Genomic DNA, 54,457 nt, shown 5'->3' on the forward strand with positions numbered 1-54,457 from the left:
CAACTGGGTACTGGACTTCCTGACGGGCTGCCCCCAGGTGGTGAGGGTACGTAACAACATTTCCACCCCGCTGATCCTCAACACTGGGGATCCACAAGGGTGCGTTCTGAGCCCTCTCCTGTACTCCCTGTTCACCCACGAGTGCGTGGCCATGCACGCCTCCAACTCAATCATCAAGTTTGCAGACGACACTACAGTGGTAGGCTTAATTAACAACAACGACAAGATGGCCTACAGGGAGGAGGTGAGGGCCCTCGGAGTGTGGTGTCAGGAAAATAACCTCACACTCAACGTCAACAAAACAAAGGAGATGATCGTGGACTTCAGGAACCAGCAGAGGGAATACCCCCCTATCCACATCGATGGGACAGTAGTTGAGAGGATAAAGTTTTAAGTTCCTCGGCGTACACATCACGGACAAACTGAATTGGTTCACCCACACAGACAGCGTGGTGAAGGAGGCGCAGCAGCACCTCTTCAACCTCAGAAGGCTGAAGAAATTCGGCTTGTCACCAAAAGCACTCACAAACTTTTACTGATGCACAATAGAGAGCATCCTGTCGGGCTGAATCCCCGCCTGGTACGGCAACTGCTCCGCACACAACCGTAAGGCTCTCCAGAGGGTAGTGAGTTCTGCACAACGCATCACCGGGGGCAAACTACCTGCCCTCCAGGACACCTACACCACCCGATGTCACAGGAAGGCCATAAAGATCATCAAGGAGAACAACCACCCTAGCCACTGCCTGTTCACCCCGCTATCATCCAGAAGGCAAGGTCAGTACAGGTGCATCAAAGCTGGGACCAAGAGACTGAAAAACAGCTTCTATCTCAAGGCCATCAGACTGTTAAACAGCCACCACTAACATTGAGTGGCTGCTGCCATACATGTAAAAAATGTATCACTAGCCACTTTAAACAATGCCACTGAACAATGTTTACATACCCTACATTACTCATCTCATATGTATATACTGTACTCGATACCATCTACTGCATCTTGCCTATGCCATTCTGTACCATCACTCATTCATATATCTTTATGTACATATTCTTCATCCATTTACACTTGTGTGTATAAGGTAGCTGTTGTGAAATTATTCGGTTAGATTACTCGTTGGTTATTACTGCATTGTCGGAACTAGAAGCACAAGCGTTTCGCTACACTCGCATTAACATCTGCTAACCATGTGTATGTGACAAATAACATTTGATTTGATTGGATTTGATTTTGAGCTTCGACTACTATTACTACTTCAGTAATTCCTGTATTCTTGAATCAGTAACAATTCAACACACTATCTTGATTTTTCTCTTGTTTTTTTAAATTTATAAATAAATTATTTTGTATCACTGAAGCAATACATACAGTGCCTTGCGAAAGTATTCGGCCCCCTTGAACTTTGCGACCTTTTGCCACATTTCAGGCTTCAAACATAAAGATATAAAACTGTATTTTTTTGTGAAGAATCAACAACAAGTGGGACACAATCATGAAGTGGAACAACATTTATTGGATATTTCAAACTTTTTTAACAAATCAAAAACTGAAAAATTGGGCGTGCAAAATTATTCAGCCCCCTTAAGTTAATACTTTATAGCGCCACCTTTTGCTGCGATTACAGCTGTAAGTCGCTTGGGGTATGTCTCTATCAGTTTTGCACATCGAGAGACTGACATTTTTTATAAAATTGTTGTACACATTTGTATGGAATGGGGTTAGCCTACATTACCACTCCCCTCACCCCTCCCTGCCACCTGCCACAATATTGATATAAACTGTACAGGGCTCTGTAGCATCAAACAGATGTTAGACATGCAGATATATCCAAATAATGTCTATTTGTCAAAATCTAAAATACAAGGGCGTGTACAATATATGATGCTAACTAAAAAGGAAAACTGGGTATTCAACAAGAATGGTATATGGTAAAAGTAACATACAGTTCAATGTGTCTCGGGTGTAGTAAAAGGCAGAGAACTTGGTAGCTATGCATTGTTACTAGAGATAATGTGATTTAACCAAAGAATTTTGCTATCCAATATTGGGAGTTGCAGAATAGGTACTATTTGGTATAGCACAGAGCACGTTCGACCAACCTTAGCGCTGCCGTCTTCGTCCTCAATTGGTGGAAACAGGAGTCTCAAAATGTCTCTGTCCAGTTGCAGGGGATGCGTTTGAATTTAGAAAATGCTCCGTTATTAAAATAAAAACATTTTTGCTCCATGAAGTAATCCAACAGTGTAACATCTTATCTGTTTCTAGTCTTCTCTCACCCCAAAGTGCCGCATGTCATTATGACACACACGCACGCAAGTACATGTACACACACACACACACACACACACACACACACACACACACACACACACACACACACACACACACACACACACGCCTATATTCAATGGAGAGAGTTCAAAGTTTCATGACTGGCTTACACACTTGCTATTCACAACAGTCACATGTCATTTCTTATCAGGAAGTCCCAGGTAAAGTATAAAGCATGACACACAACAACCAGTCATATCCCATCTTACACAAACATCCTTCCCTCCTCTGTGAAGATGTCCAGCTCTCAAACAACCACCACTAACGGGGCAGTGGTCATCACCCATGTCTACCCCTATGGGAGCGGGATGGGGGTCGCGGGGGTCGCTTCTACCCCTCACTGTCTGGGACAGACGGTCTCCTCAGTGCTGGAAAGTTTCCGGGCAGGGCATCCAAAAGCGCTTGGGGTAAGAATTTTCAAATTCAAATGACAATTTTGGTTGAATGTAATGGAAGAACAGAAAAAATCTATTTCCTGCTTTGCGCTTTGTTTTTCTCTCACAGACCGTACAGATCATGATTGGTTTGATGATGCTGTTAACAGGAATTGTGATGGCTATGGCACCATGGTTGGATAATATTGGAGTAGTCAGTGGAATATTTGTCTGGGGATCGATCATTGTGAGTGAGCTGCTTGAGCTGCTCTTTCTAACAATCCTCCCTTACATTTCCTGTCTGCCTGGATGCAAAACAAAACGTCCTCATAGTTAAATCGTGTCACTTTAAAAATACATTTCATTTGAAGTAATGCTTTATAAATAATGACTTGTCTTTAACTAACAAATTGTCTTAACCAATGACCTTTATCAACATATATGAATTTGGCTAGGCCTATGCCATGTATTCCCTCATGCATTTAATTTTGTATTGACTTCTATGTGGGAGTAATTAAACTTGAATTTGAACTTTGGTCATATTGTAGAAAAAGTGTGTCCCAAATGGCACATTATTCCCTATATAATGCACTATGTAGGAAATAGGGATACAGTATTCATATGGTGCACAATGTAGGGAATAGGGAGCCATTTAGGATACCGCCTTGAATAATCTCTTTCTTGTTCCACCTCAGTATGTAGTTGCAGGCTCTCTAACTGTTGCTGCTGACAACAAACTGAACAATTGTCTGGTCAGTATCAATATTTTTTCCCCAATAAAGTTGAGGCTTTTGATTTATAAAGTTCCACTCCATTTGAAGACATAGAATCTACTGTACGATAGACCCTCATGTTTTCGTTCATCTGTTTGTTTTCCTCCCAAAACACAAGCAGTGCCACTGGCATTAACTGTGGATTGCCCGCTTAAAGAATCGTAATAACAATGATAAGGAATAACAACATACTGAATTCGGTATTGCGTTTAATTCTTCAGAAATTTCCTTCCACAACCAGCCATGTCCCTGTCCTCTTTCTGCTCTGTCCCTTAGGTGAATGGCTCCCTGGGAATGAATGTTGTCGCCTCGGTTACTGCTCTGACTGGCATCATCCTCCATTCTTTAGACAGTGCTGGGATCATGTTGTACTACTGTAACAGTACATACCATTTATGTCAACAGTACTGGGTATATACCAAATGCTTATTCATTGTTTTACTTTCATTGGTCAGGAGATATTTGTAAATTTATATTGTACTGTTGAATATTTTTTATTAGGCTAATTTAAATTATGCCTACATGTGACATTAGCAACATGAAAGCAATAGTAAGGTAGATAACTGCAGTAAAGTTTACAGGTCATTTTAGTCCACATTGAAACTGAAAGTTCACAAAGTGCTCATAATTGCTCCAAAATGGCGGTGTAGCTGAGTTCACTGCTGTTTCCTGTTCTTCTCTGTCTATAGATCAGGTCTCAGGGAATATCAGGTGTTTTGGCTGTTTTCTCCTTGCTGGAGTTCATAGTGTCCATCTGTGTCTCGTCATTCGCCTGCAGAGCTGTCTGCCTGTGTTGCCGTTCCACCCCTGAGGTGAGTCTATAGACTTAGATTTCTGTCCATTTTTTATTTTTTTTACAAAATGTTGTAAATCTCAAGGTTATTTACATTACCCAAGTTCTCTGATATTATGAGTTAAGTACGTATTTCACAAGTGGAATTTCATTCCAAAAGTCTCACTTTGGGGTCACTAGCCATTCCAGCCTGTGGGGCTACCGTGCATAAGAGCGCCGTCGAAAGTGTGACGTAGAGCGTCAGGCAGTGTTGCGAAAGGCTCAGAGCCACTCCTCAGTAACTGAGAGCCAGACTTCTTAATCCACTGCCAATAGGACAGCTATGAGACAGGTATGTCCTGTTCCTGCTCTGTGTAGTATGGTGTGCTGTAATGGCTATACCTGAAGCTCTGAGAGGGTGTTCCCTAAGTTCTCCGAAACGAGCTCAGTAGACTACACCATGTGGAGTGATGGCCACCCAAAGCCAGAAAGGGCTAAGGGGCATTCGCTGTGAACCCTATAAACCTTATCCTGTATAAAGGGGAGTTAGGATTTAGAATCCCTTTACTAGAACATGTGGGAAGACAGCACCTGTTACGGCTAGACGTTCCGGTAGCGGAACCCCTCGACAACATCCGGTGAAATGGCAGCGTGCCAAATTCAAATGAAATTACTATAAATATTAAACTTTCATGACATCAGAAGTGCAATACATCAAATTAAAGCTAAACTTGCTGTTAATCCAGCCACCGTGTCAGATTTCAAAAAGGCTTTACGGCGAAAGCAAACCATGTGAATATCTGAGGACGGCGCCCCATCATACAAATGCATAACAAGTAATTTTCATCCAGGGAGGTGCGACACGAAACTCAGAAATAGCGATATAAAAAATTCCTTATCTTTGATGATCTTCTTCTATTGGCACTCCAAAATGTCCCAGTTACATCACAAATGATCCTTTTGTTCGATAATGTCTGTCTTTATATCCATAAAAACTCAGTTTAGCTGGCATGCTTCAGTCAAAAATCCACTCAGTTACCCTCTGTCAAGATGCATACATAATGAATCGCAAATGTTACTAATAAACTTTTTCAAACAAGTCAAACAACATTTATAATCAAACCTTAGGTATCCTATTACGCAAATAAACAATCAAATTTAAGACGGAGAATCGTTATTGTCTTTACCGGAGATAAACAAAAGAACGCACACTCGTCCATGTGCAAAGAAACACTTTGGTCATGTGGAGAAAATCAAGAACCAGTCGAGTAGAGCTCTTCAATGAGGAAGCGAACATGGACAGTGAGTGGGAGAGTATCACTTTTATACAGGGTAAAGTTGAGAGACTTTCGGAACAAAATCTCACAGAATAAGTAATTGAAACAGATCTACATAAACATGTAAGTCTTACTATACTGTAAAACATAAATATTAAACTAAGTCAAGTATGTTCTGGCAACTGTAAGAGCACTGAGTGTCCATGGCATCTCAAATAGCAGGAGGAGAACAATCAAGCTGAATGAAACTGTTACTATCATGTTTACATGAATACACTGTATTTTTGTTTAAGCAAAGACTTGAAATGGACATGTCTGTCTTTTAGCAGGTGTCCTCCATTGGGTATCAAATACCGGTACCTCATGGCAGAATGACTCAAAGCAACGCACCTTACCCTCCTCAGAACAACTACGAGGTATGACATCTTGGCCGGTTGAATTTCAGGGTTGCCATGTGAAATAGGTGGCTCGACATGAATATTTATATATTTTTTAAATATAAAAATAAGATCTCACCGGTGTCCTAGTAACTGAGTTTCTTGAGTCATTTAAAACATCCACTGTGTGTCCCAAGTGGCACTCTATTCCTGATATAGTGCACTCCTTTTGACCAGGGCCTATGTAGTGAATCGGGTGTCATTTGGGATGCCACGAAAGAGATTCTGCAATGATTAAATATTATGTACTACAATTTTGACTCAACCTGTAGGCTAAACCCAGTAATCAGTTTAAATTGTAGATACTGCAGCATGTATAATGTAGCTTTATTGTACACAGCAAAATCAATGGTATACATTTAACTTTGAAAGTCTGAACGTGTCAAATATACACTATTTTCATAAAACATGAGTCCCACCGTACTAGTGTTAAAATATTTTTTTTGACAGATTGAACTATGTTGCAGTGTTCCCCATTTAACTCTTAAAGTGTTGAAAGGAAATTGATTGTGGTGTTTGCATAGCTTTACCATAGAGAAATATGCAATGCGTACAGTGTAAAACATAAAACTTGATTTAGAGTAAACTGGACTCAATTTCATTATTGCTGAAGCTGTTACACTTTCTCAGATCAAGAAATTAACACCTGTAATGTTACAGTCAATTATTTTGGGGTGTTGTTTTAGCACTATATGGTGTTATGCTTAATTTTCATATTTTCCAGGGGGCCCTTTCCTTTGAGTAAAATGTATTTGTTAGTGACAGTGACATTCCTGCAGCATAGAAGGTCCCCAACACACACACACACACACACACACGCGCACACGCACACGGAAAGTATTCAAACTCCTTTCCTTTTTCCACATTGCTACGTTAAAGCCAAAATATTCCTGCAGCATTGAAGGTCCCCAAGAATACAGTGTCCATCATTCTTAAATGGAAGAAGTTTGGAATCACCAAGGCTCTTCCTAGAGCTGGCCGCCTGGCCAAACTGAGTAATCGGGGGAGAAGGGCCTTGGTCGCGGAGGTAACCAAGAACCCGATGGTCACTCTGACAGAGCTCCAGAGTTCCTCTGTGGAGATCAGAGAACTTTCCAGAAGGACAACCATCTCTCCATCTCTGCAGCACGCCATCAACCAGGCCTTTATGGCTAGACGGAAGTCACTCCTCAGTAAAAGACACATGACAGCCCGCTTGGAGTTTGCCAAAAGGCACCTAAAGGACTCCGACCATGAGAAACAAGATTCTCTGGTCTGATGAACCAAGATTGAACTCTTTGGCCTGAATGCCAAGCATCACATCTGGACAAAACCTGGCATCATCCCTACGGTGAAGCATGGTGGTGGCAGCATCATGCTGTAGGGATGTTTTTCAACTTCAGGGACTGGGAGACTAGTCGGGAACAAGGGAAAGATGAACAGAGCGTAGTACTTGAACCCAATCGAATATCTCTGGAGAGACCTGAAAATAGCTGTGCAGCGACACTACCAATTCAACTTGACAGAGCTTGAGAGGATCTGCATAAAAGAATGGGAGAAACTCCCCAAATAAAAGGTGTGCCCAGAGTTGATAGAAATTATATTATTATTATTATTATCAGAAAAAGCAATGTTAAATAATTGTGTGGATATACAGGTGCAGTTGGGTAGAAGGGAAATTAAAACATTGGGTTCGATTGCTTGCAGACAGTGGGATGAAAGTAGTAAGGGCAGACATTTTTATAGTAAGGAAATATGTATGGGAGATTGTGTCATATAATGGGAACAGAAGGGAGGCATTCAGGATTGAATTCCTCTTTGAAATTGATAGGGAAACATGGTACTGGAATGTGTAATGGCTGTATTTTAATTTTTTACCTTTATTTAACAAGGCAGTTAAGAACAAATTCTTATTTTCAATGACGGCCTGGGAACAGTGGGTTAACTGCCTGTTCAAGGGCAGAACGACAGATTTGTACCTTGTCAGCTCGGGGGTTTGAACTCACAACCTTTCGGTTACTAGTCCAACGCTCTAACCACTAGGCTACCCTGCTGCCCCAGATGATATTATTATTATTTTGTGAAATGTATGATGTAGAAAGTGAGAGGTTGTTGGACAGGAATGGGTGGTATTTTTGGGGTGGGGGGATGGGAGTAATGAGGTTTGTAGGGAATCATTTTATTAGAAATTCGAGGTTAGTTAAGAGAATATAGTGGTACTCACACTCCAGTACAGTAAGTGGTATGCACCTTTCAGTTGATTGAACTTTCTAGAGTTTTCTCCGTTAGTTAACACTATCAACGTTTCCCTTTACTGTAGAAATTGTGATCGAATCAACGCAATATTAGCCACTTTCAGTGCAACATACCGAAACAAAACAAACTAGGCAGTATGCAAAACTAACTATGCAAGAGATTTTGTTGTAGGCAGAATGTATCAGAGTAGGATTCTATTGCATAGAGCCCCACAGTGGAGGTGTCATAATACCTATAAAACAAGGAAATTGTTCCAATTGTTTTACCACCATTCATTTTTCCCATAGGGGATTTTAGATACACTTCAAATAAGGGTTGTGTTTCATGTAGACTGGATTAACTATCTAATGTTAGCTAAATGTAGTAATTAATAGCTTGGCAACATTTCTTTAAAATATTGGACAATTCTGTGAACTGTCTTGTGCAAGTTTTAAATTGACACAATACCTGTTAGCAAAGGTGTCAGCTAGAGATGATGTGCAGGACCTTGCAGGGATTTGTAGTTTTGCATGATGTCTACTTTGATGGTTTTTAGCATTTCCGAATCTGACTAATTAGAGCCGAATATATGTATAAAAGTCACCTTGGCTTTGAGAGATTTACACAGTTATCAAAATGTCACGCCATGGTAAGTCTACACGAAAAACAGACCTTATTTGAAGTGTTTCTAAAATCCCCTATGTGAAAAATGAATGGTGTAAAAACAATTGGAACCATTTCCCTGTTTGACCTCTAGGTTTTATGACTCATACTGTGGTAATCTATTGACAGGCACGACTCAGGCCTGTACTCTACACCAGTGTGACATAACCAACCAGAGCTGCAATAGGGCTATACCAAATAAACCATTGCCATATATGGATCTGTGCCATTCACTTTGAACTGGACTGTAGCTGCATCTGTTTTGACATCAAAGCGAGAGCTACATGTAGCCACGTGTGCACATTTGTTCATATCCTTTGCTAGTTAGTGAATTATTAGCCCAGTTATAGATACTTTGTACTGGAGTCAGCAATGGGGAAGTGAATGCTTCCTAGACGAGAACAAAACATGTGCATTTCAAGCCATCTTTGAAAAGTGAGTCTTAAAGGGGCAATGTTGTATTTAGAGACAGTCTTGAATAAGTTAAGGAGACAATAGGCAGGGAGTATAATATTTTGTCTGATTCTCTGTAATAATGGTATGGGGAAAAAAATAATTGTATTTTGTAAAGTGGTTTCTTGCATCAAACAACAACAAAATGTTCAGTCACCTCCTTGTCTGAATGACAAATGGATAAACAGGTTCATGTCAAAGCTCTGCATGTTTTTTTTCAAAAGTCTTATGGACTGTAGACCTACACTGAACACCACACATTGGCTGCTACTATAGGCTGAATGATAGAACAGCTATTTCCATGGTAAAATGTTATGGGATGCATTTTGTCCAATGTTTTTTTATGTTAGGCCACTCTGGTAGGCCTACATTATGATCAAGTAGCCACACTAGCCTACTTGACCACTGCTAGAACTGTAACTTAAACAGGTACAGCCTCAGTGTTCACAGTAAACATGCGCCAGAAGTTGCACATAAGTTCTATGCAGCAGACCTGAAATTTGTCATTGCCGATTTGAGTGAGCATCGCTGGACATTGTACTTGCAAATATAGTTCAGATGTTGTACTTGTAGTTTCGTCTGACTGGTAGCTTAGCAGGTAGAGTAGGGGACTATAGAGCTTTCAGGGACATGAGGGCATAAGGTCGAATTCTGGTAAAGGCACACTTTTTATTTTATTTTACGTGAAAACACACTTTTTGCAAAAAAAAAAATGTGTTTATTTAGTATACAGTAGTATAGGCTTCTTTCTTAATTAAGCATCCTAAATAATGCCATAGATTCAGTTTTTTTAAATTGTCAACTTGAAGGCAAAATGGAAGCATGATGCGAATCTGGTTTCCAACTGATTTGTAAGCAACTAAAGCCAACCATTTACTGCTGCGCCACAGAGTTTTGCTGAAAATAGTGGGGGGAAAAACATCTGTTAATCAAACGCTGCTATTTATTGTTGAGCAGCAGATGTCACTAATGTGCATTGTGAACCGATAATGAATCTCCGAGTAAAGAACGGGTTTTCTGCACAGTTTGGCGAAAACTCCGAAGCCTTCAGAAATCCTTGATTTCCCATCACTATTAATTATTGGCATAGTAAGTGGCATAGATTTACCCTGATGCAATGGTGTTAGGAAACTCCTGGTTTAAAGGCCACATCAGGCCTGCACGTCGCATTATACTGATTATGTGTAATTCCTATTGGAATCCAGCCAAAGTTAGGATATCCAACAATTATATTTTTTATTCACCCTCAACCTACATTCAGAATGACTGTCAGGATTAGGAAACCTGATTTTTTTAAACACTACCTAAATAAATTAAACCAGAACAACCATTTCAGTAATGGTCCAATAAATCTAACTAACTGATTGGATTAGTTCAGAAACAGTTATGTTATTTATCTTTGTGTAGCATACGATTAATCAATCAATGAAAATTAATCCTAAAAAAACATCCTGCAGTAGAGCATGCTTGGAAATATAATAATGATGGGTGTGATTTTGATTGAACAATTTTACTCTCCACAGTTCCACAGTGTAAAACAATAACTCTGGTTATTAACTCCAACACTGGGGGTTATTTTACACCACCGAGTGTTAATATCACTCTTACAGAGTGATTGTCAACACTACAAATGTTACATTGAAACACTGGCCAATTTGCTGTGTAGTATGTCTATCATCTCAAATGGCATCCTATTCCCTACACTGCACTATGTTTTTGACCAGTGCAGTATAGGGGATAGGGTGCCGGCTCTGGTCAAAAGTAGTGCACTATATAGAGGAGGTGGTGCAATTTGTGATGTCCCTGTGTTGTTTTCATTACAGACTGGGAACTACCCAAATGGTACTGTGGGAGACGGTATGGGTACAGGGTTTCAACAGAATCCCCTGCCTCCTCAATACACTGCTGACATTCCTTGAGAACTGGGCCTCCGTGAATACATTGTTCTTTTTCTTGTTGAAATTATGTTCTTATGTAGACCTATGTTTCTGATGCAATCCAGGCAATGGTTAGCAGCACCACATCACTGATCTGACAGTTAAATACTGTTAGTGTATTGTAATGTTATATATGATCTTTTGGCTACTATATGGTTAATATTTTAATGTTTTTTCTGTGTCTCATAATTTTCTATAGAAAAATAGTAGCCTTTATTTAGCAACGAAAATCAACCACAGTGTATAATCTGTCAATGTTTGTAAATGACACGGACCTATAATGATGACATTTATTGCAAATACATATCACTGAATAAATGGGGGGAAAATGACAAAGAATCGAGTTTGGAGTCACTTTTGTCTTCTATAGGATACAATGTAAGTAATGACAAAGTAATAAAGTAAATAAATTGATATTTTCGGGAAGAGTGGTAGAAGGGTCTGAAAACATCTTGATAAGGAGGGAGTGTTGGATGTTTGCATTGGGCCTTTCTGTTGTCACGCCCTGGTCTTAGTATTTGGTGTTCTTTATTATTTTGGACAGGCCAGGGTGTGACATGGGTTAATTATGTGGTGTGTTTTTGTCTTGGGGTTTTTGTAGGTATTGGGATTGTGGTATAGTGGGGTTATCTAGAAAAGTCTATGGTTGCCTGAAGTGGTTCTCAATCAGAGGCAGGTGTTTATCGTTGTCTCTGACTGGGAATCATATATAGGCAGCCATATTCTTTGAGTGTTTCGTGGGTGATTGTTCCTGTCTCAGTGTTAGTTTGCACCAGATAAGGGTGTTTAGGTTTTCACGTTTCTTGTTTTGTATTGTTCGTGTGTTCATCTTTATTAAAGATGTATAAAAATAACCATGCTGCATTTTGGTCCTCCTCTCATTCACCGGAAGAAAACCTTAACAGAATCACCCACCACAACAGGACCAAGCGGCGTGGTGACAGGCAGAGACAGCAGGAGCAGCGAAATCCAGATTTCTGGACATGGGAGGATATATTGGATGGTAAAGGACCTTGGGCTCAGCCTGGAGAATATCGCCGCCCCAAAGAGCTGGAGGCGGTGAAGGCGGAGAGGCGCTGGTATGAGGAGGCAGCACGGTGATGCGGATGGAAGCCCGAGAGACAGCCCCAAAAATTTCTTGGGGGGGACACACAGGGAGTATGTCAACGCCAGGTAGGAGACTTGTGCCAACTTCCTGTGTTTACCAGGGGGCTAGAGAGACCGGGCAGGCACCGTGTTATGCTGTGGAGCGCACGGTGTCTCCAGTGCGGGTGCATAGCCCGGTGCGGTACATACCAGCTCCTCGTATCGGCCGGGCAAGAGTGGGCATCGAGCCAGGTAAGGTTGTGCAGGCTCGGTGCTCAAGAGCTCCAGTGTGCCTGCATGGTCCGGTCTATCCAGTACCACCTCCACGCACCAGCCCTCCGGTGGCAGCTCCCCGCACCAGGCTTCCTGTGCGTGTCCTCGGCCCAGTACAACCAGTGCCTGCACCACGCACCAGGCCTATAGTGCGCTTCGCCTGTCCAGCGCTGCCAGAGTCTCCCGCCTGTCCAGCGCTGCCGGTGCCTCCCTCCTCTAAAGCGCTGCCGGTGGTCTCCCGCCTGTCCAGCGCTGCCGGAGTCTCCCGCCTGTCCAGCGCTGCCGGAGTCTCCCGCCTGTCCAGCGCTGCCGGAGTCTCCCGCCTGTACAGCTCTGCCGGAGTCTCCCGCCTGTACAGCTCTGCCGGAGTCTCCCGCCTCTACAGCTGCCAGTCTGCATGGAGCAGCCGCCAGTCTGCATGGAGCAGCCGCCAGTCTGCATGGAGCAGCCGCCAGTCTGCATGGAGCAGCCAGAGCCGCCAGTCTGCATGGAGCAGCCAGAGCCACCAGTCTGCATGGAGCAGCCAGAGCCGCCAGTCTGCATGGAGCAGCCAGAGCCGCCAGTCTGCATGGAGCAGCCAGAGCCGCCAGTCAGCCAGGATCCGCCAACCAGCCAGGATCTGACGGAACCGCCGGCACCGCCAGCCAGCCAGGATCTGCCAGAGCCATCTACCTGCCCGAGCTACCCCTCAGTCCCGAGCTACCCCTCAGTCCAGTGGGGCCCTTGGTTAGGGTTACTAAGCCAAGGTCGGCGGCGAGGGTTGCCAATCTAAGGACGCGATGCATGCGGACTAAGACTTTGTTGGAGTGGGGTCCACGTCCCGCGCCGGAGCCGCCACCATGGACAGATGCCCACCCGGACCCTCCCCTATGGGTTTAGGTGTGCGGCCGGGAGTCCGCACCTTGGGGGTGGGGGGGGTTCTGTCACGCCCTGGTCTTAGTATTTTGTGTTTTCTTTATTATTTTGGTCAGGCCAGGGTGTGACATGGGTTAATTATGTGGTGTATTTTTGTCTTGTTTTTTTTGTAGGTATTGGGATTGTGGGGTTATCTAGAAAAGTCTATGGTTGCCTGAAGTGGTTCTCAATCAGAGGCAGGTGTTTATCGTTGTCTCTGATTGGGAACCATATTTAGGCAGTCATATTCTTTGAGTGTTTCGTGGGTGATTGTTCCTGTCTCAGTGTTAGTTTGCACCAGATAAGGCTGTTTAGGTTTTCACGTTTCTTGTTTTGTATTGTTCGTGTTCATCTTTATTAAAGATGTATAAAAATAACCATGCTGCATTTTGGTCCTCTCATTCACCGGAAGAAAATCTTAACATCTGTATTGAGTTTGTGCAATATTAAGCCTGGAGCCGAAGCTAGTGCAATAGGCCTTTTGGATAAATCTATTTAAATTCAATCACTTTTTGACAGCACTTTTTGATTTGAACGAAAGTTTCCATACATTGTAAGAAGTGCTCAGAAAGTGACTTTTTGGACCTGAATGCCAAAACAGTCAAGAGATAAAGGTGCTCAAAGTTTATCCATTTTGCATTCCCCACCATACCATGAGAAATGCATGTTAAATGTTTGAGATTGATATAATTTAAAATCTTGTTAACGGGGTTATCAAAAAAGAAAAATCCCAATTATGTAAAAAAAAAAAAAGTTATTTTACATTTAAGTCATTTAGCAGACGCTCTTATCCAGAGCGACTTACAAATTGAAATACATCCACAGGTACACCTCCAATTGACTCAAATGATGTCAACTAGCCTATCAGAAGCTTATCAAGCCATGACATAATTTTCTGGAATTTCCCAAGCTGTTTAAATGCACAGTCAACTTAGTATATGTACATTTCTGACCCACTAGAGTTGTGATACAGTGAATTATAAGTGAAATAATCTGTCTGTAAACAATTGTTGGAAATAATACTTGTGTCATGCACAAAGTAGCTGTCCTAACTGACTTGCCAAAACTATAGTTTGTTAACAAGAAATTTGTGGAGTGGTTGAAAAACGAGTTTTAGTGACTCCAACCTAAGTCTATGTAAACTTCTGACTTCAACTGTACCTTTGCTTTATTGTGTACAGGAACAATGGTGGCCGTCTTGAAACATATGGGGACAGCAGACTGGGATAGGAAGAGATTGAATATGTCCGTAAACACACCAGCCAGCTTGTCTGCGCATGCTCTGAGGACGTGGCTAGGGATGCCATCTGGGCCGGCAGCCTTGCGAGGGTTAGCATGCTTAAATGTCTCTCACGTAGGCCACGGAGAAGGAGGCCACAGCCCTTGATAGTGGGCCGCGTTGGTGGAACTGTGTTATCTTCAAAGCAGGCAAAGAAGGTGTTTAGCTTGTCCGGATGCAAGACGTCTGTCAAGACGTCGGTCTTGAAAGGAATGCTACAGACTTTGTGGTGCAGAAAAAAGGTCAGCCTACCCAGGGCCGGATTAAGAAATCATAGGCTTCAGGGCTTTGTTTTTATAATAGGCCCCGACCCACACAAATGCCTGAAATTAGTGGCTACTTTTGACTGACAATCTGAGTTCAATCTGGTGTTGAATTCAAACAATAGCCCAAACCAATGAAGTGACATACAGATTGTACAATATTAGGAGGAAATATATATATATATATATATAACTGAGCAAGAGGACAAGTACGTTAGAGTGTCTAGTTTGAGAAACATATGCTTTGCAAGTCCTGGCAACGTCATTAAATAGTTGCAGCAAAACACCAGTCTCAACATCAACAGTGAAGAGGCGACTCCTGGATGCTTTGTAGGGAAACTTTTGAACGGTAGTGTACTTGAGCTTGTGCCCTTAAAAGGGAACCTCAGCAATTTATTTAATTAAATGACCAGAAAGGTGAGTTCCAGACCTTTCTAAAACTATGGAAAATGACCTGTTATTGTTTATGGCCATCTCATGAAAAATACAAAAGTTTTGGTATGTCTATTTAGGCGGAAATCGAAATGTTGCGATGCAAGACGTTGTTCCTCACACAGTCACGCAGAGTATCCGAGCATGTGCACAGGTGCACTTCACGCTGCTACAATGTGGTAGCAACCGAATCACGAGTGGCAAAGTTTAGTCTCGCCTTCAACGCTACTGGTTGTTGCTGAAATGCACCCAATACAACTCAGTGGAGGCTGCTGAGGGGAGGATGGCTCATAATAATTTCCCGGAACGGAGTAAATGGAATGTCATCAAAAACATAGAGATCATTCCACCTATTCCGCTCCATCCAGTACCACAAGCCCTTCCTCACCAATTAAGGTGCCACCAACTGTGCTACAACTGTTTACTTTGTGCAGCTACGTCATCTCGCTGAATCTAACTTTAAACCTAACCTATGACCTGACCCATCGCTTTATGCTGCGTCAGAGTTATCGGAAGCTCCTAGAAATTCCACCTGAATGACCCTCCAAGTCAGGATTACAAATGGGAAAAGCTGATAAAATGATAAAAATGTTGGTTTTCCCAAGTTGAGATGTTTCTCCACTGACCTTTTACCCACTTTCTTCCAAAATATTACAACAAATCCGTTTTTGAAATTGACCAAACTTATGAATATGGATAATGGTCACGGTCGTTGTATGGACACTGAACAAACTATAAAAAACGAAATGTGAAGCCATAATATTGCTAGTGCAGACAGGCAACTAAACTTAGAATAACAACCCACAAACTACCCAAGAAATATGGCTACCTAAATATGGTCCCCAATCAGAGACAACGATAAACAGCTTCCTCTGATTGAGAACCAATCCAGGCAACCATAGACATATAAACACCTAGACTACCAAAACCCCTAGACATACAAAAAACCCTAGACAATACAAAACCTAAACAAACCAACCTCGTCATACCCTGATTAACCAAAATAATAAAGAAAAACAAAGATAACTAAGGTCAGGGCGTGACATTATTGGAGGTTCCGGTCTGTGAACCGTCGCCGGAAGCTCTGGTCTGTTGAACTGTCGCCGGAAGCTCTGGACTGGGTACTGTCGTCGGACGCTCTGGACTGGGTACTGTCGCCGGACACTCTGGACTGGGTACTGGTGTCGGACGCTCTGGACTGGGTACTGTCGCCGGACGCTCTGGACTGCCGAGGCGCACTGTAGGCCTGGTGCGTGGTGTCGACACTGGTAGTACCGGGCTGGGGACACGCACCTCAGGGCGAGTGCGAGGAGCAGGAACAGGGCGTACTGGACCCTGGAGACGGCCTGGTGGCGTGGTGCCGGCACTGGTGGTACCGGGCTGGGGACACATACCTCAGGGGGAGTGCGAGGAGCAGGAACAGGGCGTACTGGACTGCCGAGGCGCACTGTAGGCCTGGTGCGTGGTGCCAGCACTGGTGGTACCGGGCTGGGGTCACGCACCTCAGGGCGAGTGCGAGGAGCAGGAACAGGGCTTACTGGACCCTGGAGGCGTACTGGAGGCCTGGTGCGTGGTGCCGGCACTGGTGGTACCAGGCTGGTGACATGCACCTCGGGGCGAGTGCGGGGAGGAGGAACAGGACATACTGGAATCGCACTGAAGGCCTGGTGCATGGTGCCGGCACTGGTGGTACTGGGCTGGTGACACGCACCTCAGGGCGAGTGCGGGGAGCAGGCACAGGACGTACTGGACTGTGGAGGCGCACTGGAGGTCTGGAGTGTAGAGCTGACACAACCTGTCCTGGCTGGATGTTTATTCTCGCCCCCTGCAAATGCTGGGCTCTGGCACAGGACGCACTGGACTGTGCAGACTCACCGGAGAGACAGTACGCAGAGCCGTCAGAGGATATCCTGGTCCAAGGAGGTATACTGGAGACCAGGAGCACAGACCCGGCACCCTCTTTCCTGGCTTGATGCCCATTCTAGCCCGGCCAATGCAAGGAGCTGGAATAGAGTGCACCTGGCTAGAATAGCGCACTGGAGACATTGTGCGCTCCACTGCATAACACGATACCTGACCAGTAATACGCTCCCCACAGTAAGCACGAGGAGCTGGCTCAGGTCGCCGACCTGACTCATGCAATCTCGTCGTGTGCCTCCCCCAAAAAATCTTGGGCTGCCTCTCGGGCTTCAGTGCTAGCCGTGTACCCTCATATCGTCGCCGTTCATCCCATGCTATCTAGCTCCATCAAACGCTGCTCCTCCTTTTCATGCTGCTTGGTCCTTTTATGGTGGGTTCTTCTGTCACGGTCGTTGTATGGAGGAGACCAAGGCGCAGCGTGGTAAGCGTACATACTTCTTTAATGAACTGAACAAACTATACAAAACAACAAAACGAACCTGAAGCCAATATGGCTAGTGCAGACAGGCAACTAAACATAGATTAAGAACCCACGAACTACTCAATGTGGCTACCTAAATATGGTCCCCAATCAGAGACAACGATAAACAGCCGCCTCCGATTGAGAACCAATCCAGGCAACAATAGACATATAAACACCTAGACATACAAAAACCCTAGACATACAAAAAAAAAATACAAACCCAGCTCAGTGTTCTGTCACTCATGGGGCACAATGTCACCGCAAAGTCCAAGGGTAGAGATTGAAAATTCAAGCCCCATGGATTCTGCCATGGAGTTACATTAGAAGTGCCTATCCAAGAAGGCTCAAGGTCATTGGCCACAGATAAAAGGATGTCAAATCACGTTATATCTACAGTAGCATTGATTGGACTGATCATGTCAACATCATACTTTCAAAATCTTAGCTAGCAGTCATCATCATGAATCAAGTCGACAGGCAAATATTTTTAATCCTTGTAATATGAAGAGAAATAATGAAGAGAAATTATAGCTAAAACGTATCGGTGCTCATCGACCATTGGATATAAACATTACACAACAAGTTGGAAATCGCAAATTGAACAATGAGTAGTTTGGAAGGAATCAGTGGCTAACTGCAAGCATTGCAAAGCAATCTCTATCTCTAGTTATTCAGTGGAGTGGCTCTGTGGAACCAAATCTGGGATTAAGGGTCTCTTTTCCAAGTTTAAAATAATAAACATTCAACATTGGCCATGCTGTCAATGAAGCATGATTAGTGCCGTGCTCAAAACAACAGTTAAGTCGGAACTGCGAAAACTTGACTTCAGTGAGTTCAAGACAACTGGGAACCTGGGGAAAAAAGAGCTCTGACTGGGAAAATACGTTTTGAACGGTCATACAACTCAGAATTTGAACTGATTCTAGAGGCCGACCCAAAACAACCCCGCCCGAGGAGAGGTAGCTGGAGCAGTCTTCTAGTCAGACTTAGGTGGCGCACACACCACCCACCGCTTCCGAGTATATTACTTGCTAATATCCAGTCTTTAGATAACAAAGTTGACAAGATAAGGGCAAGAGTTGCATTCCAGAGAGACATCAGGGATTGTAACATACTCTGTTTCACGGAAACGTGGCTCTATCGGGATATATTGTTGGAGTCGGAACAGCCATCTGGATTCTCAGTGCATCGCGCCGACAGGAATAAACATCTCTCCGGGAAGAAGAAGGGCGGCGGTGTATGTTTCATGATTAACGACTCATGGTGTAATTGTAACAACATACAGGAACTCAAGTCCTTTTGTTCACCTGACCTAGAATTCCTCAAAATCAAATGCTAACCGTATAATCTCCCAAAATAATTATCTTTGTTTATTGTCACAGCTGTGTATGTCCCCCCTCAAGCCGAAACCACGACGACCCTCAAAGAACTTCACTGAACTTTATGCAAACTGGAAACCATATATCCTGAGGCTGCATTTATTGTAGCTGGGGATTTTAGCAAAGCAAATTCTAACAGTATATTGACTGTAGCACTCTGGACCCCTGGACCACTGATAATCTAACTTCCGGGATGCATACAAGGCCTTCCCCCGCCCTCCTTTCGGCAAATCTGGCCACTATTCCATTTTGCTCCGCCCTTCCTATAGGCATGAACTCAAACAGGAAGCACCCGTACTAAGGACTATTCAACGCTGATCTGACCAATCGGAATCCACACTTCAAGATTGTTTCGATCACGAGGACTGGGATTTTCTCCGGGTAGATTCCTAGAATAATATTGACGTGTTCACTGAGACGGTTACTGATTTCATCAAGAAGTGTATAGGAGATGTTGTACCCACTATGACTATTAAAACCTACCCTAACCAGAAAACGTGGATAGATGGCAGCATTTGCACAAAACTGAAAGCAACACACTTAACCATGGCAAGGTGACAGGGAATATGGCAGAATACAAACAGAGTAGTTGTTCCCTCCACAAGGCAACCAAATGGCTCAGACATGAGACATATGTGGCAGTGTTTACAGTCGGACTACAAAAGGAAAACCAACCACGTCGCGGACACCAACGTCTTGCTGCCAGACAAGCTAAACATGTTCTTTGCCCGCTTTGAGGATAACACAGCGCCACCGATGCGGCCTGCAACCAAGGACTGTGGGTTTTCCTTCTCTGTGGCTGACGTAAGACATTTAAACGTGTTAACCCTCTCAAGGCTCTAGGCCCAGGTGGCATCCCTAGCTGCATCCTCAGAGCATTCGCAAACCAGCTGGCTGGTGTGTTTACAGACATATTCAATCTCTCCCTATCCCAGTCTGCTGTCCCCACATGCTTCAAGATGGCCACCATTGTTCCTGTACCCAAGAATGCAATGGTAACTGAACTAAATGACTTTCACCCTGTAGCACACACTTCTTTGAGAGACTAGTCAAGGATCATATCAACTCCACCTTACCTGTCACCCTAGACCCACTTAAATTTGCTTACTGCCTCAATAGGTCCACAGACAATGTAATCGCCATCACACTGCACACTGCCCTAACCCACCTGGACAAGAGGAATACCTATGTAAGAATGTTGTTCATTGACTATAGCTCAGCATTCAACACCATAGTTCCCTCCAAGCTCATAATTACGCTTGAGGCCCTGGGTCTCAACTCCTCCCTGTGCAATTGAGTCCTAGACTTCCCGACGGGCCGCCCCAACACCAGGGCTCCACAAGGGTGCGTGCTTAGCCCAGTCCTGTACTCCCTGTTCACCCATAACTGCGTGGTCATCATCAAGTTTGCAGACCAACAACGACGAGACAGCCTGCAGGGAGGAGGTGAGGGCTCTCGGAGTGTGGTGTAAGGAAAATAACCTCAACAAAATAAAGCAGAGGGAAACTCAGGAGGATGAAGAAATGTAGCTTGTCAATTAAAACCCTCACAAACAGCCCTCCAGGACACCTACAGCACCCAATGTCACAAGAAGGCCAAAAAGATTGTCTACAGCAGTTGATACTCGTACTCCTTCCCTTTTAGACCAGATACAGTGCATTTGGAAAGTATACAGACTCCTTCACTTTTTACACATTCTGCTCCTGTTTCCATTGATCATCCTTGAGATGTTTCTACGACATTTAAAACACAAAACTATAAAAACCTTGGAAGAAAGAGAAGAGGAAGAGACAGGAGGAGAGGATGAGAGGGGAGAAGAGGATGAGAGGGGAGAATAGGAAGAAAGATGAAGAGAGGGAGAGAGGAAGATGAGAGAGAGAGGGGGGGGAGAAGAGGAAGAGAGGGGTGCTGGAATAGACATGAGCTTATGTTTACATGATATCTCAGCATTGATATACACTCCACTTTACTAAGCTCTTTTTTGTCTGTCATGCTTATCTATCATCCATTCGCCAAAAATTCAACATTCATTAATAAACTGTTGTTACAGTTATTTCACCTACCTCTTCTATAATTCAGGATGTCTCCCCACAGAGGGGCAAAGTATTTGGTTAAATTACTTTATTATACTACACCTTGAAGATTGTTACTTATAAAGCACAGAACAAAATAAATGTGTACACTTCCATGCTATGTCGCATGAAAAAGGAACGTATGCAACTTTCACGGAAGTGTATGAGTTTCAAGCCCAAGATGGGACGTTATGACAATAAAGAAGGAACTAAAGGTCGCTCAGCAATGAGGAAGTAATTCAAATAAACAGATGATACAGCAACCACAGACACACACAGCCTACCACCTACCCATTTTAATGACGAGTGTTCAAAGTCTAATTAGTGGCTGATACACACACCTATTATGCATTACATTCCCAGGTAAATGATTATCTGGAAGTCCCAGGTAGAGTTTAAACTTTGCAGGAGGCTCAACAATACACAGCTGACCAGCCATATCCCCTATTACTGTACTACAAACATCCTTCTGTCCTCTGTGAAGATGTCCAGCTCTCAAACAACCACCACTAACGGGGCGGTGGTCGTCACCCATGTCTACCCCTATGTGAACGGGATGGAGGTCGCGGGGGTCGCATCTGCTCCTCACTGTCTGGGACAAACGGTCTCCTCAGTGCTGGGAAGTTTCCGGGCAGGGCATCCAAAAGCGCTGGGAGTAAGAATTGATGTTTAATATCATTTGAAAATTATCTTTCATTTTGGTTGAATGTATTGGAAGAAGAGAAAAATGTATGTCCTGCCTTGTTTTTCTCTCACAGACCATACAGATCATGATTGGTTTGATGATGCTGTTGACAGGAATCGTGATGACTGCAGGACCACAAGTAGACAATATTGGAGTACTTAGTGGAATATTTGTCTGGGGATCTATCATTGTGAGTGAGCTGCTCTGTCTAATAATAATTTCTTGCATTTCCTGTCATATTTTGAAACGAAATGCATTAAAAACAATACCGTATGTGCAATTTAAAAAATATATATATATAATCTTTAATGTATAATGAATGACTTAACAAATGACTTTTATCAATGTATATCTATTTGGCTCGGCCTGTGCCGTTCATACACTCATGCATTTCAGTTTCTGTTGACTATGTGGGAGGAATGAAACTTGAATTTGAACTTTGGTCATACTGTAGAAATATTTGTGTCCCACATGGTACCCTACTCCCTATATAGTGCACTACTTTTGTAGTGTACTATGTAGATAATAGGGTGCCATGTGGTACGTAGACTTGTATAATCTCTTCCTTGTTCCACCTCAGTATGTAGTTGCAGGCTCTCTAACTGTTGCTGCTGACAACAAACTGAACAAATGTCTGGTCAGTATCAACTATTTTTGCCTCAATAAAGTTTAGGCTTTTGATTTATAAAGTTCCACTTTATTTCAAAACATAGAATCTACTTCACATATCGGCCCTCATGTTTTCATTCAACCTGTTATTTTTCCTCCCACAACACAAGCACTGGGGTGGGCACTAGCGATTCAGCAACTGCAAATTGCCCCTTTAATAAAGACTTGCAATCATGATTGTCAACACACTGTATTTTATATTGCATTTTATTCTTCACAACCAATCATTCATTCCTATGTCCTCTTTCTGCTCTGTCCCTTAGGTAAAAGGCTCCCTTGGAATGAATGTTGTCGCCACGGTTACTGCTGTTACTGGCACCATTCTGCATTCTTTAGACAGTGCTGGGATCATCTTGTACAGCTACTACTGTGACTATCCAGACTATCCTTCATACTACCCTCCATCCTATGTCAACTACCCTCCATCCTATGTCTGTCAACAGTATTGGGTATATACCAAATGCTTATTCCTTTGGTCAGGAGATATTTGTAAATTGGTAAAGGGGAATTTATCATCTATAATCATATTACTAGAATATTGTACGTACTGTAATGTTTCTTATTAGTTTAAATTATACCCCATTTGTAACATATATGTGACATCTCAAACATGCAAGAAATAGTGAATTAGATGCTATTGAGTTAAATTATACTTCTTGTTAGCCCACACTGAAATGGGAGTCAGACTTTAATTGTACATAATTGCTCCAAAATGGCAGTGTAGCCTAGTTCACTGCTGTTTCCTGTTCCTCTCTGTCTATAGATCAGGTCCCAGGGAATATCAGGTGTTTTGGCTGTTTTCTCCTTGCTGGAGTTCATAGTGTCCATCTGTGTCTCGTCATTCGCCTGCAGAGCTGTCTGCCTGTGTTGCCGTTCCACCCCTGAGGTGAGTCTGTGGACATAGATTTCTAGTTCCGTATACAGTGTGGTCCGAACTTATTGACACCCTTGATAAAAATGAGCAAAAGTGACTGTTTAAAATAAAATAATGCAATACTGAGATACATTGTATGCGCCCAAAAATGTGTATTAATACAATTGCTCAGAGAAAGAGTTTAAGCTTAACAAGTATTTTTTTTTTACATTTCAAACAGGAATGGGTCAATATTAACGAAATCCCTGTCTTCAATAACTCACTGTGCAAGGATAACAGCACTGACACTGACACATTTTCTAAAATGTTTTATGATTTGGTGACCCCATTGGCAGGGATATTGATATCCTTCGTCTGCACTTATTTTATGGGGTTCTTTTCTGCTTAATGCATTCTTTATTCAATGCCAAACCCACCACTGGTGTGTGTGGCGAAAGAGCTCTATGTTTATGTCATCTGACCAAATCACAGTGTTCAATCCAAGTGCCAATGCTGCTTAGTAAACTTAAATAGCTCATTGAACACACACACCAGTGGTGAGTTTGGCATCGAAGTGAGAACGCAAGAGCAGAAAATAACACCATACATACTGTAAAATATGGTGGTGGATCTTTGATGTTATAGGGCTAATTTTCTTCCACTGGTCCTGGGCCCCTTGTTAAGGTCAAATGCATCATGAACTTCACCCAGTGTAAGAACCAATTTGGGTGTATCTTATATTATGGTATTTTTTGAGCAATTACACTACCGACCACTAGGGGCAGACAAATGGTGGTGGTAAACACACATCAGGTGATCTAGAAAGACACAGGTGTTTGAAGTATGGTGTGTGTGTGTGGATGGTGAGAGAGCTTACAGCTTCTACTGCAATCAAATCAATGAATGCCAAACAAGATACACAGGATTACTACAGTCAACATTCATTCATTCAAGGTAACCACCATTGCTAAGTTTGAGGTGCGTAAAGAGCAAGTCTATTTGCTACCATTCACTCACCTGGTGACATTGGCTCCTTAGAAATATTAGATTTTCCCAAGCAAATTGTCTTGCTGAAACAGGAAAGGGCCTTGGCCAAACTGTTCCCACCAAGTCGGAAGCACAGAATCTTCTAGAATGTCATTGTATGCTATAGCGTTAAGATTTCCCTTCACTGGAAGTATGGGGCCTAGCCTGCTCCAAACCATAGTAAACAGCCCAAGACCATTATTCCTCCTCCAACAAACTTTACAGTTGGCACAATGCATTTGGGTGGGTACCGACCCTTAACATTGCGCATGGTGATCTTAGGCTTGTGTGAGGCTGTGTGTGCATGGAAAACATTTCATGAAGCTCCCGATGAACCCGTTCTTGTGCTGACATTTCTTCCAGAGGCAGTTTGGAACACGTGGCTAGTGTTGCAACCGATGGCAGTACTTGGCCAGTATGGCCTAGCACTTCGTGGCTGAGCTGTTGTTGCTCATAGACGTTTCCTCTTCACAATAGCAGCACCTACAGTTGACCGGGGAAGTTCTTGGAGGGCAGAAATTTGATGAACAGACTTGTTGCAAAGATGGCATCCTATGAGGGTGCCACGTTGAAAGTCATTGAGTTCTTCAGTAAGGCCATTTTACTGCCAATGTCTGTCTATGGCGATTGCATGGCTGGGTGCTCGATTTTTATACACCTGACAGCAACGGGTATGGCTGAAATAGCCGAATCCACTCATTTGAAGGGTTGTCCACATACTTTTGTATATAGAGTGTATGTTCTGGCATCTGTAAGAGCACTGAGCAGTCATGACACCTGTATATTCAATAATGAATTACTAGAAATGGACTTAAAATCGACATGTCTGTCTTTCAGCAAGTGTTCATCATTGGGAATCAAATACCGGTACCTCATGGCAGCGTGACTCCAAGCAACACACCTTACCCTCCTCAGATCAACTACGAGGTATGACATCTTTTGGAGGTTGAACTGCAGGGTCGCCATTTAAAATAGGCTGCTCATTATCTCAATTTTGAATTAAAAAGATCTCACCAGTGTCGTAGTAACTGAGTTTCTGGAGTAATTTTTTACATTTCCTCTGCGAAAACTAATTTCAAATTGTGTAATCACCAAAACATCGGTCACTGTATGAAATTCTGTGGGTCCGTACTTGCGAACATCAGAAAACGTTTGAGTTGAAGTTAAAGCATCGTCCAATTCAAATCATTGACGTAGTTGCACGTGATAGAACCAATGTGTTTAAACCCTGTATGATTGACAGGGGTTGCTTTATGGAAGCCACCACACAGCCATCTTGGCACTCCTCCAATGTAAATAAGATTTTGTAAGCTCTCGAAATGCATTTATTAATGTCTACATTTTTGACATGTTTATTATATTAGACACCTTAATGCATACTTTCACATTATATTACGTGAGCTAAACTTCAAAGCTCTTAATGGCTAATACAGTCCAGGGTTTATATACATCATTAGAACACTTTTCCAACACCTTAAAAACAGTCACAGATCCATCTGCTAATAAAAGTTACTAAAACACAACAATTTTCAACTGAGCGATTTGCCCCTGGTGATTTTTGCCATTTGTGACTTTATAATTTTTAACCTTTATAAACTTAACCTTAGCTCTTGAGAACCCAAGCCCATACAGCCATAGGGATCTGTTTTGAACAATTGACCACAGTAGGGTCAACGTGTTAAACTTTCCCGATTCTCTGTCTTATCGTTAATAATCACTGCAGGCAATAGTGTTTTGGAAAATTCTACTTTCATATCACCCCAAAATGACTTTCAAATACAAGACACACTTACTCTGCGCCGTTTTAACACAGATTCCCACGGAGGTGTTTTGCATTGCACGTTCTGAGCTAATGGAAACTTGTAAGGAAACAAAGAAACCTTTCACCTGTGTTTTTTCCTTCCCTATATCTGTCTGTCCCCCAGCTCGGTTTCCCGTTTTCACATTGTTTGTATGTTGTTTTGTTACCTGTGTGCTGACGTTGTTCCTGTCTTGTTCCTTGTCTGTTCCTCATTAAATGTTTGACACCACACCCTGTACCTGCTTCTCGACTCCAGCGTAGGTCCTTACATTATTATTAAAATATTTATGTGGTACTGACTCAACTAAATGAGAAGTCACACTTCTCACACACACCCATTTTTTTAAAGTTATTATTTTTTTTCCCAGCATGCTCTATTGCATTTGGATTTTTTGGGGAGGATTTTTTCTTTTTTAAATATCTGTGTTTTTGCATGTACATTGAGTTATTGATTCATCTTGTGCTACACAAAGATAAATATCACAACACATTTTCTAATCTAATCATTTAGATTAATCATTATTTTTTTTTGTTCCCATTACTGAAATGGTTGTTCTAGTTTATTAAATGGCTTAAGTTGTCTCTTGAATCAGGCAGTAGTTATTCATTCATGTTGCAGGTGTTTAGCTACTATATAGGTAAGTCCCAAATGGCACCCTATTCCAAAAATATAGTGCTCTACTTATGACTGAACCCAAGGTCATGCGCTATTAGCATGTGTTTGGGTTGCAATCTCATACATATTCTACAATAAAGAGATGTTAACAAAAAAGCAACAGAACACATGCTCAGTATCTATGACTTAAACTGATTACTTACTGGGTTGAGCCTGTAGAGTGTCAATATTGCATGATTATCACATCATTGCAATAATATTATATCGCTTTTAAGTTTTAAATTCTATTCGTTTTCAATGTTTATTTTGAATTTAGTGTCAGTTTTCAGAACTATATTGTTCTTTTTAATTTAGTTTACGTTGAATTAAAACATTTATATAATATTATTCATTTGGTATTTTTAGTGTTAGGAACAGAATCAAATCTAATTTAATTTTATACTTGCTTCGTATAAAACAGGTGTAGACTAAACAGTGAAATGCTTATTTACGGGTCCTTCCCAGCAATGCAGAGAGAAAAATAGAAAAAGTTTTGAAAATAATAAAATTAGGAATAAATACACAATGAGTAATGATAACATGGCTATATACACACGGGGTACCAGTACACTGCACAGAGTTGATATTCAGGGGTATGAGGTAATTGAGGTACATATGTGCATATAGGTAGGGGTAAAGTAACTAGGCAACACAATAGATAATAAGCAGTAGCAGCAGAGTATGTGGTTTGTGAAAAGGGGGGGTCAATGCAGATAGTTTGGGTAGATATTTGGTTAACTATTTAGCAGTCTTATGGCTTGGGGATTGAAGCAGTTCAGGGTCCTGTTGGTTCCAGACATGGTGCATCTGTACCACTTGCCATGTGGTAACAGAGAGAACAGTTTATGACCTGGTTGGCTGCCGTCTGAATATGTTTAAGGCCTTCTACCACCACCTGGTAATAGATCCTTACAGGTCACTGATCTTCTCCTTATAGGCTGTTTCATCGTTGTCATTGATCAGGCCTACCACCGTTGTGTCGGAGTTGTGCGTGGCCACGCAGTTGTGGGTGAACAGGGTGTACAGGAGGGGACTAAGTACACACCCCTGAGGGGCCCCGTGTTGAGAGTAAGCATGGTGGATGTGTTGTTCACTACCGTCATCACCTGGGGCGGCCTGTCTGGAATTCCAATATCAAGTTGCAGAGGGAGGTGTTAAGTCCCAGGGACCTGAGATTGTAGTGCACTATGGTGTGAAATAGAATTGTGTCATCTGTTGGGATGGTATGGAAATTGGAGTGGGTCCAGGGTGTCTGGGATGATGTGTTAATTTGAGACATGGTCCGCTTTTCAAAGCCTTTCAATGCCAACAGATATGAGTGCTAAGGGGCAATAGTCATTTAGACAGGTTATCTTGGTGTTCTTGGGCACAGGGACTATGGTGGTCTGCTTCAAGGTATGTAGGTATTACAGACTAAGTCAGGGAGAGGTTGAAAATGTAATTGAAGACACTTGCCAGCTGGTCAACACATGCTCTGACTATGCACCCTTTCAATCTGTCTGAGAATCCGCCTTTGAATGTTAACCTGTTTAAAATGTCTTACTTACAGTTGTCCGGAATGGCTGGTGTTCTCATACATGGCTCAGTGTTTCTTGACTTGAAGCGAGCATAGAAGGCATTTAGCTTATCTTGTAGGCTTGCGTCACTGGGCAGCTTGCGGCTGGGTTTCCCTTTGTTGTCCATGATAGTTTACAAACCCTGCAGAGTGTAAAAAGATTCAATCTCAGTCCTGTATTGATGGTTTGCCTGTTTGATGACTTGAGGAGGTGGTAGCAGGATTTCTTAAAAGCGTCCAGATTAGTGTCCCACTACTTGAAAGCGGTAGCTCTAGCCTTTAGCTCAGTATGGATGTTGCCTGTAATCCATGGCTTCTGGTTGGTATATGTATGTACAGTCACTGTGGGGACAACGTTGTCAATGCACTTATTAATGAAGCCGGTAACTGATGTGATAAACTCAATGTTATCGATGAATTCCGGAACATGTTCCAGTCTGTGCTAGCAAAATCGTCTTGTAGCTTAGCATCCGCTTCATCGGACCACTTTTGTATAAAGCTCTTCACTGGTACTTCCTGTTTGAGTTCTTGCTTGTAAGCAGGAATCAGAAGGATAGAGTTATGGTCAGATATAGAACAGAGGTTAGGGGCGGTTTATTTGCTTGCCAACATAGTCTTGTCAGGATGCCGGCTCGTTTTGCTTCTCTTGTGCCGTCACTTCCTCTTTTGAGTCCCGGGGCCTAGTCTGGAGTAAGCAGAACGTCCAGAGCTGCCAACTTATTGAAGTAGAAATTGCCATCCAATTCCAGGTTAGTGATCTATGTTCTGATGTCCAGAAGCTGTTTTCGGTCATAGCAAATGATGACGGAGACATTATGTATAGCAAAAGTTACCATCAATGTAAAGTAATAAAACACACAAAATAGCAGAATTGGTCAGTAGCCCGTATAATGTCTGCTATCCACTGCATTGCAATCTGGTACCCAGAAAGGATGGCGTGGGATGATGCTAATCAGATTATGCTGGTTTGCAATGTGATGTTACAGAGTTACAATATCCAACAGTTTAACATTTTAAGGTAATATATGTCCTATTATGTACTGTGTTGTTTCTACAGACTGGGAACTACACAAAGGGTCCGGAGGGAGACGGTATGGGTACAGGGTTTCAACAGAACCACCTGCCTCCTCAATACACTGCTGTCATCCCTTGAGAATTGGTCCTCCATGAATACATTGTTCTTTTTCTTGTCGAAATTGTGTTCTCTAGGCCTATTTTTCTGATACAAGCCAGGCAACGGTTAGCAACACATTACTGCTCTGAATAATTTGACAGTTTAATATTGATAGTGTATAGTAATGCATTGTTTCAGTATAACGTTTAGGTTACTATATGGTTGATTTTATAACTTCATGTTTTTGTCATTTCTATCTTTCTTTAATTGATATAATTGAATCATCATTTCTTTTGTAAAAGTATAATAGATTTATCAACTAAAATCAACCACTGCTATATGACAAAATATGTTGCATCATTTTTAATAACACACAAATGCATATTTAACTTAATGTCTTGAAACAATAAAACTGACAGAATTTAGTTTTTTGTTTGAAGTCACTTTTATTTTCTATACAATGTAATTAATGACATTCATATTTCGGGTAAATATTGATCTTTAACGTAATGCTACACCTAAATAAATGTATATTTTTGGAGAAGTGGTTGAAGGGTCTGAAAACATCCTGATAAGGAGGGAGTGGTGTGTGGATGTTTACATTGGGCATTACACTATATCCTTTCTATCTTGAGTGTCTGCAACATTAAAGTTCATGAACAATCAAAACCATGTGTTTCATGAAATGTTATGATCTTTTAAGAAACCAAAGAATGATGACCAAAGTATGAGAAATGACTGTTGCTTCTACAGTGCAGTGAAACAGTATTTGCCGCCTTTCTGATTTTCACTATTTTTACATATTGTTGTACCGAATGTTATCAGATCTTCAACCAAAGTCAGCTATTAGATAAAGAGAATCTGAGTTTACCCCAAAAAATATATACCAAAAAATATAGACAACGCTGTGTACTACTTCCTTCACAGAACAGTGCAAACTGGTTCAAACCACAATAGAAAGAGGCCTGGGTGCACAACTGAGCAAGAGGACAAGTACATTAGCGTGTCTATTGAGAGAAACGGACGTCTCACAAGTCCTCAACTGGCAGCTTCATTAAATAGTTGCCGCAAAACATCAGCCTCAATGTCAACAGTGACGAGGCAACTCCGGGATGGTTTTGTAGGTAATCTTTTGAAGGGTAGGGTAGTTGAGCTTGTACCCTTAAAAGGGAATACACCTCAGCAATATTTTTTTTTTAATTACCAGAAAGGTGAGTTCCAGACCTTTCTAAAATTATGCAACATTATCAGTTTGATTACGGCCATCTCATGAAAAAATAATAACGTTTTGGTATGTCTATTTAGGCAGAAATCAAAATGTTGCCCTATCATTCAAACCATTTAAAATACTGAAACTATACTGGAACAACTATCATTGACTCCAAAACGAACGTCATGATTTATGTTCAGTTCTAGGTTTTTCTCTCCACATTTTGGGTAAAAATCAAATGGGGTTTTCAAGCTTTTTTTTCAAATGGAGTTTTCAAGCTTCTGAACCTGGCAGATCACACTAATTTAAAGTTTGACTACCCGTGATGTTGCAGCACCGTAGGTTGAGATGAGACGCAAGACGTTCTCACAGTCACACAGAGTGTCCGTGCATGTGCACAGGTGTGCTTCACGCTGCTTCAAAGTGGTAGCTTCCAGATCAAAAGAGTGGAGAAGTTTAGTCACGCCTTCAGCGCTACTGGTTGTTGCTGAAATGCACCCAATACAACTCAGTGGAGGCTGCTGAGGGGAGGATGGCTCATAATAATTTCCCGGAACGGAGCAAATGGAATGGCATCAAACACATGGAGACCATTCCACTCCAGCCATTACCACAAACCCTTCCTCGCCAATTAAGGTGACACCAACCTCCTGTTTACTTTGTGCATCTACCTTTAAACCTAACCTATGACCTGACCCATCGCCTTATGCTGCGTCAGAGATATCGGAACCTCCTAGAAATTCCACTTGAATGACCCTCCGAGTCGGAATTACAAATGATGAAATGTTGTTTTTCCCGAGTTGAGATGTTTCTCCATTGATCTTTTACCCACTTTCAACCAAAAGATTACAACAAATACGTTTTTGACATACTGTCAATGTTAAGCAAGCTAACTGACAATATAATGAAGAATTGTTCAGACTTCAAAAGCACTTCAATACAATCATGTCGGACGACCCCATCCATAATCAGGAAGGCCTGGAAAATTGTTAGACTCCAGCCACCTAAACTCAATGATTTCTGTGGTGGTGAGGCAGCCAGCGGGAAAAATACGGAGCTCAGGTGTTGGTAATGTTCTCCAGTTGCGCCGTGATTAGCTCAGTGTTCTGTCACTCATGGGGACACAACGTCACTGCCAAGGCTAAGGATAGAGTTTGAAAATTCAAGCCCCTTGGGTTCTGCCCATAGAGTCACACTAGAAGTGCCTATCCAAGAAGGCTCAAGGTCATTGGCCACTGATAAAAGGATGTCAAACTATGTTATATCTACAGTAGCATTAATTGGGCTGATCATGTTAAAATCATACTTTCAAAATCTTAGCTAGCAGTCACCATCATGAATCAAGTCGACAATCTACTGGCAAATATTTTTAATCCTTGTCATATGAAGAGAAATTATAGCTCAAAGCAATCTCTAGCCTGCTATTCAGTGGAGTGGCTGTGTGGAACCAAATCTGGGATAAGGGTCTCTTTTCCAAGTTTAAAATAATAAACATTCAACATTGGCCATGCTGTCAATGAAGCGTGATTTGTGCCTCGCTCAAAACAACAGTTAACTCGGAACTGCAAAAACTTGACTTCGGTGGGTTCAGGGAAACTGGGACCTCGGGGGAAAACCAGCATATTGACTGTAGCTCTCGCACTGGACCACTGCTAATCTAACTTCCGGGATGCATACAAGGCCAGCCCCCGCCCTCCTTTCGGCAAATCTGACCACAACACCATTTTGCTTCTCCCTTCCTATAGGCATGAACTCAAACAGGAAGCACCCATGCTATGGACTATTCAACTGGTCTGACGCTAATCCACGCTTCAAGATTGTTTCGATCACGCTGACTAGAACATGTTCCGGGTAGCTTCCTAGAATAATATAGAATATAAGTATATAACCCATTTAGCAGACGCTTTTGTCCAAAGCGACTTACAAGTCGGCTGGGGCCACTACTTTTTACATATGGGTGGTCCCAGCGGGAATCGAACCCACGACGCTTGGCGTTGCAAGCGCCATGCTCTACCGACTGAGCCACACAGGACCCCAGATGGTTACTGATTTCATCAAGAAGTGTGTAGGATATGTGGTACACACGATGACTATTAAAACTTACCCTAACAAGAAAACATTCACTCAAAACTGAAAGCACGAAGCACCACATTTAACCATGGCAAGGTGACTGGGAATATAGCAGAATACAAACAGAGTAGTTGTTCCCTCCACAAGGCAACCAAACAGGTAAATAGTCAATATCGAGACAAAGTGGAGTCTCAATTCAACGGCTCAGACATGAGACGTATGTGGCAGTGTTTAGAGTCAATCACGGACTACAAAAAGGAAAAAAACATGTTGCGGACACCGACGTCTTGCTGTCAGACAAGCTAAACATGTTCTTTGCCCGCTTTGAAGATAACACAGCGCCACCGACACGTCCAGCAAACAAGGACTGTGGGCTCTCCTTCTCTGTGGCTGACGTAAGACATTTAAACGTGTTAACCCTCTCAAGGCCCAGGTGGTATCTCTAGCTGCATCCTCAGCACACTCAGGGCGGCAGGGTAGCCTAGTGGTTAGAGCATTGGACTTGTAACAGGAAGGTTGCAAGTTCAAACCCCCAAGCTGACAAGGTACAAATCTGTCGTTCTGCCCCTGAACAGGCAGTTAACCCACTGGTCCTAGGCTGTTATTGAAAATAAGTATTTGTTCTTTACTGACTTGTCTGGTTAAATAAAGGTAAAATATATATTTTTTTTTAATTTGCAGACCAATTGGCTGGTGTGTTTACAGACATATTCAATCTCTGCCTATCCCAGTCTGCTGTCCCCACATGCTTCAAGATGGCCACCATTCTTCCTGTACCCAAGAATGCAAAGATAAATGAACTAAATGACTATCACTCCGTTGCACTGGACAAGAGGAATATCTATGTAAGAATGCTGTTCATTGACTATAGCTCAGCATTCAACACCATAGTACCCTCCAAGATCATCATTACGCTTGAGCCCCTGGCTCTCAACCCCGCCCTGTGCAATTGGGTCCTGGACTTCCCGACGGGCCGCCCCCAGGTGGTCAGTCATCCTCAACACCAGGGCCCCACAGGGTGCGTTCTCAGCCCACTCCATTACTTAGATTTGTGTGTTTTAGGTATTTGTTGTGGAATTGTTAGATATTACTTGTCAGATATTGCTGCACTGTAGGAAATAGAAGCACAAGCATTTCACTACACTCACAATAACATCTGCTAACCATGTGTATGTGACCAATACATTTGATTTGATTCTATTGTTGATTTGAATTGTAAATTCGGAACTCGGGCCTTTTTCTAGAGCTATGAGCTGAAGATCATCATGAATCGACCTTGTTTTTTTCCCCAGAGTTCCCAGTTCTCATGAAAGCACCATAAATCCAGAGAATGACAGACTTTGATGACAAAATTTGTCTGCAAGAAGGACCTCCGTGCCACATTCCTTTTCAAGTGAGCACAGCACAGCAAGATGAGTCCAAAAATGTATTGTAATAAGTTGTAATATGCAGGGAAGAAATGTACAGTTGAAGTCGGAGGTTTACATGCACTTAGAGTGATAAAAACACATTTTTCAAAACCTCCACAAATTCCTTGTTAACAAACTATAGTTTGTTAAATGGTTAGTTGTTTAGGACATCTACATTGTGCATGACACAAGTCATTTTACATACACCAAATTGACTGTGCCTCCAAACAGCTTGAAAAATTCCTGAAAATGATGTCATAGCTTTAGAAGCTTCTGATAGGCTAATGGATATAATTTTAGTCAATTAGAGGTGTACCTGTGGATGCATTTCAAGGCCTACCTTCAAACTCATTGCTTCTTTGCTTGACATCATTAGGAAAATCAAAAGAAATTAGCCAAGACTTCAGAAAATACCTCCACAAGTCTGGTTCATCCTTGGAAGCAATTTCCAAATGCCTGAAGGTACCACGTTCATCTGTACAAATAATAGTACGCAAGTTTAAACACCATGGGATCACGCAGCTGTCATACCACTCAGGTAGGAGAAGCGTTCTGAGATGAACGACTTTGGTGCGAAAAGTGCAACTCAATCCCAGAACAACAGTAAAGGACCTTGGGAAGATGCTGGAGAAAACAGGTACAAAAGTATCTATATAGACAGTAAAACGAGTCCTATATTGACATAAACTGAAAGTCCGCCTAGGAAGGAAGTAGACACTGCTCAAAAACCGCCATAAGAAAGCCAGACTACGGCTTGCAACTGCACATGGGTACAAAGACCATACTTTTTGGAGAAATATCCTCTGGTCTGATGAAACAAAAATGGAACTCTTTGGCCATTATGACCATCGTTATATTTGGAGGAAAAAGGGGAGGCTTGCAAGCCAAAGAACACCATCCCAACCGTGAAGCACGGGGGTGGCAGCATCATGTTGTGGGTGTGCTTTGTTGCAGGAGGGACTGGTGCAAATGGGTCTTCCAAATCGACAATGACCCCCAGCATATTTCCAAATTTGTGCCAAAATGGCTTAAGGACAACAAAGGCAACGTATTGGAGTGACTATCACAAAGCCCTGACCTCAATCCCATAGAAAATGTGTGGGCAGAACTGAACAGGTGTGTGCGGGCAAGGAGGCCTACAAACCTGACTCAGTTACACCAGCTCTGTCAGGAGGAATGGGCCAAAATTCACCCAACTAATTTTTTGGAAGCTGTTGGAAGGCTACCCGAAACGTTTGACCCAAGTTAAACAATTTAAAGGCAATGCTACCAAATACTAATTGAGTGTATGTAAACTTCTGACCCACTGGGAATCTGATGAAAGAAGTAAAAGCTGAAATAAATCATTTTTTTTCTGCTGTTATTCTGACATTTCACATTCTTAAAATAAAGTGGTGGTGCTAACTGACCTAAAACAGGGAATTTTTACTGGGATTAAATGTCAGGAATTGTGGAAAAACTGAGTTTAAATGTAGTTGGCTAAGGTGTATGTAAACTTCTGACTTCAACTGTATACTGTAGCTAAGAAAGTAGTAGTAAGTGTATGTTGTGTAGTAAGCTGTTCGTAGCCCATATGTCTCACCCAAAGATTTTGATGAAGCCGGCTGCCTGGTCAGCTAACATTAGCTAACATAGCAACCACTTAAAACAAATGAAGCACATGTTTCTTGACAAACAGGGATACTACCTAATTATAGTCTGATAAAAGTATATTTTGGTTAGCAGTTGTCAAACAGATAAAACGGTATCCATAAACCAAAAAATGAACTAATGTTAGATAACTGGCTATCTAGCTAGAACTTAGCTTAATGTTCTGACTAGGTGGTGCATATGTAACCTATAGCTTGTATTTGAGAAATGTCACCTATTGAATATTGTAAGAGCTTTCATTGTTTGCTTATATGCCCCCGTTATTTGTCCTACATTTCTGACCTGGTGTACAGGGAGAATAATGAAAGAACGGCCCCATGTTCTGAATTCTGTTGTAACAAATAGTTACAGTATATCGACGACTCACTCATTAATGTCTTAAATAAAATTATGGCTTGACTCTTATCCGCTCATCATTCCCTTATGCAACAGTTTGTATATCTCAATTGTTATGTTGCTTATACAGGTCTATCTCATTGATATCTTATTCATCGTTTTAGGCAATGTTGGAATAATTTCACTGTTTTGCTTACTTTGTGTACTATAATGAGCTGATGATGTGCTTTTCTTGATGAGGAGAAGATGCTATATAATGTTTGCCAGTGACAGTCTCTTCCCAATCAAATATTTGTTTTCAACACAAAGTTCTGTAATAGCCCCAAGTAATTCCAGTTGATATTGTGAGGGATGTTTTGTTTGCGCAAAGCACTGTCTGTGCGTCAGTATATTGTCTACAAAAGTGGATTCTCATGAGTGTATATTCCTTCCTTTTTAGACCAGATACATTGCATTTGGAAAGTATTCACTTCACTTTTTACACATTTTGTTACGTTACATCCTTATTCTAAAATTGACGAAAAAATTTTTTTTGCTCACCCTATAATGACAAAGTGAAAGGTGTTTTTTGTTGTTGTTTTTTTTTTACATTTTTGCTAATTTAGTATTAAACAGACCCTTTTCTATGAGACTCGAAATTAAGCTCGGGTGCATCCTGTTTCCATTGATCATCCTTGAGATGTTTCTAAAACTTTTAAAACACAAAACTCTAAAAACCTTGGAAGAAAGAGGAGAGGAAGAGACAGGAGGAGAGGAAGAGAGGGGAGAAGAGGATGAGAGGGGAGAACAGGAAGTGAGATGAGGAGAGGAAGATGAGAGTGAGAGGGGAGATGAGAGGGGTGCAGGAATAGACACGAAGAGCTTATGCTAACATGATATCACAGCATTTATATAGACTCCACTTTACAAAGCTATGTTCTGTTTGTCATGCTTATCTAATGCCTTTTCACCAATAATTTAACATTCACTAATATACAGTTTTTCCGGTTATTTCACCAACTTCTGCTTTAATTCAGGATGTCTCCCCACAGAGGGGCAAAGTATTTGGTTAAACAAATTACTTTATTATACGACACCTTGAAAATGGTTGCCTATACAGTACATAACAAAATAAATGTATGAGTTTCTTTTATAGCCTGTGTTCGATAGACAAAAACTTCAAGCCCAAGATGGGAAGATAAGGCAAGAAGGAACTAAGGGTCGCTCAGCAATGAGGAAGTTATTCAAATTAACAGATGATACAGCAACCACAGACACACACAGAGCCTATCACCTACCCATATTTAATTGGGTTAGTTTGAAGTCTAATAATTGGCTGATGCACACACCTATTTTGCATGTCCCAGGTAGAGTACAAACTTTGCATGAGGCTCAACAATACACAGCTGACCAGCCATATCACCTCTTACTGTACTACAAACATCCTTCTGTCCTCTGTGAAGATGTCCAGCTATCAAACAACCACCACTAACGGGGCGGTGGTCATCAACCATGTCTACCCCTATGAGAACGGGATGGGGGTTGCAGTGGTCGCATCTGCTCCTCACTGTCTGGGACAAACGGTCTCCTCAGTGCTGGGAAGTTTCCGGGCAGGGCATCCAAAAGCACTGGGAGTAAGAATTGATGTTTTATATCATTTGAAAATTATTTTTCATTTTGGTTGAATGTATTGGAAGAAGAGAAAAAAAAATCCTGCTTTGTTTTTCTCTCACAGACCATACAGATCATGATTGGTTTGATAATGCTGTTGACAGGAATCGTGATGACTGCAGGACCACAAGTAGACAATATTGGAGTACTTAGTGGAATATTTGTCTGGGGATCTATCATTGTGAGTGAGCTGCTCTGTCTAATAATAATTTCTTGCATTTCCTGTCTGTCGTGATGCAAACAAAACATCCTAATAATTGAATCATGTCATATTTTGAAAAGAAATGCATTAAAAACTACAGTATGTGCATTTTTTTTTAAATTAAATCTTTAATGTAAAATGAAAGACTTAACAAATTACATTTATCAATGTATATGTACATGGCTAGGCCTGTGCCGTTTATACACTCATGCATTTCAGTTTCTGTTGACTTCTATGTGGGAGGAATGAAACTTGAATTTGAATTTTGGTCATACTGTAGTAATATGTTTGTCCCACCCTACTCCCTATATAGTACAGTCATTTTGTAGTGTACTATGTAGAGAATAGGGTGCCATTTGGTACGTGGGCTTGTATAATCTCTTCCTTGTTCCATCTCAGTATGTAGTTGCAGGCTCTCTAACTGTTGCTGCTGACAACAAACTGAACAAATGTCTGGTCAGTATCAACTATTTCTGCCTCAATAAAGTTTAGGCTTTTGATTTATAAAGTTCCACTCTTTTTCAAAACATAGAATCTACTTCACATATCGGCCCTCATGTTTTCATTCAACCTGTTATTTTTCCTCCCACAACACAAGCACTGGGGTGGGCACTAGCGATTCAGCAACTGCGAATTGCCCCTTTAATAAAGACTTGCAATAATGATTGTCAACACATTGTATTTCATATTGCATTTCATTCTTCACAACCAATCATTCATTCCTATGTCCTCTTTCTGCTCTGTCCCTTAGGTAAAAGGCTCCCTTGGAATGAATGTTGTCGCCACGGTTACTGCTGTTACTGGCACCATTCTGCATTCTTTAGACAGTGCTGGGATCATCTTGTACCGCTACTACTGTGACTATCCAGGCTATCCTTCATACAACACTCCATCCTATATCAACTACCATCGATCCTATGTCTGTCAACAGTATTGGGTATATACCAAATGCTTATTCCTTTGGTCAGGAGATATTTGTAAATCGGTAAAGGGGAATTTATCATCTATAATCATATTACTAGACTATTGTACGTACTGTTTGATGTTTCTTATTAGTTTAAATTATACCCCATTTGTAGCATATATGTGACATCTCAAACATGCAAGAAATAGTGAATTAGATGCTATTGAGTTAAATTATACTTCTTGTTAGCCCACACTGAAATGGGAGTCAGACTTTAATTGTACATAATTGCTCCAAAATGGCAGTGTAGCCTAGTTCACTGCTGTTTCCTGTTCCTCTCTGTCTATAGATCAGGTCCCAGGGAATATCAGGTGTTTTGGCTGTTTTCTCCTTGCTGGAGTTCATAGTGTCCATCTGTGTCTCGTCATTCGCCTGCAGAGCTGTCTGCCTGTGTTGCCGTTCCACCCCTGAGGTGAGTCTGTGGACATAGATTTCTGTCCAAATGTTGTACAACATTTAGACAGAAATCTAGAAATGATTGACACCCTTGATTAAAATGAGCAGAAATTACTGTTTAAAATACATCGTATGAGCACAAAAATGTGTACTAATACAATTGCACGGAGAAAGTTTTTGCTTAACAAGTAATATTTATTTTTCAAACAGGTATGGGTCAAAATGAATGACACAGCTGTTTTCAATACCTCACTGACACTTTCTAAAATGTTTTGTGATTTGGAGACCCCTTTGGGAGGGATCTTAGAACATTCATCCATACAGAATCCTTCCAGATCATTGATATCCTTGGTCTACACTTATTTTATGTGGTTGTTTCCTGCTTTTTTTTATTTTATTTTTTTTAACCTTTATTTAACCAGGCAAGTCAGTAAAGAACACATTCTTATTTTCATGACGGCCTGGGAACAGTGGGTTAACTGCCTGTTCAGGGGCAGAACGACAGATTTGTATCTTGTCAGCTCGGGGGTTTGAACTTACCCTGCACCAGACCCACCACTGGTGTGTGTGGCAAAAGAGCTCTATGTTCATGTCATCTGACCAAATCACAGTGTTCAATCCAAGTGCCAATGCTGTTTAGTAAATTTGAATAGCTCATTGAACACACACACCAGTGGTGAGTTTGGCATCGAAGTGAGAATGCAAGAGCAGAAAATAACACCATACATACTGTAAAATATGGTGGTGGATCTTTAATGTTATGAGGCTAATTTTCTTCCACTGGTCCTGGGCCCCTTGTAAAGGTCAAATGCATCATGAACTTCACCCAGTGTAAGAGCCAATTTGGGTGTATCTTATATAATGGTATTATTTGGGCAATTACACTACCGACCACTAGGGGAAGAAAAAGGGTGGTGGTAATCACACCAGGTGATCTCTAAAGACACAGGTGTTTGAACAAATGGCGTGTTTGTGGATGGTGGGAGAGCTCACGGTTCTTGCTGTTGTTAAGATAATTTCCTGCCACCACAGAGTCCATGAGCTCAAGCCTAGGAAGGCTTTCTAATTCATGGGTGCAACTCTCTCGTTTCCCAGCATGAACGGACGATGCACAGTACAAGTCAAAAGTTTGGACACACCGACTCATTTCATGGTTTTTCTATATTTTTACTATTTTCTCCAATGTATTTAGTAACACACATGGAATCATGTAATAACCAAAAAGTGTTAAACAAATCTAAATATATTTTATATTTAAGATTCTTCAAAGTACCCACCCTTTGCCTTGATAACAGCTTTGCACGCCCGTGGCATTCTCTCATCCAGCTTCATGAGGTAGTCACCTAGAATGCATTTTAATTAACAGGTGTGCCTTGTTTAAAGTTAATTTGTGGAATTTCTTTCCTTCTTAATGCGTTTGAGGCACTCAGTTGTGTTGTGACAAGGTAGGTAAAAGACCAAGTCCATATTATGGCAAGAACAGCTCAAAAACAGCTCAAAAAAGAAAAGAGAAACGACTGTCCATAATTACTTTAAGACATGAAGGCCAGTCAATGCGGAAAATGTCAAGAACTTTGAAAGTTTCTTCAAGTGCAGTCACAATCCAGCACTATAATGAAACTGGCTCTCATGAGGACCGCTACAGGAAAGTTACCAGCCTCAGAAATTGCAGCCCAAATAAATGCTTCACAGAGTTCAGGTAACAGACACATCTCAACATCAACTGCTCAGTGGAGACTGTGTGAATCAAGTCTTCATGGTCATATTGCTGCAAAGAAACCACTACTAAAGGACACCAATAAGAAGAAGAGACTTGCTCGGGCCGAGAAACATGAGCAACGGACATTAGACCGTTGCTCTAGCAGGGCAGAAATTTGATGAACAGACTTGTTGAAAAGATGGCATCCTATGAGGCTGCCACGTTGAAAGTCATTGAGCTCTTCAGTAAGGCCATTTTACTGCCAATGTCTGTCTATGGCGATTGCATGGCTGGGTGCTCGATTTTATACAACTGACAGCAACGGGTATGGCTGAAATAGCCGAATCCACTCATTTGAATGGGTGTCCACATACTTTTGTATATATAGTGTATGTTCTGGCAACTGTAAGAGCACTGAGCAGTCATGACACCTGTATATTCAATAATGAATTACTAGAAATGGATTTAAAATTGACATGTCTGTCTTTTAGCAAGTGTTCATCATTGGGAATCAAATACCAGTACCTCATGGCAGCGTGACTCCAAGCAACACACCTTACCCTCCTCAGATCAACTACGAGGTATGACATATTTTGGAGGTTGAACTGCAGGGTGTCCATATCAAATATGCTGATCGTTATCTAAAATTTGAATTAAAAAGATCTCACCAGTGTCGTAGTAACTGAGTTTCTGGAGTAATTCTTTACATTTCCACTGCGAAAACTTTAATTTCAAATTGTGTAATCACCAAAACATTGGTCACTGTATGAAATTCTGTGGGTCCGTACTTGCGAACATTAGAAAACGGTTGAGTTGAAGTTTAAGCATCGTCCAATTCAAATCGTTGAGGTAGTTGCACGTGATAGAACCAATGTGTATAAACCATGTATGACTGACAGGGGTTGCTTTATTGAAGCCACGGCCAAGCCATGGCTGTGCATCTTGGCACTCCTCCAATGTAAATCAAATTGTGTAAGCTATCGAAGTGCATTTATTAATGTCTACATTCATTTTGACATGTTTATTCTATTACAGACACCTTAATTCATACTTTCACATTATATTGTGTGAGCTAAACTTCAAAGTTCTCAATGGCTACTTTACAATCCAGGGTTTATATTCATCATTAGATAGAACACTTTCCATCAAAGTTACTAAAACGCAACAATTTTCAACTGAACGATTTGCCCCTGGTGATTTTTGCCATTTGTGACTTTATAATTTTAACCTAACTTAATCTTCGCTCTTGAGAACCCAAGCCCATACTGCCATAGGGATCTCATTTGAACAATTAACCACAGCAGGGCCAACGTGTTAAACTTTCCCGATTCTCTGTCTAACTGATAATAATCAATGCTTTGCAAATACGGTTTTGGAAAATTCTACTTTCATATCACCACAAAATGATTTTACAAATTCAAAAGACACTTACTCGTTTTAACACAGATTCCCACGGAGGTGTTTTGCATTGCACGTTCTGAGCTAATGGAATCCCGTAAGGAAACAAAAACCTTTCACCTGTGTTTTTTCCTTCCCTATATCTGTCTGTCCCCCAGCTCGGTTTCCCGTTTTCACATTGTTTGTATGTTGTTTTGTTACCTGTGTGCTGACGCTGTTCCTGTCTTGTTCCTTGTCCGATCCTCATTAAATGTTTGACACCCTGTACCTGCTTCTCGACTCCAGCGTCGGTCCTTACATTATTATCCCAATGCCCCAGGACACTGCCCTGTGTAGGTTGCCGTCTTTCGGTTGGGACGTTAAATGGGTGTCCTGACTCTCTGAGGTCATTAAAGATCCCATGGCACTTATCGTAAGAGTATGGGTGTTAACCCCGGTGTCCTGGCTAAATTCCCAATCTGGCCCTCAAACCATCATGGTCACCTAATAATCCCCAGTTTACAATTGGCTCATTAATCCCCCTCCTCTCCCCTGTAACTATTCCCCAGGTCGTTGCTGCAATTGAGAACGTGTTCTCAGTCAATTTACCTGATAAAATAACGGATAAATAAAAAAATTATTAAAATATTTATGTGGTACTGACTCAAAACTAAATGAAGTCACACAACTATATTTTTTAAAAGTTATGATTTATTTTCGCAGCATGCTCTACTGCATGTAGATTGGTGGGGGAGGATTTGTTTAAATATCTGTGTTTTTGCATGTACATTGACTGATTGATTGATTCATCTTGTGCTACACAAAGATAAATAACATAACACATTCTAATCTAATCCAATCATTTAGTTTTTTTGCTCCCATTGCTGAAATGGTTGTTCCAGTTTTTTAAATGGCTTAGGTTGTCTCCTAACCCTGGCAGCAGTTATTCATTCAGGTTGCAGGTGATTAAAACTTTAAACTTTTCGATATTGTAACTCTGTAACATCACATTGCAAGCCATCATAATCTGATTAGCAGGTAGGGTGGCAAAAATCTGGTCAATTGTTTGTAGATAGATCATTTTACACTTGAGAAAATCACCTCAGCTATTGAAAAGGGACATGGAATGACTCCAATGTACAGAATTATTTTATGCATGTAACCTTTATTTAACTAGGCCTACACCGGCCAAACCCAGATGATGCTGGGCCAATTGTGCGCCGCCCTATGGGACTACCAATCACTGCCAGTTGTTATACAGCTGGATTCGATCCAAGGTGGCTGTAGTCTAACACTGCGACACAGTGCCACTACTTCCTCCCCGTTTGCAAGAAGTGACATCCCAAAAAGCACCCCAAAATTTTACAACCCAGATGGCTCCTATCCTCCTACGTCATGCTAACTGGCTACCAGATGGCACTGCAGTGGATATCAGACATTTTACGGGCTACTGATCAATTCTGCTATTTTGTGTGTTTTATTTTTTTGCATTGAAGGTAACTTTTGCTGTACATAATGTCTCCGTCATCATTTCCTATGACCGAAAACAGCTTCTGGACATCAGTACAGAGATCACTAACCTCGAATTCGATGGCAATTTCTTCTTCAACAAGTCGGCAGCTCTGGACAGTCTGCTTACTCCAGACCAGGCCCCGGGACTGACCATAACTCAAGTGCATTGACAAGGTTGTCCCCACAGTGACTGTACATACATATACCAACCAGAAACCATGGATTACAGGCAACATCCATACTGAGCTAAAGGCTAGAGCTACCACTTTCAAGGAGCGGGACACTAATCTGGGCATTTTAAGAAATCCCGCTACCACCTCCTCAAGTCAACAAACAGGCAAACCATCAATACAGGACGGAGATTGAATCTTACTAAGCTCTGCAGGGCTTGCAAACTATCATGGGCTACAAAGGGAAACCCAGCCACAAGCTGCCCAGTGACGCAAGCCTACCAGATTAGCTAAATGCCTTCTATGCTTGCTTCAAGGCAAGAAACACTGAGCCATGCATGAGAGCACCGGCTATTCCGGACTACTGTGTAAGGCCTTTTTAAACAGGTTAACATTCAAAGACTGTGAATCAGACGGATTACCAGGGTGCATACTCAGAGCATGTGCTGACCAGCTGGCAAATGTCTTCAAATACATTTTCAACCTCTCCCTGACTCAGTCAGTAATACCTACATACCTTGATGCAGACCACCATAGTCCATGTGCCCAAGAATGCCAAGCCAACCTGTCTAAATGACTATTGCCCCTTAGCACTCATATCTGTAGCCATGAAAGGCTTTGAAAAGTGGGCCATGTCTCAAAACACCATCATCCCAGACACCCTGGACCCACTCCAATTTGTATACCGTCCCAACAGATGCCGCAATTTCTATTCAACACCATTGTGAACTCCAATCTCAGGTCCCTGGGACTAAACACCTCCCTCTGCAACTGGATCCTGGACTTCCAGACGGGCTGCCCCAGGTGGTGAGGGTAGTGAACAACACATCCACCATGCTTACTCTCAACATGGAGGCCCTTCAGGGGTGTGTGCTTAGTCCCCTCCTGTACTCCCTGTTCACCCACAACTGAGTGGCCACACACAAATCCCACACCATTAACACGTTTGCTGATGACACAACGGTGATAGGCCTGATAACTGGCAACGATGAAACGGCCTATAAGGAGAAGAGCAGTGACCTGGCAGGACCTCTGTACCAGGCGGTGGAAGAAGAAGGCCTTAAACATATTCAAACTGCAGCCACCCAGGTCATAAACTGTTCTCTCTGTTACCACATGGCAAGCTGTACAGTTGCACCATGTCTGGAACCAACAGGACCCTGAACGGCTTCAACCCCCAAGCCATAAGACTGCTAAATAGTTAACCAAATAGCTAACCGAACTATCGGCATTGACCCCCTTTTTCACAAACTCTTTTGACTCATCACATACGCTACTGCTTATTATCTGTTGTGTTGCCTATTTACTTTACCCCTACCTATATGCACATATGTACCTCAATTACCTCATACCCCTGAACATCAACTCTGTGCAGGGTACTGGTACCCCGTGTATATAGCCATGTCATCATTACTCATTCCTCATTTTATTATTTAAAATAATAATATTTATTTTTCTCTAAGCATTTCACTGTTTGTCTACACCTGTTGTTTACGAAGCATGTATCAAATCAAATTCGATTTGATTCTGTCCATAACAATAAAAATAAATATTATGAAAATTAAATGTAAATATTTTTACACAACTTAAACGAAATAAAAACTAACAATAAAAGGTCTGAAAATGAACTGAAACTAAATTCAAAATAAACATTAGCAATATAATATCATTGCAAGGATGTGATAATCATGCAATATTGACACTCTACAGGCTCAACTCAGTAAGTAATCAATTTAAGTCATAGATACTGAGCATGTGTACTGTAGCCTTTTTGTTAACATCTCTTTATTGTAGAATTTCTATCATAGCATGCAACCCAAATGGCATCCTAATCCCTGTATGGTGCACTGCTTTGGCCCAGTATACTATATATGGGTATATGGTGCAGGCTTTGATCAAAAGTAAAGCACTATATATTGGGAATAGCGTGCCATTTGGGACCTAACTATAGTTAAGGTCATATATGTCCTGTGTTGTTTTCATTACAGACTGGGAACTACCCAAATGGTCCTGTGGGAGACGGTATGGGTACAGGGTTTCAACAGAATCCCCTGCCTCCTCAATACACTGCTGTCATCCCTTGAAAATTGGGCCGCCGTGAATACATTGTTCTTTTTTTTTGTTGAAATTGTGTTCTCTAGGCCTATTTTTCTGATTCAAGCCGGGCAACGGTTAGCACCACATTACTGATCTGAATAATTTGACAGTTAAATATTGATAATGTATTGTAATGCAATGTTTCAGTATAATCTTTAGGTTACTATATGCTTGATTTTATAACTTCATGTTTGTCATTTCTGTCTTTCTTTAATTGATATAATTTAATCATAATTTCTTACATAAAAGTATAGCTGATTTATCAACTAAATTCAACCACTGCTATATTACAGAATACGATGACGCATCATTTTTAATAACACACAAATGCATATTTAACTTAATGTCTTGAAACAATAAAACTGCCAGAATTATTTTCTTTAGTTTGAAGTCACTTTTATCTTCTATACAATGTAATTAATGCCATTCATATTTCGGTAAATATTGATCTTTAAACTATGCTACACCTAAATAAATGTATATTTGTGGAGAAGTGGTTGAAGGGTCTGAAAACATCCTGATAAGGAGGGAGTGGTGTGTGGATGTTTACATTGGGCATTAGACTATATCCTTTCTATCTTGAGTGTGTGCAACATTAAAGTTCATGAACAATCAAAACCATGTGTTTCATGAAATTGTATGACCTTTTAAGACACCATTTCAAAGTATGATGACCAAAGTATGAAAAATGACAGTTGCTTCTACTGTGCCATTAAAAAGTATTTTTCCCTTTTCTGATTTTCTCTATTTTTGCATTTTGTTATACCGAATGTTATCAGATCTTCAACCTAAGTCAACTATTCGATACAATATTGTCTCTTATCGATGGCGGATATGATATTGTTTAGAACCTTGAGCGTGGCTGAGGTGCACCCACGACCAGCTCGGAAACCAGATTGCATTGCGGAGAAGGTACGGTGGGATTCTAAATGGTCGGTGATCTGTTTGTTAACTTGGCTTTTGAAGACCTTAGAAAGGCATGGTAGGATATATATAGCTCTACAGCAGTTTGGGTCTAGTGTGTCTCCCCCTTTGAAGAGGGGGATGACAGCGGCAGTTTTCCAATCTTTGGAATCTCAAACGATACGAAAGAAAGGTTGAACAGGCTAGTAATAGGGGTTGCAACAATTTCTGCTAATTTTAGAAAGAGAGGGTCCAGATTGTCTAGCCCTGAAGATTTGTAGGTGTCTAGATTTTGCAGCTCTTTCAGAACATCAGCTATCTGGATTTGGGTGAAGGAGAAATGGCCGAGGCTTGGGCATGTTGCTGTGGGGGGCTGTTGACCAGGGCAGAGGTAGCCAGGTGGAATGCATGGCCAGTCGTAGAAAAATGCTTCTTGAAATTCTCAATTATTGTGGATTTATCGGAGTGTTCCCTAGCTTCAGTGCAGTGGGCAGCTGGGAGGAGGTGCTCTTATTCTCAATGGACTTTACAGTGTCCCAGAACTTTTTTGAGTTTGTGCTGCAGGATGTAAATTTCTGTTTGAAAAAGCTAGCCTTAGCTTTCCTAACTGCCTGTGTAAATTGGTTCCTAACTTCCCTGAAAAGTTGCATTTCATGGGGGCTTTAAAGGTTGCATATTTGTGGGTTTTAAAGGATGAACTGTTCGTTTAAAGTCCTGCCACAACATTTCAATTGGGATTAGGTCTGGACTTTGACTAGCCCATTCAAAAACTTCAAATGTGTTGCTTTTTAACCATTTTCATGTAGACTTGATTGTGAGTTTTGGATCGTTGTCTTGCTGCATGACCCAGCTGTGCTACAGCTTCAGCTCACATGTAGAATTCTCTGATACAGAGCATAATTCATGGTTCCTTATATTGAGGCAAGTTGTCCAGGTCCTGAGGCAACAAAGCATTCCCAAAAACAGCTTTTGGGAATGTTTTACTTGTTCTTTTCTTTGTCATATAATCCCTCTTTTAAAATATGTATGCATAAAACTGGAATGGACTTTTATTACATGCATACTTACCCAGATTGGCCTTTTAACTTGTTTGGGCTGAGATCCCGCTAACGGGATCGATATGACAACAGCCAGTGAAAGTGCGGGCGCTACTCAATACTGTCCCCAGGCATAAGAAGTTTAACATGTATACTTACGTAATTACTTGCCTGAACTTATCTGAGATTCAAACTGTGTAAACGGTATGTTGCTGCTCTGGAGAGACCCTGTGCGTAAATCCTCTCTGCCACACCTGTTGAACAATGGAAACACAAACAACAATAACCACAACAATTAATTCCACCACTCAAAAATCACAAATTGTCACTCCCCCTATAGTATTCTAAAGAACAAGTTTCCATCCCCTACTTTCTATTTTTAATAAAGTTATTTCCCCTAACCCAAAAGTCCCCTTTCCCTAAACTGGGTTCATATCCTATTCCCAACCATTCCCCTTAAACCAGCGTTTCCCAAACTCGGTCCTCGGGACCCAAAGGCATGCATGTTTTGGTTTTTGCCCTAACACTACACAGCTGATTCAAATTATCAAAGCTTCATGATTAGATTATTTGATTAGATTATTTTGGGTCCTGATGACCGAATTTGGGAAACCCTGCCTTAAACCTAAACCCTTACCCTGAACCGGGTTTGTATGCTCTACCCAATTCCTCCTCTGTTATTTTTTTTTTTTACTTGACCTCTTTACATTTTTAATCCATTAAAGTTTGTTGTAATAAAATCAACCCTTGTACCTTGCCAACCCTTGTACCTTTACCTTCACCTGACAGGTACATGGAGAAGAGGGCATGAAGCCATGAGATGTACCTACCAGTTCCAAAGTTTGTCAGCGCATCACAAGAGACAAACATATATATTTGTTGCAATTTTAATGGTGTTTTAGTTGATTTGTGTATCACCAAATTTACTTTAGAGGATTTTACTGCAACGCTGCTCACTGAATGCAAGTTGCTTGAAATTTCAAAGAGTTGTCAGTCAGCCTCACTTTTCGGATGCTTGCCTTTTGGTGGATCCATTTGTGGTTTCAAGATGGGTGAGAAAGGAGTTGGGTGTAGTTGAATCAGTGAAGGTAACCTGTAGTGGACTTGTGATTTTTGTTTGTGTTACTTCTGGTCAGAGGGAGAAGGTGCTTTGTGTCACTCAATTTGGGTCAAGATCTGTTTCTTGTTTTGCTCTTAGGAATAAGGCACCGTTGAAAGCATTGATTTCTGGGGTAGCGTTAAGTGTGGAGGTGGAACAATTGAAATGGAAAATTCCTAGTGTTTGTGATGCCTCCTGTCTGGTGCGACGCAGACCAGGTGGGGAGCGTGGTGAAAAATAGGAGTCATTGTCAGTCGTTTTGAGTCAGATTCCTGGTCATGTTGCAGGAGTGTGTAAGTGGGAGATTCCAAGATATGGGAAGTGCGCTGGAGGGCATGCAACAGAGGATTGTGTAGTTTCGGTGGATAAAGTTGTGTGTGTCAATTGTAGGGGTGCTCATGTTACTGGGTATTTTAAGTGTCCGGTGTGAGAGGCAGATTGAAGTGACCAGAGCCAGGGTAGTGCAGAGGGTGTCGTATTGTGAGGCAGTGAAGAAAGTGGAGGAGAATGGGTCAAGGCTGAGATCCTGACAGGATCCCAGTGAGTAGTAGATTTGTGCCAGTACAAAGGGATAGGGTAATGAGTGAGTTATGCTTCAGCAAGGTTGTCTTCTTAGCGTTCATAGCAATGGTTATCAACTGTACCGCAGAAATGGAAAGTAAATCACAGAAAATGGATGTTGTGGTGGCAACTGCAGAGAAGTATTTGGGTATATGAGATTTGACTTCAGAAGAGTTACAGGGTTTGTTGATGGGTGGTGTCCCGTCCTCTCAAGCCATTGGCAAGGGTAGAAGCGGGAAGGGTCAAAGTAGTGGAATACGGTAGTGGGTTTTAATGAGTGTAGGTGACCACTGCAGAGATGTACCTGGGTGTAGGGCTGTGGCAGTCATGAGATTTTGTCAGCCGGTGATTGTCAAGCAAATAACTGCATGTCTCATGGTAATTGACCATAATTAACATAAACACATTTAGCATCTCCTGGCTTCCAGCCTTCAAGTCACTGATGCAGACCTTTGGAACATCTACATTTTAAAAAGTCTAATAAATACATGTAATATAGCCCACACCAGCACAATAAATACATTTGCATATTAGCAGACAAGATTTTCTTAGAATTGCGCAGCATTATTTGATATTATTGTATAGTATTTAGAATACAATTGAACAAAGCTGAGAAAAATATAATATTTTCTTAAAATGATTTGAGGTTGTGCGCACATGCGGCTATTCTGTGTTGAGTGGTTAACAAAGAGAAAGGTACTCCTATATGCTTAATTTAGAGTTATTTATGTAACTTTAGTTGTGATACAAACACTGGGCTATAGATTTTTAATCCATTCTAAGGCTGCATGATGCAACTCATGATGATTTGAAAAAATACGCATGAAAGGCATGAGCTCTGCATTGTTTTTTGCACAGGCTGTATACACTTCATTAGTCTCTAATTCACAATTTGTCAAGCACTTGATAATGCCTAAAATTTCATAGCGGCATCCCCTTTGTGTGGCCGTACTGCCCCCTAAAAAAGTCCATGCCTTTTGTGGCCTTTGGCCGTTGTGCCCTCGGGCTGAATATAATGACTATTAATTCCCTTCTCCAGGCTGCATGCTGCGCGCTCCGAAGAACCTCACGCTCACATGGCTCTCCGTGGGTATTTCTCACAGGCTACAAGTGAAGACAGACACATCCGGGACGCAACTGCACCCGTTCTTATCCAATTCCGAGGCGCATATTGAAGATATTGGAAGAACAGCCAGGAAGCCAGCCAGGATCTGCCAGATCCAACCACCTGTCTCAGCTTCCTCTCAGTGCTGAGCTTCCTCTCAGTGCTGAGCTTCCTCTCAGTGCTGAGCTTCCTCTCAGTGCTGAGCTTCCCCTCAGTGCCGAGCTGCCCCTCAGTCCAGTGGGGTTCTGGGTGAGGACTACTCGGCCATGGTCGGCGGCGAGGGTGGACTATCCAAGGACGCGAGGAGGAGGGACTAAGACTTTGATAGAGTGGGGTCCACGTCCCGCGCCGGAGCCGCCACCATGGACAGACTCCCACCCGGACCCTCCCCTATGGTTTTTGGTGTGCGTCCGGAGTCCGCACCTTAGGGGGGGGGGGTTCTGTCACACCCTGGTCGAAGTATATTGTGTTTGTCTTCATTTATTTGGTCAGGCCAGGGTGTGACATGGGTTTATTGTGGTGTGTTTTGTCTTGGGGTTTTGTTAGGTATTGGGTCTGTGGCTTTGTGGGGGTATCTAGCATAGTCTATGGCTGACTGGAGTGGTTCTCAATCAGAGGCAGATGTTTATTGTTGTCTCTGATTGGGAACCATATTTAGGCAGCCATATTCTTTGAGTGTTTTGTGGGTGATTGTTCCTGTCTATGTGTTTGTTGTCACCAGATAGGTTGTTTAGGTTTTCACGTTAAGTTTGTTGTTTTGTATTGTTTGTGTTTTATTCGTTCATTAAACATGTATGAAAATTACCACGCCACACTTTGGTCCGATCCTTGCTACACCTCTTCGTCAGAGGAGGAGTTAGAAGAAACCCGTAACAATGATATTGGAATTGCGAGTTGGATGACCATTCAAAACGTATTTTCCTAGTCGGTGTTAATTTTTTTCAGAGTTCCCAGTTGTTTTGAACTCACTGAAGTCAGGTCTCCCAGTTCCGAGTTTCCAGATGTTTTGAACACGGCAGAAGTCATGCTGGATTGACAACATGGCTAATGTACTTGAACCTTGAACCTTTTCTGGCCCATCATGTTGAATGTTTATCATTTTCAACTTGGAAAAGAGACCCTTAATACCAGACTTGGACCGCACACCCACTCCACTGAATAGCAGGCTAGTGATTGCTTCGCAACGTTTGCAATTAGCCACTGATTCCTTCCAAACCACTCATTGTTGAATTTGCGATTTCCGACTTGTTGTTTAATATGGGGCTACGGGTTCCCAACTAGGAACCCCTCCCCCCCCTTCAGCCCAAACGGTGGCGCAGGGAAAGCAAAAATATTCTTAAACATATTTAACCTCCACACATTAACAAGTCCAATAGCTTAAATGAAAGATAAACACCTTGTTCATCTACCCAGCATGTCAGAATTTTTAAATGTTTTACAGCGAAAACATAGCACATATTTATGCTAAACCACCACTAGGGAAACATACAATATGTAGCCACATGGCTATGCAAAATAGCACAATCACAAACGCAGGATTAAAAGAAAAATAATTCACTAACCTTTTGAAAATCTTCATCAGATGACAGTAATAGCACATGTTACACAGTACATTTATGTTTTTTTCAATAATATGCAATTTATATCCATAAATCTCCATTTACATTGAGCCATGTTCAAAAAATGCAGCAGAAATGACCGGAGAAATTATAAATATCTCCAGCAGCTAACGCCAGATTACAGCAATAACCATCATAAACTTTGACTAAGTATACATGTTCTACATATATTTAGAAAGATACACTTCTTCTTAATGCAAACGCTGTGTTACATTTATTTTTAACGTTACAGAATTCGTTCACTATTCAATAATCTGAGACGGCGCTCAGCCATTAGCATTATTTCTCTACTATGTTGGATTCGACAAAATACAATTTTATAACATAAATATTCCCTTACCTTTGATGGTCTTCGACAAGAATGCCGTGGAAGGAGTTATACTTACCTAATATAACTTTTGGTTGCTGTTGGTGTGTCTTTGTATTAGCAAAAGCTAACATCTTCAGGTGAATTACCCCAAAAAGGACTTCTGATCACGAAAATTGCACATCAAAACTTCAAATTTACATATTATATGTCGACTAAACTGGTCAAACTAAGTGCAGAATCAAGCTTTAGGATGTTTTTAACGTACAAAACAATTGGCGATTAAATCAAACATAACGAACTCTCTTCAGCCAGACTGGGAAAAAAGTCCCTTTTCACAGAGCGCGCTCCTGAAAACTCATGACACCTCAGTATTTTGCACGCCAAGCAGTCAAAGCTCGTGCTATTTTCTCCGTTCCATGTGTCATTGAAAGACGAGAGAGCGCTGAAGAAATAGAAACTGTTCCCAGATCCATAGCTGGTTGGGAAGGGTGGGGGCGATAACGTCAAAGTTGGAGCAACTTTCTTAGGAGAGAGAGAGAGAATGGCTGCCCTGTGAGTTCTGCTTTACATACAGACATAATTTGAACGGTTTTAGAAGCTTTAGAGTGTTTTCTATTCAATAATAATAATTATATGCATATATTAGCAATTTTTGACAGTTTTTTTTAGTTTACTTTGGGCACACAATTCATCCAAAGGGGGCAGTATTTCCCATAGCCCCATCAGGTTTTAATATTTATGTCAAATGGCCAATGAGCACTATATGTTTTATCTATAATCTCTCTTCATAATTTCTCTTCACATGTGTAACGGTGGGTGAGTGATGGGTGAGGAGTCAAACGCAGAGAGCAAAGTAAATGGGAAAAAAAACACTTTAATGTCCTTAACAAAGTAACAGGTCCAAACATGGGTGAATGCCCTAAAACACAGGTGCAAAACAAACCCAAAATATAGTTACACAAACCCGGACAGCGAAAACCCAAAACCGACGATACACCACAAAATACATAACTAACACAACAAGCCCGCACAAACACCAGCGGGCAAAACCAACTTAAATAACACCCATCCCAAAACGAAAAGGAAAAAGGTCTTGAATTTTCAAACTCTACCTGTAGATTTTGTGGTGATGTAGTGTCCCCATGAGTGACAGAACACTGAGCCAATCACTGCACAACTAGAGAACATTACCAACCCCTATGCTCCATATTTTCCGCTGGCTACCCCACAACCACAGAAAGCACTGAGATAAGCTGAAACACCTGCAGTTTGGATCTGCCTTACTCAAGAAAGCAAAAAAGGGACCATGTTTGTATGCGGCTTTATTAACGCAATGATTTGTATTTATATATTTTAGTTTTATAGTGTCTGATTTGCAGATACTTTGCACTATCAAATCAAATGTATTTATATAGCCCTTCTTATATGAG

General features: G+C 41.6%; 3 protein-coding genes across 5 annotated transcripts; all 3 read left to right on the forward strand.

The window, feature by feature from the left end:
- Positions 1–2,515: 2,515 nt before the first annotated feature.
- Positions 2,516–11,571, forward strand: LOC135555873 (membrane-spanning 4-domains subfamily A member 4A-like). 3 transcript variants are annotated; one of them, XM_064988656.1, is made up of 7 exons: positions 2,516–2,739; positions 2,837–2,953; positions 3,402–3,458; positions 3,756–3,890; positions 4,169–4,291; positions 5,858–5,944; positions 11,119–11,571. In XM_064988656.1, exons 1-7 carry the CDS (start codon positions 2,569–2,571, stop codon positions 11,212–11,214), a joined length of 786 nt encoding a protein of 261 aa, XP_064844728.1. In that variant the 5' UTR covers positions 2,516–2,568; the 3' UTR covers positions 11,215–11,571. The 3 variants fall into 3 exon arrangements, with proteins under 3 accessions (XP_064844728.1, XP_064844729.1, XP_064844731.1); XM_064988659.1 differs by having other exon boundaries at positions 2,526–2,739; positions 5,855–5,944; XM_064988657.1 differs by lacking the exon at positions 2,837–2,953 and having other exon boundaries at positions 5,855–5,944.
- Positions 11,572–21,660: 10,089 nt separating this feature from the next.
- LOC135555874 (membrane-spanning 4-domains subfamily A member 4A-like) lies at positions 21,661–30,076 on the forward strand. Its single transcript, XM_064988660.1, has 7 exons — positions 21,661–21,948; positions 22,052–22,168; positions 22,559–22,615; positions 22,911–23,096; positions 23,411–23,533; positions 25,364–25,453; positions 29,595–30,076. Exons 1-7 carry the CDS (start codon positions 21,661–21,663, stop codon positions 29,688–29,690), a joined length of 957 nt encoding a protein of 318 aa, XP_064844732.1. The 3' UTR covers positions 29,691–30,076.
- Positions 30,077–37,652: 7,576 nt separating this feature from the next.
- Positions 37,653–47,131, forward strand: LOC135555875 (membrane-spanning 4-domains subfamily A member 4A-like). Its single transcript, XM_064988661.1, has 7 exons — positions 37,653–37,939; positions 38,041–38,157; positions 38,578–38,634; positions 38,930–39,115; positions 39,432–39,554; positions 41,729–41,818; positions 46,285–47,131. The coding sequence occupies exons 1-7, from the start codon at positions 37,664–37,666 to the stop codon at positions 46,378–46,380; spliced, it is 945 nt and encodes a 314-aa protein (XP_064844733.1). The 5' UTR covers positions 37,653–37,663; the 3' UTR covers positions 46,381–47,131.
- Positions 47,132–54,457: the final 7,326 nt, after the last annotated feature.

The sequence above is a fragment of the Oncorhynchus masou genome, chromosome 15, assembly GCF_036934945.1.
Source record: "Oncorhynchus masou masou isolate Uvic2021 chromosome 15, UVic_Omas_1.1, whole genome shotgun sequence".
Lineage (NCBI taxonomy): Eukaryota > Metazoa > Chordata > Actinopteri > Salmoniformes > Salmonidae > Oncorhynchus > Oncorhynchus masou.

Excerpts from the sequence above, each read along its gene's own strand:
- LOC135555874 (XM_064988660.1), top strand. The coding sequence starts at position 21,661 with ATGATTATCTGGAAGTCCCAGGTAGAGTTTAAACTTTGCAGGAGGCTC. Across the intron at positions 21,949-22,051 it reads GGCATCCAAAAGCGCTGGGA|ACCATACAGATCATGATTGG; the intron begins GTAAGAATTGAT and ends TTTCTCTCACAG. Across the intron at positions 25,454-29,594 it reads CTCCTCAGATCAACTACGAG|ACTGGGAACTACACAAAGGG; the intron begins GTATGACATCTT and ends TTGTTTCTACAG.
- LOC135555875 (XM_064988661.1), top strand. The coding sequence starts at position 37,664 with ATGTCCCAGGTAGAGTACAAACTTTGCATGAGGCTCAACAATACACAG. Across the intron at positions 37,940-38,040 it reads GGCATCCAAAAGCACTGGGA|ACCATACAGATCATGATTGG; the intron begins GTAAGAATTGAT and ends TTTCTCTCACAG. Across the intron at positions 39,555-41,728 it reads GTTGCCGTTCCACCCCTGAG|CAAGTGTTCATCATTGGGAA; the intron begins GTGAGTCTGTGG and ends TCTGTCTTTTAG.
- LOC135555873 (XM_064988659.1), top strand. The coding sequence starts at position 2,569 with ATGTCCAGCTCTCAAACAACCACCACTAACGGGGCAGTGGTCATCACC. Across the intron at positions 2,954-3,401 it reads TTGTCTGGGGATCGATCATT|TATGTAGTTGCAGGCTCTCT; the intron begins GTGAGTGAGCTG and ends GTTCCACCTCAG. Across the intron at positions 5,945-11,118 it reads CTCCTCAGAACAACTACGAG|ACTGGGAACTACCCAAATGG; the intron begins GTATGACATCTT and ends TTTTCATTACAG.